This window comes from Amaranthus tricolor, chromosome 15 (genome assembly GCF_026212465.1).
Source record: "Amaranthus tricolor cultivar Red isolate AtriRed21 chromosome 15, ASM2621246v1, whole genome shotgun sequence".
Lineage (NCBI taxonomy): Eukaryota > Viridiplantae > Streptophyta > Magnoliopsida > Caryophyllales > Amaranthaceae > Amaranthus > Amaranthus tricolor.
Window position 1 is genome coordinate 27,067 of NC_080061.1, and position 72,089 is coordinate 99,155.

At 34.3% G+C, this 72,089-nt stretch overlaps 5 protein-coding genes and 1 long non-coding RNA gene across 9 annotated transcripts in view; 4 read left to right on the plus strand and 2 right to left on the minus strand.

Moving 5' to 3' along the window:
• Positions 1 to 4,213, plus strand: part of LOC130800916 (puromycin-sensitive aminopeptidase-like) — a 12,876-nt gene extending 8,663 nt beyond the window's left edge. For all 3 annotated transcript variants that reach the window (XM_057664650.1, XM_057664651.1, XM_057664652.1), the window contains 5 exons: positions 1,806 to 1,887; positions 1,968 to 2,143; positions 2,299 to 2,526; positions 2,786 to 2,857; positions 3,911 to 4,213. In XM_057664650.1, coding sequence (XP_057520633.1) covers positions 1,806 to 1,887; positions 1,968 to 2,143; positions 2,299 to 2,526; positions 2,786 to 2,857; positions 3,911 to 3,991 — 639 coding nt within the window. In that variant the 3' untranslated portion in view covers positions 3,992 to 4,213. The remainder of the gene's footprint in view (positions 1 to 1,805; positions 1,888 to 1,967; positions 2,144 to 2,298; positions 2,527 to 2,785; positions 2,858 to 3,910) is intronic.
• Positions 4,214 to 4,378: 165 nt separating this feature from the next.
• Positions 4,379 to 5,851, plus strand: LOC130800917 (serine/threonine-protein phosphatase 7 long form homolog). Its single transcript, XM_057664653.1, has 3 exons — positions 4,379 to 5,190; positions 5,269 to 5,356; positions 5,434 to 5,851. The coding sequence occupies exons 1-3, from the start codon at positions 4,946 to 4,948 to the stop codon at positions 5,617 to 5,619; spliced, it is 519 nt and encodes a 172-aa protein (XP_057520636.1). The 5' UTR covers positions 4,379 to 4,945; the 3' UTR covers positions 5,620 to 5,851.
• Positions 5,852 to 14,271: 8,420 nt separating this feature from the next.
• Positions 14,272 to 17,298, plus strand: LOC130801592 (uncharacterized). The gene is made up of 3 exons (XR_009039642.1): positions 14,272 to 14,572; positions 15,495 to 15,572; positions 16,832 to 17,298. It is a non-coding gene; the product is annotated as an uncharacterized LOC130801592 (long non-coding RNA).
• Positions 17,299 to 18,697: 1,399 nt separating this feature from the next.
• LOC130801524 (AT-rich interactive domain-containing protein 2) lies at positions 18,698 to 23,763 on the minus strand. Its single transcript, XM_057665391.1, has 3 exons — positions 23,362 to 23,763; positions 22,329 to 23,223; positions 18,698 to 20,030 (listed from the first exon to the last, which is right to left on the minus strand). Exons 2-3 carry the CDS (start codon positions 23,205 to 23,207, stop codon positions 19,155 to 19,157), a joined length of 1,755 nt encoding a protein of 584 aa, XP_057521374.1. The 5' UTR covers positions 23,208 to 23,223; positions 23,362 to 23,763; the 3' UTR covers positions 18,698 to 19,154.
• Positions 23,764 to 28,164: 4,401 nt separating this feature from the next.
• LOC130801193 (probable E3 ubiquitin-protein ligase RHB1A) lies at positions 28,165 to 36,742 on the minus strand. 2 transcript variants are annotated; one of them, XM_057664974.1, is made up of 5 exons: positions 36,586 to 36,742; positions 32,268 to 32,411; positions 29,400 to 29,805; positions 28,854 to 28,963; positions 28,165 to 28,754 (listed from the first exon to the last, which is right to left on the minus strand). In XM_057664974.1, the coding sequence occupies exons 2-5, from the start codon at positions 32,337 to 32,339 to the stop codon at positions 28,722 to 28,724; spliced, it is 621 nt and encodes a 206-aa protein (XP_057520957.1). In that variant the 5' UTR covers positions 32,340 to 32,411; positions 36,586 to 36,742; the 3' UTR covers positions 28,165 to 28,721. The 2 variants fall into 2 exon arrangements, with proteins under 2 accessions (XP_057520957.1, XP_057520958.1); XM_057664975.1 differs by having other exon boundaries at positions 29,400 to 29,802; positions 36,586 to 36,741.
• Positions 36,743 to 37,681: 939 nt separating this feature from the next.
• On the plus strand, positions 37,682 to 56,308 carry LOC130801905 (uncharacterized). The gene is made up of 8 exons (XM_057665841.1): positions 37,682 to 38,005; positions 38,128 to 38,149; positions 45,142 to 45,198; positions 45,289 to 45,370; positions 50,613 to 50,708; positions 50,798 to 50,922; positions 51,005 to 51,023; positions 55,743 to 56,308. The coding sequence occupies exons 1-8, from the start codon at positions 37,906 to 37,908 to the stop codon at positions 56,013 to 56,015; spliced, it is 774 nt and encodes a 257-aa protein (XP_057521824.1). The 5' UTR covers positions 37,682 to 37,905; the 3' UTR covers positions 56,016 to 56,308.
• The last annotated feature ends 15,781 nt before the right edge of the window (positions 56,309 to 72,089 follow it).

Here is a 72,089-nt window from a genome sequence, read left to right on the forward strand (position 1 = left end):
TCGCATAGTTGGTGTGACAATTCCCGCCGCAAAAGATTTCACCTTGTCCTCAAGGTGAGCTTCGGAGTATGCCTTCAACATCTTTGCATAGTTCTCTCATGTTGTTTCGGTTGCTGCTGTTCCCTCCCATTGAACCCAAATTGCCAAGTGATCTTTTGTCACAACTTTTACTTGTATATACTGCTTCTGGATTTTGAAACGGAGTCACTTGGGTTGCTAGGGGTGGGAATGTGCTGAAACAAAATTCGGCCGGATGTACCCAAATTGCTCACTTCTCGGGCTGTCCATTGTCACTGCGGGTTCCTCCACCACCAAGTTTCCTTGCCTCACCTGGAGCACCACCGGACCCCCGCAGTAGAGGAGGCTATCCACACTTACTTTTTCACCCTCCTTCCTCAACTTTCCAGAACTCTTGCATCACTCTATAATAACAAGTCCGGGTCATCTCCATTGAACACCAGCAAGTCCAATTTTCTAAACTTCCAATTCCCTCTACTGTATCCCCTTTCTTGATTGCTAAAATTGAAGGGTTCATCCTCTTCTCTCCTGTCCCTTGGCTCTCTTTGGTCATGGCTGAATTCTTGATGCCCGCCATGGCCATACGATCTTGATCCTTCCATCTCCAACAATCTCATTTGCACCTCAAGAAGTTGAGCAAGGATTCTATTGGTACCCTTCTGTTTCTTCGACAATCTGCCATGGCCATATGCTCTTGTTCCTTTCTTCTCCAACAATCTCATTTGCCCTTCAAGAAGTTGGGAAAAAATTCTATTAGTCGCCTCTTGTTTCTTTGATATTCTGCCCTCCAATGCCGCCATTTGTTCAGATAAGGAGTCCCTCATCTTCTCAAGATCCTGTTCATTTTGTTCCAACCTTTTCTGATCTGTGGTATTACCCATAGAAACGTTTAAACTGATACCAGGATGTAATAGACTGGAATTTAGACCAAGATTCTCACCAAGATGAGAATACAAATATACAGATCAGAATGTAAAAGAAGATCAAAATCCTACTGTCAGAAATGAGCAAATCGAGTCTGCTACTAACTCCCTTTGTTATTCCTTCTTATTCCATGCCCTTACAAGACAGCTTGCCCACCTTATTATAAGAAAGCTGGCACACAAAATAACAAACATAACTACCAAAACAGAACATAAACTAACTACTCAAAACAGACAGGTGTCCCTTATGTTTCTTTATTCTTATTTCTTCTCTTGTAAGTTGTAATAAATTGGGTCTCTCGCATAGCTGTTGTGACAAATAACTAACTATACATTATTGTTTTCTAAAATTAAGGATTACAATAATATATTTAGCTTAATTATTGGGATTGTAGTTTGACTAAGATATCTTTTGCGTAATTATAGGAAAATAGAGTTATATCGCCAGAGGATTTTTTTTTTTTTTGAAAAGTTAAGATGAGAAATTCAAATTTGTAGCTTCTCCATTTTAAACTATCCAGCATTTATTTATACTATCCATTTTATGCTTCTTGAAACTTGTTTCTCATGAATACGAGGGTGTTCGACTCATTTTTAGTTTTTCTATTTGAGAGACACTATTAAGCCCAATTTGGTATAGATCTTTTTGGATTTGGATAATGAAATGAGGTAAGACATTCCAAGTTATTGTTTGGTATAAAAAATTTAATTCGTTCAATTTCTTTAAGTTAATCATTGCCCTTGTTTTGATTTCCGTCCATTTTATAAGAGTAACAAGAAGAAAGGGAAATTTCTTGACGTTTGTTAGGGTGACTTCTGCATTGAGTTTATTTATTCTTGAGACTGAATTCGATTGTTTTATAGGTACAAGAAAACAAGACCTCTGAGCAATATGAGTTTAACCATCCTAATATGGCCAGGAGGGCACTAAAGAATGTATCACTTGGTGTGTTGCACTTTCTGTTTGTAATCTGCTTTGGGATATGACAATATATTTATCTATTATGGTGTTTGAATGTACTACAGCATATCTTGCCTTGCTTGATGAGCCAGAATGCACTGAGCTTGCTCTGCGTGAATATAAAATGGCCACAAACATGACAGATCAGTTTGCAGCTCTAGCAGCGATTACTCAGAACACTGGCACAATCACTGACAAGGTTCTGGCCGACTTCTATGACAAATGGCAGTACGACTTTTTGGTAAGCTTGTCATCCATATTTAGCTTTATCATCAAAAAGATGAATATGCTTCAAAGTATTTTGTGTATCTTAAATGATAGATTATTGGAATATTTTTGTTCTTTATAAACATAATTACTAACACCTCTTTTTTCCTACCCTATTCCTTGTTTAAGGTTGTCAACAAATGGTTTGCCCTTCAAGCCATGTCAGATGTTCCTGGCAACGTTGAGAATGTTAAAAAGCTACTCGACCACCCAGCATTTGACCTTCGCAATCCAAATAAGGTCTATGCTTTGATTGGTGGATTTTGTGGATCCCCTGTGAATTTCCATGCAAAAGATGGATCAGGTTACAAATTTTTGGGAGAGATGGTTGTTCAGCTAGACAAAATAAACCCTCAGGTGTTTTTTTTTTCTTTAGCAACTTGTTTTCCCCATTTTTTTTTGAGGAAATAAGCAACTTAGGATTGCCTTCTCTCACAATAGATCCTATTTGTCTAAAAGACAAATGATCCATGTTATGAGGTTGATTTCTAAAGTTGGATCCCCATATCTACTTATCTTTTACACTCCCATAAAATTGGGTTGGTTGTCCTATGTCAAATAAATTGAGATGAATGGACTTCTTTCTCCTCGTTCATGAGCCTAGCAATCTTTGCAGGTGGCTTCAAGGATGGTGTCGGCTTTTTCCCGATGGAGACGTTATGATGAGACCCGTCAAACTCTTGCTAAGGTAAAGATCGATTTTTTGAAACCCTTCAGTAACTTTATAATTACGAAAATCTCTTATAAATTAATATTCAATAGAAAAATTATTGTAAATTATATTTTAAAATTAAGTAGATCCATTGATTAATAAAACTGAATTTCAGAAATATTGGCGTACCTCTATTTTTTACTCATTCAATAGCATTCACATGATCTTGAATAATTCAAGGATCTTCAAAAATATTTTTCATCCAATATTTTTCATTATCACTTGTTGACAATGACTGAAAGTATTTAATTTCATGAAAGTATTTAAACCTTATATATGTGATTGGGTTCTCTAAATTTTAATGTTTTTTATTATTAGTTTCATGAAAGTATTTAATTAAATGGTTAAAAATTAAATTTCCATCCCTAGATTGAAAAGAACAAATTGGTAATGATTTGAGGTTATTTATAAAATGGTCATGAATTGACCTTGAAAACATCAATAATCTATTAGGTAAAATAAAACTAGTTAGGTATAAAGGAGTTTCATGAAAGCATTGGCGTTAAAATTTAGAAAGAACACAAATTCTTGTTTAGGACCGTCCCATTAATAGGACGAGTTCAAGCTGTATATGATTGGTTTTAATATATGTGATTGGTTTTAAGCCATTTGCGATTGGTTTTGTAGATGTAAGTGTACATTATATGTTTTATTTTATCATCTGTGCATTTTTAAGGAATATGTGATCATTATTTAAGTGTAAGTGATCATTATTACTATATAATTTTTCCACTTGAAGATAATTATTCTCATTTAATTAGCATGGAAGAGGTCAATAGTAAGCACTATGTGGTCAAATTGTAAGCTCCATGTGATTGATTTTAAGTTATATATGATTGTGTTTAAGAATGTGTTCAGTTTTAAGCTATATGTCATGGATTTTTAGCTACATTATGAGACACGCTGTAAAAAGAAAAGCATCATTCTTTTAAATCTAAAATGCATTTAATGAGAGTTGAACACCTGACCCATGCAACTTTAGTAAAATTGGCGCAAAGCTGACCCTGTTTGTTTCGTGCATTAATTCAGGCACAGTTAGAGATGATAATGTCAGCTAATGGACTATCCGAGAATGTTTTTGAGATTGCTTCAAAGAGTTTGGCAGCTTAAGGCTTTATTCTTAACGGAGTGTCGATGTTTATTTATCTCAAAAGCTGTACTGATTGGTTGCAATAGTTTTTTTTTTTTCTTTTTTTTTTTTTTGGAAAGTTCAAATACAGTGGGTTGATTAAGTTGCGTATTTAAAAATGCTACTAGTGTACACCTCGGTACCAATCTTTTTGGTAAAACGAAGATTGAGCTTGTTGATCAATAATAATAGTATTAACCTCATATAATAATCGGTCATTTAGCGGTAGCATTATACGTCTTTGTCTCTTACCCTATGTTTAGATTGAAGGAATTTTGTAGGGGGAGATTTAGAGGAATCTTTTCCTAAATTAATGCTAATTATAAAAATATTTTCAACCTTACGTTGGTTAGCAAAATAATTACCATATTGCTGTCAATATAAAATACTTATTGAAGGAATTGTTAATTTTGTTAATATAAAATACTTATTCATTATAAGTTTATAACATACAAGAGAGCTTAGTAGGCCAAAAATAAGGCAATAATAAAGGTTTTTGGGAATTGGGAGAAGTCTTTTGAGGAGCTTTCACGGTACTTATAAGCGTTAGTGCAATCTAATAGAGGTACAGTCGTTCATTGGGAAGTCCAAGCAACAATGGATCCTACCCGAATCATTTTTCAGAGTTTTTTGGATTTTAGGACCATCAATTAAGGGTTTTTCCCATTGTCGACCACTTATCTCCGTAGATGGTACACATTTGTATAGAAAGTACAAAGGCATACTTATGGTAGCTATGGTGATAGATGCAAACTCTCAGTTGTTCCCACTCGCCTTTGCCATTGTTGAGGGAGAAAGCAACAACATGTGGAGTTGGTTCTTGGATTGTATAAGGCAATACATAAGTAAAAGAGATGGCTTGTGTGTCATTTCTGATCGTCGCAAGGGAATTTTGCATGCAATGAACAGGGTTGGAAAAGGTTGGGAAGAGTCATATGCATTCCATCGGTTGGGGGAGCGCGACCCTCGCGTACTTGTATCGTGATCTTTGTAGGGCATCCCGCAAGGGTGCCAAGGATATAGCGGGGTGCCTTTTACTTTTACAGATATGGTCGTGGGAGCATATACATATAGGGAGACCAGTAATTCAGATGGTTCGACCCCAATTTGATGAGGCAGACGATTTAGAGTCGGTCTTAGGTTCACAGCATCAGTGTGGTACGGATTCTTTAGAAGGGAGGTAATAATATTCATGTCTTTGTTTAATTCAAATTGGATAATTTCAAACATCGTTCTCATAGAATCCATTTTTTCACAGTTGGCTTCGAGTACATCTTTCTTTGTCATACTCTCCACATACTCTAGTCTACTACCGGGACTCCCTCGATCGACAAAGGGACGATCAGGTGATGTAGTATTTAATAATTATGTTACTTTTGAATCAATTGTGTAAAATTACTAAGCTTATTGATTTCCTTGACAGATGACATGGCAGCCATACACGATGGCTAAGATGGAGGCTTTGCCTGACATATGTAGAGATAGCCAGGTAATATGGAGATCTCGATGTCCCCTCATTTGCTTTGACATCGTGGAGTTTCATCTGCCAGATCGTGTCATGAGCCAGTTTGGTTTGGAGCGGCCTATTCCGGATGCTTGTGACACCTAGGCTACACTACATGCCATTGATCGGAGGACTGCCGACAAGAACTTTCTGGTTCGACATCGATCGCACGTAGATGCATGGAATGATCGAGAAAGCATGCTGGTGCGAGGAGAGAACTACACCGGTCAGAGCTTGGGTAGGGCTGCACACGGTCCGGTCTGGTCTGGTTTGACAGAAGAATCAGACTAGACCAGAAATTCCAGTCTGGAAATTTCTCAGACCAGACCAAACCAATCAAGAGACCAGACCAGACCAGACCAGACCGTTCTAGAACGGTCTGGTCTGGTCTGGTCTACGGGTTTTTTTTTTTTTTTTTTGTATTTTTTCAATTGAGTGAGAATCTAAGATAAACGATAATGTGTAAACAAATATCAACCAATATCAACAACACCAAATAAAAGCACTGCAAGCAGACTCAAGTATCTTTGTAATCTTCTTGAGCAGAAGAAAAACCTGAGACCAGTAAGTATGCATTCCCATAATGACACTCCTAACAAGCTAAATCCTGCCAGCAATAGATAACTACTAGGTAGACCAATGTTGAAATCTGCCTAAAGTTTTATTGACAAGGGGCTTACAATCTGGTAGCATCCACCATATTCTGAGCAACATCATCAAGAATCCCCATCCAGCACTATACCACCATCCAGCACCATTAAATCCCCACCCACAATTAGGAGTAACAAAACAGACTAAAAGTTCAATCTCAAGAATCTCCAAACAAAGAAAACCTAATTAATTTTTCAATCAACCCAGAAAATGGAGATTCAACAGCACTTCATGAAATTCAAATTCCATATAATATTTGGGGTACTTTTATCAGCCTCATTTTTCACCATTTTAAGAATAGCTTCAAGATTTATCGATCTAATAGTCTTAGGATTAACAAAAACTGAAGGAGGACATTCAACATATTAACATTTTCTTAGGATTAACATAACAACCAGAAGCAATCCATTCGTCCATAACCACCAGAAGCAATCCATTCATCTTCGAATTTAAACAAAAACTGATAAAAAACCCTAAAAAATCAAAAAATCAACCAATATACATACATTACGAGATTCTACACTTGATTCCGTGGTGACTGGTGAGATTGGAGAATGAAGATTGGAGGAGGAGCGTCGAAGCCTCGAAGAAGCACAGAAGCACAGTCGTCTGGTGATGAGTTGAAGGAGGCCGTCTGTTGTTTGGCGTTTGGCGTCTGTCGACTGTCGATGGGTTGAAGGCTTGAAGCTCGAAGAGTTGAAGCCTCGAAGGAGGCGAGGAATTAGAGAGGAGGCGAAGAATCAGAAAGGAGGCGAGGAATCAGAGAGGAGGCGAGGAAGAGAGGAGAATGTCACGAGTTGGGAAAAGGAGGCAGCCAGGCAGGAGTAGACGAGTAGTAGCCCTAAGCCCCTAACATTTGATTTTATTACGGTTTTCCGGTCCGGTCTGGTCTGAAAATCTTAAAACCGGGACCGGACCGTAAACCGTTTAAAAAAAAAAAACGGGACCAGACCATTTAGACCGTAGACCAGACCAAATATTTAAATTACGGTTTGGTCCGATTTGGTTTACAGTTTAGACCAAACTCTGTTCAGCCATAAGCTTGGGTATGTACATGGCGTGGTATAGGCAGATCACAATATTGCGCATCACAAACCCAACATTTGCACAGCCAGCATCGCACTATCATCCCACTGCTACAATATTGGTACGTTTTCTTTGAACGTTCAAAAATATTAATTAGTACATGTAATTCTTATAAAACTCATTATTTAAATGCAAATTGAGCGCATAAGATCGGTTCTTGTACAGTGTAGTGACACAACACATGGGGCCTCTGCATTGCCTGTTGATATGGGGTATTGCCTATGTACGTAGACCTTGGGCTCCATCAACACGTCGTTGACGGAGGTCTTAAGTCAGATGGGGTATGATTACTTAATTCCCACCCGTCTCACTACCATTGATGATGACACGTTGCACACTCCTTATACTAGAGGTTCTGGTCACAGAGGTAGTTCTTCACGAGAATCCAATAGAGGTTCATCAAGAGGATCCAATCGTTTATCTAGTCGAGGTCCATCTTCGGAATCTCCGTCATCATCTACAGGTGCTATGTCGCCATTTGTTCCCCCAAGGCTTGTGTCCACTCCTCCACATCCATCGCCTCCTAACCGAATCTTGACATATCAGCGTGCTAGTTAGCGACGAGCACCTGCTCTTGATGTTATCGCAGAGGCTGATTAGTCCACACCAATCTCTATGATCGGTGCAGTTCGGAGCAAATGGGGTCTGGGAGTCTAGATTATTTGACTTGGGATGTCTATTGGACTTATTTATCATTTTGGATGGTTGTTTAGTTATGTATATATACATGCGTCCTTTTTGTAATTAATGTGGAATCTTCTTTAACAATGATGAATGTGGTGTTTTGAGTATTGGAGTTGGTTGTTAGTTGCTTTGTTATTGAATACGAAGGTTCAGTTATTTTAATATAGGTTATGAGGATTTGATGAACTAAAGCTTGATTAAATAAAAAAAATAATCCAGGCAAAACCGCCAAATGAACTGGCGGTTTTTATTAAAGCAAAAACGACATCTTAATTGGCGGTTCACTTTGAAAACCCAACAACCAAAACCACCATGTAAAGTGGTGGTTTGATTTCCACCCAAAGTTTTAAAAAAAGCTGCTGAGTAAACCGCTATCTTAAGTGGCGTTTTGTGCTTCTTATATAAACCGCTGTCTCACATTGTGGTTTTCATCAGTCTAGCTTTAAAAAAAGGGCCGTCCTACGTGGACGGTACCCTGGGAATTAATTTTTCCTGCTACGTAACATGGGAAATACTTATGTAAATTAGCTATATCTATGAAAAAGATTCAATTTAGAGGGATATATTTTCCTTCAATGGAATAACAATTTTGAGGGAAATGATTTGGAAATTTAATTCTCTTAAGAAAGTCAGAAGTAAAATGAGTTTTATTGTATCTTTCCTTTCCATCTAACCTAACAAGCTAAGAAAAGTTTTTTTTCATTATTCACTCTTTTTCCTTCCCTTTACCTCTCTTCCCATTACTTTCTTTCATTCTCTTATATTATCCAATTGTTGGCTATTTGAATAAAAACTCAATTATAAACATTGATCAAAGGGGCAAAGTTTGGACAACGTAGTAAAAGCTAAATGTGGATACCAACCCAAGCACAGTCGTACTAAGCATGAAAAAAAGAAATAAATGTTAGAAGGCAAAGTGATGAATGCCTTGAACTATATCTTGAGTTTTTGAGAGTATAAGTAATACATATGGTATTCACTCTTTCTACTTTTCTCCTTATATTTTTCGTAATTGTTAACACGTTATTAGGACATTTTTCACTACCAAAACATAAAGGTAATTATTCTTTTCCTTCAAACCTTACAACATAATTTTTAGCCACAATATGGACCAACAATCAAACAATGTCAATGTTATTAATCATGGTGTTACTGTAATACCCAGATTTAGCTTGAAAAAGGATTGATAGACTACTCATATCAACAAGGCGCACACACATACATGTAGAACTCTCTTGTCTTTCATTCTTCTCATGTATTAGTTTAGTATCCTGATCACCTTGCAACAACTCATGGGTTAAATTAAATTTATCATCACAATTACCATTCTAATTATCTCTTCACTTCTCCCAGTGTTTTCAAGAAAGGACTATAGGTGTAACACCCCAGAATTTCCGACCACTTAACGAAACCAAAACCGTAAAGGATGGGAGGAAATTTGGGTGTTACATAAAAGAAAAGAAAAGAATTTGGATAAATGTTAAATATTAACTTTAAAAAGGTGAGTGGAAATTTCGGCAGCATCTCTTCTAAAAATCGAACATGTGATAGAACAATTAGCACAATAAGACATTAAACTAATCTAAGACATCATTAACTTTAAAATCTCACACCACGGCGGGATGATTCGTCGCCGGCTTCTCAAATCAACATGCCAAGCATGGATCGTGGTTCCAGTGTCGACGTTTGCGTTTTAAAAAGACTTAACTCCTTAAAACCATTCGGAGTTATAAACTACGCAGCGGAAATACAAATATACGAGGGAGGACACAAGGCCTCATAACAAAACATATACAACCAAAGTTTACAAAAGATAACCAGAGCTACAAAATCGAAAGATAGCGGTATGACACAGGTTATGCTTCGCCCTCATCACTCTCCCCCAATGCAAGGCAATGCAAAAGAAGCTCCAGTACCTGCTATGCCTGTCTATGATTCTCCTGCTGCTCGACATTAGACCAAAGGCCAATGTGTCATAGCAGGACAATCATAGAAAGTCATCAACAATCAACCATAAACACAAACACGTACATGTCAGTAACTAGCATCAAATATAATAAGACCAACTACTAGATAACATTATATCATAAAACGACATAAGATGATTTCATAAAACGCAAGCACAAATAGTAACCGTTTATCGGCCACTTATACTTCTTAATTTCATTACGTGCTTTCCAACCCAAACCATGTGTTCTTGGGTAGAATGCAGGTCTTCACGCTCCTATTTTCAAACATAAACTCTTGTAAAACACGTATAGTATTAACTCAACCAAGGCATTAACAGAATACCTAACACATGACCTTATAGAGCTTTTCTATCTTAAGGTAACTGTGATCATAGTCTGTAATACCCTTGAGGTAACTTAACTTAGGCACACTTCTCACCAGCATAAACAATTCAATCAATAAGTAGATGTTCTATCAATGAGTAAACGTTCTATCAATGTGTAAGCTTTCTATCAAAGAATGAACCTTCCATCATTAAATAACTTTCGATCAATGAATAAACTTTCTATCACTGAATAACTTTATATCAGTGGATCTTATCTCCACTTTATGGTATAGTGATACGGCCAAGGGCGTTATCGACCACTCGGTGCCCATGGCAAAGTATGAGCTCATGCCCCTTCCAGCTGACCCTCTTGGGTCCTACCTTCGAAAAAAACTAACACACTGGGATACTAAACCAGTGAAGAGGCCACCATATTGGGGTTTTCAAGGCCCGCATGGTAACACCTCGGTCAAGGGGCGGTATCGGCCACCTGGCGCCCAATGACCCAAGCATGCTCGTACCCCCCTTACGGTGGTCTCGTCGAACCTCACCTAGGGGACTACTAAATCAACCAGACATAATCCAGTTGAGTCACGCCAGCTAATCATAATCTAATACTTTATTAGATGGGAATAACTTCCACTTTTAACTATTAATGAGCGCCCTGGGATAGCAGCACGCCAAAACCCACTGAGTCACTCAACAAAATATGAAATTCACCTATTAAGGAGTCATTCTAACTCCAAGTAAGGCATAATCCAATTCTTAAATAGATAAGGGGGTAGTTCTCACCTTCTATTAACACTCTCATTCTCTAAACTATTCTAAGCGCAAGGATTTCATGGTCGATAGCTCTTCATATAAAGTGTATTCACTAGTACCTCATAGTTTCGATACAATGCATACTATCACAATAAAAAATAATGTCTTAAAGCAAATTGCATATAAGGGTTAGTTACTGCATGTACGTACCTGTAAGCGTCAATGCACGATCAAAAGTCACAAAATCACCCAACTAAGGCTCTATTTTCCTCTTACGAAATGGCCACCTATATAAGTTATGAGTAGAACTAATAAGTTCCCTTAACTACTTTGCCATACCAAACTAAATACCAAAGTAACCGCTATCACCCATTCAACATGAGTTTCCGATTACTCTAGCACGCACACAACTCATTCAATACAAGTCAAAATCATTAACTCAACATAACATAAGTCTTTCATCAATTTAAAGTAGAAGTATGTGTGAATCGTTTCTTTACATTAACTAATTTTGAGCATATCGGCTTGCGTTACCCAAAAATAATTAATCACAACTAAATCTTACAATTTTAATATAACATTAATATAACGAAAACGCAAATCTTAGAGTTATCGTATCGAGAGATCATTTGTTACATTCTCCAAAGCTATTAAGAACTATAGTCAAAACAACATGACAAATAGCTTTAGCAACCATCGACGATAAGTTGACATTATGCTCTTGGCTTACTAATATCATGTTTCTATAACTTCAATAACAACCTAATAAGGATATTTGTAATTCACAACAATCAAACCACAACAATTAGAAACTATTATTCTCAATTTAATCAATCAAAATCATTTTCATAGTCAACTAACATCATCACCATTACTATTATTCACAATAATAACCAATCGACCAAATCTTAAAACAACTTTTAAAGTTATTTAATCAATCATCACCAAAATATAGTATAAAACACACATCATTAGTAATTTCATCTCTAAATCCAAGCCCTTATCGTTTCGTGTTCAAAGATAACATATTTAATTACTACCCATACTAAGATTCGAAGAAACTAATACAAAATTAACACACAACCCATGATTTTAAATCACACTTCAAACCCTAAGTCATAAACATGTTTAATTCATCAATCAAATTCTTACCCACAAAAAGATTCAATGAAATTAACACAAAACCAACATCAAACTCAATTCACTTAATAAAACTCCAATTAAAACTAGAAAATTAAATAGAGAATAAAAGAGATGGCTTGCAATGGAGGAACTAGAAAAGGGTAAGATTGTAGGTGGTTATTGTGGTGGTGGAGGACCAAGGTGCGGAGTTGGTGGCACTAGGGGCTGCGGGCTGCTGTGAGAGCAACACGCAGCTATGCTCGCAGCTGGGAATAGGCGACACAGCCCACTGCTGCTCGTGATTGTTCGTAGGGAGGAAGAGGGCCTGCCTTGCTTGGTGGCTGCTCACGGTGGAGGGAAAAAGGCAGGCGGCCTAATGGTGGTGAACTGAGGCTGGTCGTGAGCGGCTGATTGAGGCCAGCTACTGGCGGCACAGCAAAGGTAAAGGGAGAAGAGAAAGAGAGAGGAGAAGAGAGGGGGAGTGGCGGCGTGTGAATTGAGTGAGGAAGGGAGTAATACCCCCTTAAAACCCTAACTCATCCTATTTATTTAATTTATGCACTTATTTATTTATTTATTTATGTAGATTCATTTTCTTGCGAGGCCCAACTAAGAGACTCACCTTCGTGTGCTCACTCATTTTAATAAAATAATTATTTAGATTCGAACGTTTTTATTTAGAAATCGTAATTGTATTTTTAATATAAATATATGTTAATATATAAATTCGTATATTAAAGTTCTAAATAAATTTAACATAATTATAAAATCCCCAAAAGTTATTAAAATATTAATTAATGACGTCAGAAAATCTCAGGGTGTTACAATAGGGCATCAACTTTAAGCTTATAACTGGACTTAGTAGGAATGTCTACTTGGAAAATAGACTAAACAGGTATGCGAGATTCAGGGGCATTTTTAATGGCAAACTTCAGTTTATTTTTCATGATCTCCATCATAATCCTACCTCTAGCAAGATCTATCACAGTCCCTGCAATTGTCGAATAAGGTCACCCTAATATGATTGGAGTCTTAAGATCTTTAGGAAAATTTATAACCACAAAGCCACAGGGGATAACTGACTTCCCCATCCGCATTGCCACATCCAACAACATACTCTTAGGATAGACAAGATTGTGATCTATCCACAGTGCTCTATGCACAATGCTCTATCTACAGAAGTGTCCCCAATAGTAATGGGGTTACTAAAACTATCAGGATCTCCTAAATTGGGAAGTTCTGCACTTCCCCATGCTTGTCAGATATTAGGTCCTCAAACATTTTTGGGACATTGGGTACTTTGGATGAAATATTCTGGAAAGACGGTTCTAAAGAATAGTCTTTCAGAAGTTTGAAGAATTTCCCATACTTCTTCTTAAGCTTGTCTTGTGCTAGCTATTGAGGGAAAAGGACATGCTCAATGCAAATACTAGTTATTTTGTTATCTTTTTATTAACATCTTTGGCGGTGTCAATCTTAACAAATTTAAAACTATCACAATTCACAACCTCATTCAAGAAAATAAATAGCTTTTCAGAAGACAACTTATTTAAAGGAGGATCGGTCAGTTGCTTAATAGTCACCTCAATCACAAGATTTATTTGGTTAGATTCTTTACCTTTAGGCTCAGGTTTACTTGGAAACTGATTTAGGGCACGCGTATTCACTTGTTGTGTAAGTTAAGCAATTTGCGTTTCCAACATCTTCGTGTGGGTACACTTGCATGTATATGTCACCACATCATTTTATCAATTTAGAGATATGAGACTCAAAATTAGGCTGAGTCTGATGTTGGTGTTGTGGGGTGGTTGGTTGTACTGTTTTGGTTCCGTGTAAAACCCATGTGGGTTCATGTAGCCTGCATTATATGTAACACCCCGGACCCAACGAATTGCTGGTGACTATCCATAAAGACTGTAGACTTGTATCACTCCGAAATTTTTTATGACGTAATTATTTAATATTTTAATAACTTTTAGAGATTTTATAATTATATTAAATTATTTTTGAATTAGTTTTAATAAATTTCTTCCGTATACGAATTTTAATGTTAACAAATATTTATATTAAAATATACTTAGAATTTCTAAAATAAAGAAATTCAAATCAAAATTATTAATTTAAATGTAGATGAATAAATAAATAAATAAATAAAACAAAAAGAATGAGTTAGGGTTTAAGTGAGAACACTCCTTGCCCTCACTTTGAAAATCACGGCACTTGCTCCTTCCTCCTTTCCTCTTTCTCTCCTCCCCTTCCCTTGTGTGCCGCCAGCTGCTGGCCAGCAACCGGCCGTCCACCGCCACCCAAAAACTTCCCCTCTCCTCCCTGTGACGCCAGATAACTCCCACCAGCAGCCATCCACTGTGCCTCCAGCAGGAGCAAGCACAGGCGGCTCTCCCTCCACCATACACACGTGGGCCACCACCACCACACAAGAACCACCATCTCTTGGTCCATTTCTTAATTTAACCCTTTGTAAGCCATCTTCTTTCTCCCTAATTTAATCTTTTAGTTTTCTTTTTAATTGAAATTTTTATTAAGTTTATGAGTTGGTGTTGATTTTGTTTTATTTCTAGTAAATCTTCTATGGGTAAGAGTTTGATTGATAAATTAATATAATTATGAGTTAGGATTTAAAGTATGGATGAAAATGATGGTAGTTGTACCACTCTTGTGTTGAGGGGGGGTTTTATAACTTATAGTGAATATTAATATACTTATGAGTTAGGATTTAAAGTAGGTGATACTAGTTGTTATAGTTGAGAGTATTACTTACAAAAGGTGGTGTTAATTGTCACTTGTATTATAAAGATGATGGTGAATATTGTTATATTATTGAGTATTATTGTTAGTCGATTGTGGCATGGTCGTGGTTATTAAAGTTAAATACTATTATTGTTGAAGTAGGAAGAAACCATTGTTGCCATTATTGTTTCAAATTATTTGGGGAATTGCTTCTTTTCATGCTCTTTTGTCATCATGAGTATTCTTGTACATTGTAGTAAACTATATCACAACTTGAGGCTATCACTAACATTAATATCATTATAAGTTGCTAGTATTGATGTTGTTATACAAGTGTTAGTAGCCTAGGGCATTTCATAGTGATGAGGCCTTAACTTTGAGTCTCATTGGTTTAAAGAAATCGTCATAAAATGTACTTTATTGTTGTGAAAGCTTACTTGATTTTTGGTTTAGTGGATGCGAAAGCTTATGTGATTGTTGAGTTAATGTCATAACATATGAACAAGTATAAACTGAGTAATGTGAATTGGTTTAGTATGCATTAGAATTAGTGGAAGTTACTTTGAATGGGTGAATGATAGTTTGTTCTAGCAGTTAGATGCTCTTAAGTGGAGACAAATAGGCTTATTAGTTCTACGCCAAACTTGTATAGGTTCCCAGTTCTTAAGAGGAAGGTAGAACTTTAGTTGGTGATTTTTTTGGTGGTTTGGTCGTGCAGTGACGCTTACAGGTACGTATACATAGTATCTAACTCTTATATGCAATTTGCTTTAAGACATTATCGTTTATTGTGATAATATGCATTGCATCGAAACTATGAGTATGAGATACTAGTGAGTACACTTTATATGAAGAGCTATCGATTATGAAATCCTTGCGCCTAGACTAGTTTACAGAATGAGAATGTTAGTAGAAGGCGAGGGCCACCCCCTAATTTATTTAAGAATTGGATTATGCCTTAATTGGAGTTAGAATGACTCCTTTATAGGTAAATATCATATTTTGTTTGAGTTGCTCAGTGGGTTTCGGCGTTCTGCTATCCTAGGGCACTCATTAATGGTCGAAAGCGGGAGTTATTTCCATTTGATAAAGTATTAGATTATGTAGCTGGCGTGGCTCAACTGGATTATGTTCGGTTGATTTAATAGTCCAATAGGTGAGATTCGGTGGGATCGCTATATGGGGGGTATTGCTATACTTTTGTCATTGGGCGCCGGGTGGCCGATATCGCCCCTTGACCGAGGTGTTACCATGCGGGCCTTGCAAACCCCAATATAGTGGCCTCTTCACTGGATTAGTAGCCCAGTGTGTTAATTTTTCTCGAAGGTAGGACCCGAGAGGGTCAGCTGGAGGGGGTATGAGCTCATACTTTGCCATAGGCGCCGAGTGGCCGATAACGCCCTTGGCCGTATCACTATGCCATGAAATGGAGATAAGATCCACTGATAGAATGTTACTCATTGATAGAAAGTTTATTCATTCATAGAAAACTTACACATTGATCGAACGTTTACTCATTGATAGAAAATTTATTGAGAAGTGCTCTTAAGTTAAGTTACCTCAAAAGAGTTACCAGTTCCAAAAATTGACTATGATCACACCTACTCTAAGATAGACCAGCTCTATAGGGTCATGTGTTAGGTAGTCTGTTAATGCCTTGGTTGAGTTGATACTACGCGTGTATTACAAGAGTTTATGTTTTGAGAAGTGGAGTGTGAAGACCTGCATTCTACCCAAGAACACATGGATCGGGGTTGGAAAGGACGTAATGAGATTAAGTATAGGTGGACGATAAACGGTTACTATTTGTGCTTGTAACTTATGAAACCATCTTATATTGTTGTATAACAAATTTTATCTAGTAGTTGGCCTTATTATATTTGATGCTAGTTACTGACGTGTACGTGTTTGTGTTTATGTTTAATTGTTTGATGACTTTCTATGATTGTCCTGCTATGACACATTGGCCTTTGGTCTGATGTCGAGCAGCGAGAGAATCATAGACAGACGTAGCAGGTATTGGAGCTGCTTTTGCATTGCTTTGCATTTGCGGAGAGTGACGAGGGCGAAGCATAACCTGTGTCTTCCCGTTATCTTTTGATTTTGTAGTTCTTATTTATCTTTAGTAAACTTTGGTTGTATACTTTTTGTTATGAGGTCTTGTGGCCTCCTTTGTATATTTGTGTTTCCGTTGCATAGTTTATAACTTCGTATGGTTTCAAAGAGTCAAGTCATTTTAAAACACAAGCGTTGACATTGAAATCACGATTCATGCTTGGCATATTGATTTGAGAAACCGACCATAAATCATACCACCGTGGTGTGAGATTTAAAAGGCAATGATGCCTTAGATTAATTTAATGTTTTATTGTGCTAATTGCTCTATTACATGTTCGAGTTTTAGTAGAGATGTTGCCGAAATTTCCCTCACCTTTTTAAAGTTAATCATTAACGGTTATCTAAATTCTTTTCCTTTTCGTTTTATGTAACACCGAATTTTCTCCCGTCCTTTACGATTTTAATTTCGTTTAAGGGGTTGGAAATTCAGGGGTGCTACAAGATTGGCCCCACAAACCAACACAAGTCTTGTCAGCGCACTTTGGCTTCACTCGTGCGTACCGGTAAACTTCCCAGAAGGTCATCCATCTTAAGATCGCTTCCCACCAAATACGCTTAATTATGGAGTTCTTAGCAAATGAGTTCTTATGAACAAAAGATGCACCTTGTTGATATAAACAGTTTATCAATCTTTTTTTAAAGCTCAAATCGAATATCACATTATAATTATTAGAAAATGGGTATCTAGACTGTTGATTGTACAAAGTATATGTCTCCTTGTAAACTTGGGGGGAATTGCTTGAATAGCGTACAACGACACCACATGTGTCACAAGCAGAAACATTATTAGCATTATTATTGGTGTAGAACTTACCAGTTACCACACTTACCTTAGTCATATATTCGGTGAGATTGGGTAACTGCTTAGTTAGAGCTTTAATGGTTTAACTGTCTGCGTTACTCCCTTGCTATACCTAACCTCTCTCATTACTCCATGACAAATCATTTTTAGCCATGATCTCAAAGAGTTTCAAGAGGCCTCCACGAAATTTTATAAAACGTAAGTATTATGGGCAAGTAGCCGGATTTCGGTGGAGATTGATGGAGTACGTATTTATATTTGACTTTTTAAATTTATCTTTAACTTTAGCTCAATCTAGTAACTCTATTTCATCTTATCATCACCTTTTATCTTCGTTTTTTCAACCAAAGCACTCAACAATAACAACTTCTCCCTCCTCTCAATCCAAGCCTCAACCTACTCTCACCCTTGAACCAACCCCAAACCTGACTTTTGAGTGGTTTTTGGTTTTATTTCATTTTCAATTGGGGGTTTGTCTGAGGAGATTATGATTAGTAATAATAATAGTAAAATATTCGTCTCAGCAGGTACAAAACTACAAATATTTTCACCACTTAATTCCTTAAGGACCTAGATACCTTGGTGTCATTGACCTTTGGCTTTTTACCCACTTAGTTTTCCAATAAACAACCGACAATTAATTTTTACCAACACTTAAAATATCAATTACTCATACAGTCAATTTAAATATCTAACTTATCACCCATTATTTCTAGTTGGTCAAAATGATCAACAATTCCAGTCAGCTTCCATTTGTCAAACAAATCATAATCCAAGCATACATTCATACCTCACCTTGACTATGTGTTGATCATATTTCATTGTCGTCTTTCAAAACCAATAATCAATTGAGAAAACATCTAAAAATACTCCCTATGTCCTCCAAAGGTTGCAACAGAACACATTTACACACATATTAAGAAAATGATAGAGACAATTAAATTATACAGATAATTAAATTGTATTGATACGATTAAAGAAAGTAGTTGAGATATTACTCAAAAATAAAAATATTGTTAAGTAAAACAAACATACCAAAATAAAAATATTGGCAAACTCATAAGAACAAAATCAGTAATAAATGAGCACCTTGTGGAAGTACATTGACCTAGGAGTTCAAAGAAACAGCATATGTACCAATGGAGTCCTAAATGACATCTCTAGTAGGTTTCACTTAATCATCCACTTCAACTAAGGTTTGCTAAAAATAACAAGGAAAGAAATTAGTCAAAATTGTGGAGCTTTACAAACTGACCACGCTAGCTAGAGAAGAAATTAACTGTAGCTCGGTCTTACACCAACACAAAAGATGAAATATGGAGAAAGCAAATGGCTGCAACTCAAATGGAAAGCCACACTATGCTCTCGATCCCGGTATTTACTTTGCAAGACCTAGTCCAGATCAATAACCTGCTCATTTTGGAAACATTTCAGGGGCTCCGATCCTGGGATCTTCACTGCATTGTACCCAAATGCTTCACTAACGGAGCCAAACTCTGTTTCATCATCATCACTGTCGATATCTTTTGGAGTCACACGATTCTGATAACTTCTACGGTTAATGAGATGGACATTATAATAGTAGCTAACCAAGTCCTTTCTTGTCTTCCTAGGAAAAAACGATTTTCCCAAGGAGTGTTTGTCCAATCGGATGATTTGCTTAAATTTTTTTTCTTCTTCTGGAGACCAAGAAAGAGAAACCTCCTCACCCATGCGATCGAATTTCCACTGAAAGAAAGCCAAACCCAGCTCATGCCGCAATTTCATCCTGCTTTCTGCTACGTGAAATCTGTAGCATTCTACAGATCCCGAACGGAGACAATTGCAAGACTCTACTCTCTTCTTCCTCTGAAGATTGACTTCCCAACAGGAATCCTCTTCTTTTAAGTTAGGAGCCCAAATTTGAGTCCCTAGCCATTTAGAATCACTCTCAGAAATTGCATCAGTCCAGATAGGTACCTCAGCTTGAAATTGTGGCCCTACTAAAACGAGCTTCTCAACAGGAATATCATCAACAGTTGAGACGGCGATTTCTTTTGTCTCTGAAAAGTCAGCACTTGCATCCTTTGGCTTGTGTAAGCCATTCCTCAGCGGACAGTTGGGAGGATCACATAACTTACAATTGTCGTTTGAGGATGAGTTGCAACATTCACAACGAAGAGCATTCCCTACAGACAAAAGCCTTTTGCTGCATCTAAGTCCTTCAGCAGAATGACGACTAGTAAGATCATTGTCTTCATACATGGAGGGATGCATCTTATGTTTCTTCTGCAAATTCAGAGCTAGTTAGTATCTTTGACAACAATTTAATGACATCAGCCAAAGACCACGGTATTTACCACCTTGCATAAATATAACTAAAATAAGTAAGTACAGAAATAAGCTGCACATGGCCATTTTAATCTTCCAAAGCAACATCCTATGTTGAGAAATGGAGAAAATATCACAGTTGATCATTTCCAAATACAAAACTAACCAGAGTTTATGACAATTTTAATCTTCCAACACAACGAATATCTCAAACCAACAATAATAGAATGTAATGGATCCAAGTACCACGATAAGCCCAAAACCAGCCCTTCAATTTACATACAGAAGAAGGAAGAAAAATTAGCCAGTAACTTCTAGATACAAAGGGAATATTATTCTGTTATGTAACAAGAAGTTGTTATGCCAGCTGGAGGGTGTATTTCTTCTGTTTTGCAAAGGAGGAATTACTCCTTCTAGTAGATTCTCTGATGTATAAAAAGGGAGGGGGTGAATGATCTCATGGATGCTTGTATTTTCTAGATATTGTGTACTTGTACACTAAGGAGTCACTGAACCGCACGAAGAGTTCAGCTGAGTACACTGCTTAGATTACATAATAATAAAAGCTCTCCTTCTGTTCTATTCTCTTCTTCTTCTCTTATTTCTTGATTGCATTATAATACTCTGTTCTGAATCCATTGCATTACATAGAACTGATGATGAAAAAGAATGGCCATAGCTTTCTTAAATATGAACTCGAGTTCATAAAATTTGAACAAAAACCTATCACAATAAGCAAATAGAGAAAATATTATCCAAGATTATAGAAGTGCCACAGTCCTAAGATACTTGAAGGGGGAAGCAAAAGAAAGATCCCATGATAATGAATTACCACATTGTTTTGGATCGACAGGACTAAAGATAAAACTGAATCCCTTTGATATGTTAAAAAAGTGAGGGGATCATAGAAGAGTAAAAAAAGCTTTCATAAAGCTCTTTTAGCGCTTAAAGCAGTAAGACTAGAATGAGACCAGACCTTTCAGGACAAGAAAATAAAGTATCTCATGTATGCATACATGTGGAAATGTTATTTATGACTTCTACTGAGGGGGTGAATTAGGGCATAGATCAATAGCAAATCATTAAGGGCATGGTCCCCAAAACTCAAACATTTGATGTGATGAGATTTAAGTTGTTTGATACTTAATCCAAAATGTAAATAAAACAGAAAACGAAGGCATACTTATAGCATATACATGTAAATGCAGTACACTTCCGGAAATGACCTAAAAACACCTTATATCTCACTCAACTTCAAATAATGCATGCATTGATGCATATATGAAGGAACTGCAAGAAATAGAGACAGATGAAGGGATTGCTGAGATAATAAGAAGCTAAACTTCAGATATAATGCAGCATCTGGATCTGAGCACCCTTTACATATTTTCCCTTAATATTTTCGATTAAATTCCACATACATTTTTTGTAATCTGTATGCAGTCGCTCCTTACTGCTAATGCCTTTACCCATCTTACATATATATCTAATTTCAATGCCCGAGTCTAAAATTATTTATATGTGAGCTTTTTTACAGACGTTCAATATATTTATCTCGCAATTCACAAAAAAATATAAATATTACTTAGACCAGATGGAGTTCTCCAGTTTTTAATGATTGTATGCCATCCTCCACTTTCCATCTTCGATTCAATCAATTTACTCATACAAATAGATGATAATCACCTTTCATAAAATTTTAAACAAAATATTTCAAACTATTATCTTTTCGTAAAAAGATGCCCCAAAAAGGGCAGTTTTTATCAGTCACATCTCACATGATCACATCATTACCCAAAAAGGTACTCCAACTGTCCCCTTTCAATTTGCACAACTTTCCATTTTAACTACAAGTAATCATGGCACTCACACGCAAACTCTAAGATCTCACTTCGATTCCATTATGTTTGGATGGAAGGAAATGGAGGGAAAGAAAGAAAAAGGATTTAGAGGGATGATAGATCCCTTGTTTGAATAAGAAAAGGGGAGAGAAGGGATTTGGAGGGATTGGATACATGATTTTTGTGAAGTATTAATCCTTCCAAAGTTAGAAAGATTTGAATGGAAAATTTTCATCTCCCTTTCTTTCCCCTCCCTTCCTTCCTAAACAAACAAAAGTTATTTCCTTTCATTTCTCTTCACTTCCTTTCCCTTCCCTCCCTTCCCCTTCCTTTCTCTCCAAAGTTATTATCCAAACATAGTATTAATGATCAAACAACTAAAAACTAAAACGGCAGAGCAGAGATTTAGTTTTACCTGAGGAAAATGAGATTGCTGATCATTTGAATCAGTATGTCTTTTTTGCAATCTTGCTTCCCGGACTGAAAGTGCGATTGGCATAAAATCTTTATAACAATTTCCCTTCCACCTTGGTATAAATCCTATGGATGGATGACAAGGGTTCTTTGCAACTTTCGTCAACCAGCTTAGTGTTTCACTAAACATGTCTCGTTTCCTCTTGCGAGTACTGTCTTTGTCATTGGCACTAGCCTTAGCTTTTTCACATGGCCCATCTGGTTCATCAACAGCAAGTTTAACCACAACATCGTGCACTTCAGTTCCCTTTTCATTGCTGGATACACTATTAATGTGCTTGTAAATTTTGTCATATCCAATCTTGTCACCGTTTGCAAAATCTGTCTCATCTATTGAGAAACCCCTTAACCTTTTCTCTAATTCTAATGACAGCAAACCCAAACTCCCTCCACATTCATTAATCCCATTTTCTAAATTCCTATCTCTAGTAATTCTATTCAACCATTGATCCAATTCATCCAAATACTTGTAATAGATCAACTTGAGAGATGCACACAAATTACAATTTAACCCAATCTTTTCAGCAATCAAGCCCCACAATTTATCCTCTGAAACAGAAAGAAAACCACCTCTATCTCTCACTAAACAAAACAGCTTAAACAAATCCACAGTTGTACCATCCCCCAACAATGCAGGAATTGGACGGCTCCCATTCTTGGCATAAACACCCCTCAATAAAACCATTAGCACTTGATCAAACAAGCATCGTAATTTATCATCACAATCATCATCAATCTCAGACGAACATCCATCAATCAGTGCACCATTTTCAATACAATTAACAACAGACCCCTGATCAATAATTGACCATCCTTCCATGAATTCCTCCCCTTTTCTAATAATCAGTTAATTCTAAGGTTAATACTAAAGATGAAAGTTTTTTCTATATATTGATAACAGAGCAAAACAACATTTTTCAATTAAAAATCTGATACTGGAACAAAAGATTATAACTTTGAAGTCAATAGAATACCTTGATAAGTTCTTGAGACATCCAAATTGCCTCTTCTACTCTTCCTCTATTGTTGTAGAGTTCACCTGAACTTGAAATGTCCGAAAACAACAAAACAAAATATAGGAAAAGAACAGAAGAAAGAAAAAAAGGATATGAGGAAAAGAATAGCAAGTATCTGAATTTTGGACAGCTAAGATTTAAGCAAATTGGGTTATCAAAAGAAATTATAAGGAAATTAGCTGGAAATTCAATTTTATAATGAATGAAAAGACTACTTAAGGTAAAACTGCACAAAGATTTTCAAATAGTTTGGGTCAAAAAAATGGTGTGAAGAAGGGTTCAAAAGGAATTCCAAGGGGCAAAGAGAGCTTGCCAAGGTGGGCTTCGAAAAAACCCTAAAAAATTTGTTTAGATGCATGGGTGGAGAATGAAGTCTGAAATAAAAAATAATTGTGGATATTATTTTAATTAAATAGTAGTGTGAAGTAATGATTGTATTGGGAGTATGAAGTTATATTATTTTAATTAAATAGTAGTGTGAAGTAATGATTGTATTGAAAGTATGAGAGAGAGAAAATAATTATAAATAAAAGAAAAGGGGTACATTAAAAGAAAAGAGAGGGTTTAAGAGGTAAAAGTGGGATAAAAATTTTCTAAAAATAGAAAGTATTCTAAAGTGGAAGAACTTTTAAAACTACTCGTTATAGTAATGTGGAAGATAAGAAAAAAACGGAGAGAGTAATTCATTTAAGATTCAAACCGAATTTTATAATAGGGATGAATGTTCGATCCTCAATGATTAAACGAAATCTAATCAATTTAAATTTAGATTTTTTTAGTGCAATTTAAACTAAATTTCCAACAGGAAACAAATCTAAACTGAAACAAATTAAATTTACCAATAATTGAATGAAATTTTATTTTATTCGTTTTAATGAAAATATAATTAATCCATCAATCACTAAGAGTACTAACTAATAAGGAGGATCGAATTAAACACACAACATACCGTATGTTTAGATCAAAGACTAGACTGCCCCATGTAGCTTGGCCATGTTTGGAGGGAGTATTGGATGTTTGTTTGAACATTTCTTTTGTTTTATTGAAACGACATACAAACATTAAATAAATTTGGTATTAAAAAAATAATTAATATCAATAATGTTCTATTAGAATCATATTTTTGAATGGTTTTCATTAACTAGCTCTAAATCTGTATGATGCACATACTCAATATGGATGACATCAAATATTAATCTAACTTTGTTTGTATTATGTGTTGTGACTCCTGATAATTGATAGCCTCTTTTTTATTAATTTTTTATCACACCACATAACCAGTAGTAATGACATTTGAATATTAACCTGGTTTTGTTTGTGCTAGGAAATAGTCAAGTCTTGAAAATCATGATTTTATTTCAAAATTTAAAATTAAATTACATTAAATTTAGAGTATAGCAAATAAAAAATTTAAAATTAAATCAAATTAATTTCACTTTTATTTTAAAAGTAATTATAGTCGAGATTCTAAAAATGACTAACTAAATCTTGCCATTTTGGCTCAAATCCAAATTTAAATTTTTTTTATTTGTTGAGTTGTGAAATTCCAAATAAAATGCTAGGTTTCCAATCACAAATGCACAACATAAATGTTATTTAAAAGAAATAGTAAATTTTCAACAATAACAAAAAAAATTATATTATAAATAAAACATCTCACATAGAATTACTATAATACGCTAGTCATTGATTTGCATGTCTTATTTTTTTATCTAAGTTTTTTCGTGTGTAAAAGTATAGCGTCTTATCTCAATTGGAGTAAGTAGTATATTTCCTACATAAGATCCTAAATTCGATTTTCAACTACATAGCCATTCTCTTCTTCCAAGCCACCCTATTATCAAAAATATACCGAATTTGGATTTGAAAAAAAGAAATTTTAACTAAAAAAATGTTGAATTTTTAAGATTATAACCCACAAATTTGTAATTTAAAAAAACTAGAAAAAGCAAAAAGAAAAAAGTGTTAAAAATAAGGAATAACATTTGTAGAATAAGAGCTTGTTTAGTTGACACTAATTGTCATAGAAATTTGAATTTCATATGAAATATCAAAATAGATTGTGTTTGATTAATAATTAACTTAGGAATTTAAAATTTCAAGGAAAGTTAATTCCTACAACTAATAGGAATTTAATCACAATAGTACTCTTAAGTATTTACAAATTTCTTTGTTAATTTAAAATTAATTTAAAATTAGGAAAATTCTATATGGTATCAACTAGTTTTCGGAAAATTACGAGTGGTGATACTTTTTTTAGTTTTTTTCACATGGAAGTAACAAGATTTCAACTTAACAAAATCCATAGTAAATTTCGTTTTAAAAAATCAAATTCAGTTAGCTACAGGGGAATCTTGGGTTCACCGCCATTCTTCAATTAATCCATTTCGGCAACTATGAGACCCATTCATGTGGTTTTTCAGCTTGTTCAACTTGTTTTTTCTACTACGAGACCATTTTCCTTTTTTCACTCACAGTGTACACTATGAAACCCATTTATGTGCTTTTTCAGAAACTGAAGACAAAAGCTACACATTAATTCCTTCTCTGTAAACCATAATATCTTTTTTACTAAAGTTTGTAGGACTTTCATCAAGAAGCTTCCTAACAAGAAACTCATAATTGAAAGCCGGAAGATAACTCTGTGTTCCACATAAAATTAGACAGTGAAGCTCTATGATAAATCTTGTTCGCTTCTGCACACTTGCATATCTCTGGTGGGCTCAATTGGGCCAATATTAGCTGTACAATTTTCCAGCAAGTCTCCAAGCCCAATCTTCCGACGAAGTACACCTTAACCCAGATTGCTCAATGAAAAGTGCAATGATTATTTTTATACTCCTTTGATGTAGTTTAGTGGTATTTAGAATTGTTTTTTAGTTTATGTACTCTAATTTGCAATAGTTTGATCATTTGAGAGTAATTGGGTTAATTATAATGATATTTAGGTATGTTTGTGCAATGATTGTGGCTTCTACAATTACTCATGAGTTAAAGAATGAAGAAAGAAGCTGCAAAGCGATCCTAAGTATGAAGTTTCATGGTCTAAAAGAAAGCCTACTCGGCTTTAAGAGGGAACCAAATGAAAGTCAAGTCGTTGTAACTTTCTAGAAATAGGCGTAATTGACAACATTCAAAGCCGACTCAGCTTTTTAAGAGGTTTCAGAAACGTCGAGTCGGCGTTTTATTCTGGAAAAGTGATGTTTTTGGCAGTCATCAAAGCCGACTAGGCTTTGATGGAGGATAGGCAACTGCTGAGTCGATAGAAAGTTTTGGAAAAATTCATGGTTTTGCATCGTTAAAAGTCGACTCAGCTTTGTGGTGGGCATTATGGACGTTGAGTCTGCGTTTTCCGCTGATAGGCTGCTGACAGTTATTATTTGGAACCACTATAAATAGTGGTAGTTATTTTTTATTATTTAGTCAGTTTTTTCTTAAGTTTATTTTCAGTTTTCTCTCTTTTGTTATTTCTTCTTGAGAGTTTTAATTGTTATTTCAATTAGGATTCATTCATCATTAATTGCATATTCATCATCATGTCTAGTGAACAGTTTTCCTCTCTAGGGTTAAGGGATAAACCCTAATTCAAAGCATGGAATAGTATTTTATCGATTAATTGCATGAAATTTGGGTTTATAATTAAACCTATGCTTAATGAATCTAAGTTTAAATATCTTTATTAACCTTTTCAATAAAATGGAAGTTTGAGATTAGGATTAATTAGGATTGAAATATATTCAAGTTAAATTTCTATTAGTTTAGCCAATAAAACGAAAGTTTGAGGATTAACACTAGTAAGGTTTTAATCCGATATTGATTAATAAAGCGGAAGCTTGAGGTGGTGAGATAGTTAAGTGATTGGTGTAGGAAAATTTATATAGAAAAGTAGTGAATTAATTTATTTGAAGAGAAAGGATACGTAAAAAGACTATCTTTTTTATTGCCAAAAATTAATTACATCAATAAGTATTTATAGAGATCAATTTAGTTACATGCTTACTTTTTTTCTAGGAACTTCTATTATAATATCTTAGATATTTTTATTTTTTAATTTATTCTCCCTAATATATTAGATATTATTATTTTTTAATTTTTTAGTTTAGATATTTTTAAAATTCTAGATTTTTCTAGATTATTTATCATTAAATTTCGGCAACACTGTAATCCCCCACCTCTCCCTTGAAATCAATCACAACAGAAGAAGTCGAAGCCTCATTCTCACCAATAACATGATTACGCTTCAAATCATCTTGAGAGAAAAGAGTACTCCCACGAACATCACACGACTTTCTTTCAGGCTCAAACACCCCAGAAAATCCAACAAAACTCCCTTGTTGCTACTTGACTTTTTTTACTAAAAAAAATAAAAAAAGAAAAAATTTAATAATATTAAAGTTAAATGGAATTTGATTTTTTTTTTAAATTTGCTATAATTTTGCATAGTTGAAACCTTGTGTAAAAAAAATTATAATTACAACCACTAACGTATTTACATATTTTTAGAATTATTTGCTACCATATAGAATTTCCCTTAAAATCTACCATTCACGTTTCTTTAGAATTGATTGCTACCGTATAGAATTTCCATAAAAATTAATATGGCCAACCAAACAACATTGTTAACTCCTAGAAAATTAACAAGAGAGTTGAAATTTAATTCCAATGGTAACCAAATGAGTCCTAGTTAATAATCAAAGGTAGAAATACAAGCAAAACAAGAAATAAAACCCCAAAGAAAAAGTTAGCTATGCACACCGAAAAAACGCTTTAAAAGCCAACATGAACTCTGTATTAAGACAAACAAAGATGTACATGCGTATTTACATGAATATGAAAGAGTGAAAGACCACACGGTAGAAAAAGCCAACAATTTCTTTGCTGTTCAATGGACCTATACATAATACATGTGTGTATTAAATGACACGAAACAGGAATACATGACCTGTTCTTTCTCGCCAAATATTGCCAGCATCAAACCAGAAGTAGATTTGTTTTACCTTATCCCCTGCTACCAAGGCTTTTGATCGAGATGATCTTAAGCTCCAATGATCCACATGTCCAATTGCAAGAAACTGCATCACAATTACTTGACACACAGCAAACAATTTCTTCTCTTTTTCCTTTTGAGTTTTGTCTTCTCACTTTTGAAATTTACAGCAAGGTATGCATCAATTTCATGACATTTATGCTTCGAAATACAATACCTATATCAGGCAGCGCCATTGTGGAACTGCAACTTAAACAGATGATTCTAACCTAACCATGATGGTTGATTACCAAAAAGGGTAAAACGCTTCAACTTTCATGGAGCCCAGAAGCTAAACATTAAGAGCTTCATCAATCAATATTTCCTGCATCACAAATCAGAGTGGTAAGATGAATCAGGTTGTAATTGTTTACTTTAGTAGTATACTCTGATTTTGGGCAAACAATGAGAGACGTCTTAATACCTTATCACACACAGGACAAGTCTCACTTCTTTCCATCCACTCGAGAATGCAGCAAAGATGAAAATTGTGCTCGCATTTAGTAAGCATCTTTGGATTCTCCTCTGTGTACTCTGTATACAATCAGAAACAGACATGTTTGCGAGTTTTATAAACAGTGAAACATTGTTTTATAGGTACATTATATAGATCACTTTGCAGAAAACATTTTTTGCTCAGGAAGGGGAAATGACATAGAATTACTCAATACAGTACACACCACCCTAAGAGCAGCAGACACTAAAGGAGCTATATGTAAAATGAAGACAAAAATCAACAAAAAAGTCGCAACATTTTTTCCTTCAACTCCTTTTCAAGCAACTTTATCACAAGAATTCAATCTCTCTCCATCCCCACAGTTTCTTTACTTCAGAAATCAGAATGTTTCAATTCATTACCATTTTTTCACTATTTGTTTTCCTTCAACATTTCTTGAGATCGAACACAATTTAACAGCATTTCTTGAGGTCGGAGACAATAAGAAATGAAATAGCTTAATTAAATTGTCACCTTCTAGGCATATAGGACAATCCTCCTCTTGTATTGTAAGATTTGATTCCACCAGTTTCTTGAGATCATCTTCCGGATTCTCAGAGGGGGTAAGTTCCAATTCAGAATGTGTTTCACTGTCTACCTTTTTCAAATCTGTCTTGCAACTTTCTTGAGAATCCACATTGTTCAGTCCCTTCTCAAAACCAGTATTTGTTATCTCAACAACAGTATCACTCTTGGTAAGATCAGAAGTCCGAGGACGTCGTAAATCAACATCGTAGGGTGTAGGAGCAGGAGGTGGAGTATATGTGTCCGGGTTTGATGTGTCCAAATTGGTATCAACCAGCAGTCCTCCTGACCGTCCAGAAGCTACACCACGGTTAGCCGACAAGGGCTCACGCTCCTCTGACGTCCTAGGGCACTGCTGAAAATTCACATTATGAGGAATCTTAAAACTTGATTAATATTGAAATAGGCAAAGCATAAACTACTCTCCACAGGTTCCTCACATTAGTTAATGTATAGCAAATAGCACAAGAATTCTTGTGAAGACAAAGTTTGGCATATTAAGGTTTTTTTAAGTTGAACAACACATGAAAACAACTAACAATATATAGCACTTAAAGCTATACAAGAATTGTTGTTATTGTTATGTTGAAAGATACATATCCAACAAACACTTTCACAGAACTTTTGAATAATCAAGGATACTAACATAAAAGCACAGTCATGAAAAAAAAATTTGTAATAGAGAACAAGCGAGATTATAGAATACTTTATCCATCTCACAGATTTGGCTACATATACTATTTTATTCCGTCCCACATGGTTTGATACATCACCTTTTCCGGACATAATCGCACCTAAAAAACCCCACTAAACCTCATAATTTATTCTCTCTTCTGTATTAAAATCCATGATTACTCCACCAAGAAACGTGACCCCACTTACAATACCCAATAAAACACTCACTTTCTCTCTGTTCCTGGGTTTGTGTGCAAACAAAATCAGTAGAAAACTTGGAGGAACATAGGAGTACATTCTTACTCTCTTTTCTACTTAGTCAAAAGCTCATTTCAAATTCCAGCAGCGCATGTCACTACAAAAGGTCACAGTGGTTCAAAAATTCAATATGCTCTAATCAAGTCATAATTTTTTCCAGTGATTTGCTACAAATCAACATTATAGCTTGGCACATAGAATAAAAATAAGGCCGCATCTTATCGCATCGGCCGCGTTGTAAAGGTTTTCAAAACAAATGAACCGATATTTCCTGCGTTGTAAAGGTGTAAAAAACCGCGTTTTGGGCCGCATTAAGGGATATCTTATGGTTTCAACCGATATTTAGACGATATGATAACCGCATCAACGATCCGTTACCGTGATCGCAACCGTTACCGCATTTTTACACTATGGCTTGGCATATCCTTCAAATATAAATATGGAACGATCACCCTCATCATCGACGTCTTTTGTTTTAGAGGCGGCTAATTCTTACAAGCAGCCCTAGTCAAAAAGAGTATCCTGACGTCCTAATTTCTACAAGAGTTTTGACACATTCTTGGAAACATTCTTCAGATATCTTTTTTGATACGTCCAAAATACAAAATGATCGATGCATCCAGGCCCAGACCACCAATTTGCACATGAATATAAAGCTTGTAACAGTATTTTACACAAGAAACAATTAAAAATATACATCGATCCTTCATAGTAATGTTGATATCGAACAATGACGTAATTTACACATGAAAATTGGGATTTTGTGTACCTGAAATATACAACAAACCTCTACAGTGTTTGGTTATTTAACCACAGGAAGGAAAAGGGAAAAAGTGAAAATTGCATAAGATTGTTGTAGTATGATGGATTAGAATGATAGTACAAAGATACAAGTAGCAAATATATGTATGTCGAGAAGGATGTATGAGAACACTAAAAGGGAGAGGACGAGGAATAGAGTATTCAAAGAAACCTTGAACTGCACATATTGGGAAAAAAAAATCGTATGACGGAACCGTCCACGTTTGTTTGGCATGTGCGAAGTTGAGCACAAATGCAATGATACATAAAGTAAAGAATTTGGAACATGTGGACTTTGGAAGTAATGGAGAAGAAAAAGATGACTTTGATTGAGTTAAAATGCTGCGAAGTTAGAGCACAAAAGAGGATCTCTGTGAACAATCACACGAGTTAGACTCAAAGATCAAAGAGGATTTACATTACAGGTTGGTTGCAGTAGTGTCACATGATTCGGCTTTCACTACTGGAAAACGTCTTTGATTTCACCTACCAGCACCAAGTTGTCTCCATTTATTGCCATGTTCGAGTCACATATAACAAAAAGTGATTTCACCGATTTTAATTGTGAATCATGGGATTCGACCTGCAAAGGAACCCTAGTCGCGGATGATTGAATCCAATTGGGAGTCGTGGGTGAGGTGGGCGAATGTGACACTAGGTGAAACAATTACCAAGGCTACAAATCAAAGAGTAAATTGTTAAAGAAGTCAAAGTGATTAAACCATTTATGGAGTTGTCTGTGTTCAGGTGTTTTCCTCATCAAAGAAGCCTTGCGGACAGGTATGCTATAGACTACAAGATGTTTGGAGGTTGTTGAACAGTCAACTATGTGTCACTGGAGCCAGCTATAACAGGTGCGTTCAGGTTAAAAGTTTACATAGCATCTGTCTAACTTCACCATACAGCAACATAGCTCTGACATGCATCAATCTCTTCAAAAATTTCAACTATCACTTCTGAAATGGTCACTAATCGGTTTTATTGTCCGCCAAATATCAAAATGGGGTTCTAAAACAAAACATTACACATAAGTTTTTTTGTTAGACAGAGGAGGAGGAGAGCTTTGAAAAATCAATTTCTTACATAATAATAAGCAGGCGCCCTAACTGGTTCAGATCTTCTAGAAGAAAAGCAGCAACAGCAGCAACCTCCCATTCTCCTAGCTTATATTAAGTTATTTAATTGAAAATGTTTGTATATGAAGTATCTTTTCATGTTTCTTCGTTCCTGCACAAAATAATGCTTCTTTAAGCAAAATTGTAAACTATTGAACCATATTGGGATGGTTCAAGGATGACTAGTACAATAAGTAAAGATGCAAATCAAGGCAATGAGTCATATTCAAGCAAAGAGGCAGATTCAACAACAAAAGAGGAAGAACAGAAACTCAAAACAACAAAGCATCAGCTTCTGGTTAAAACTTGCAAACAGCTGACCTTGCTGATCTTGTACAGATCAACCAAGAGTGATTCAAAAGCCATGGAAGATGAAATTGGAATCTTGGTACATGGAACTTCGTACCTTGGCCCAAGGACATTACTATGCATCATTAAAAACCCATGGAAAACAATGGTGAAGGTCAGCCAGCCAACAGCTAGCCCAGAACAGAACAGAGCACAACTGATGACTTCCACTGACCAGCTGACCTTGAGGACTTGTGCTAGAACGAGTCTAGACTCCTTGGGAGACTCTAAGGGTAGATTTGGAATCTTTGCACTTGGATCTACCTACCATGATTCAAGGTTACTATTAACAACCATTGGAAGATCCCTAGACAAGTGGATGAAGGTCACCCACTCAACAGCTGATGCAGAACAGTACAGAACTGATCTTATGACCAGGACACCTTGTGAGGCTTGGTTTGAGCGCATCGTCTGACCTATGGGACCACCAAGGGTAGAAATGGAATCTCTACACTAGGAACTTGCTTTCAGGACTCTTAGTGGCCATCATCTACCTTTGGAAGAGCACAATAAGTTGAGTAAAAGGTCGCCTGTACGATAGTTGTCTGTCAGAATATCAGTTTTAACTTAGCTTGTTTTTTCTTGTCTTTTTAATGTGCACATGTTTTGCACGTGGCCTTAAATGACCGTTATAGTTAGTTGTACGTGTCCTTAGCATTGTCAATGTATTTCCCCGTTCCCCAAGTCTATATATAGACGTCCCTAGCCTTGTAAAAAGTTTAAGTTATGATTAATAAAAATTCAGAATTCACTAAGTGTTTTCCTTGCAATTGCCTAGCAATTGGGTTACTAAGGGCCAGTTTTGCCCTTCAAGGTTGTGCGTGTTCTTGTGTGTTCATCAAGACACCACTCCTCCCCATCCATAGATGCTGTTAACTCCCTTGCAGATCAAAGGAGGAAGCGTAGAGTTGAGTGATTAAGGAGTCCGGCAGTCCGGATCTTACACCTATTCTTCGTGTCAGTTTCTTGGAATATCCCCTTGTGTTTGTGTATTAAATCCCATTCGTGCGTAATTTCTTCAACCACCACGCGTACTCGCATCAACTATGCATTAAAAAGAAGAGCATTCCCTGCTGCATTCCCAACACAGATCACATGCAGGGAGGTTTGGATGCACCAAACATTAATCATAAATTATGCAGCAATATTAGACGTTAATATCAATTGACCCTGATAAGAAAGATCATATGCTTTCACATAAATAAGAAGTTCAATCAAACAATGCTTAATGAAGCCATAGAAGGGATGAACTTAACTTAAATCAAAATCTTCTATATAGTCATTTTTAAATCATAGAAAAGAAAATTTGAAATAATAAGTTTTCCATAAAGGATCAGTAAATTTCCAAGAAAGAATAATCCAAATTTTCGATCATTAAGGCATTAAAAGATAAACCTTACAATACACGATTGTTTCTAGAAAAGATTTAACACCTCAAACACTACTTTATGTTGGGCCCTGGAATCAAAAATAGATGGCTAAGATTACAAGATAAGGAAAGGTTAAACATTGAGCAAAATATAGCCGTATAAACTATAATCAAAGTGCACACTCATAACTTACATGCTCTGGTGAGCATTACATGTAGTCAAGAGAGCAAGTAAATTAGTGGAAAATTAAACAGTTACATCAAGTGTTGTCTGAAAAAAGAGTGAGAATGTCACAAGTAAAGGATACATTTTGCTAAGAGAAAATGATTCTACAGGAAAGAAATCACTCTAGATGTTGGTGACTCTATTGGTCCTCATCCATATTAGTTCATTTCCAAGCACCCTATGTAGGAGCTAATGAACACCACTTCATCACCTCAAGATTAACATAATGACAAACTGGTGTGACCCATATGCCCTATTCAGTCCTATACAAAATATCAACAAGCTCATTTGCCAATAAAAAAAGTCTACAATCTAAATGAAGTTCAACTTTTAGTCAAGATTCAAGAAATTACGCTAGCAGCGGAGTGTCAAGCAGCTAGGTGTCGGTGCACGAAAACTAGTACCGTGGTTATATGGGCTGTCATTACTCTTTGAGTACAAATATATTGAAACAGCCCAAACCAACACAAACAGTGTAATAATACTGTTTACAAAGCACAACGGAAGACTCATAGAAGTCTGGGCTGAATCCGACCTGTGGCTCAATAGCCACAGGCCCACAGCAAACCAATATCAGAGTATTTTAAAACTTAACAAAATTTTATTATAATAACAATTACAAACCATTTATAAGCTAAGTTTATACATTTCAAAATATCTAAATCTTTTAATTTTACAACCACATAATTCTTTAAAATGTCATTACAAGTTAACTTTCGTGAAATGACGCCCTCGCTATCGCAGCACATAACACATAAGAGCAGCAAAAGCCCATCCATATTAGAGTTGACTTGTAAGTGGATCTATCCCCCATAAGGGATAGGCCCCATCAAAGACTGTCAACAATTGAATTGTTGAGTAATCCAACAAACTATTACATTTATATACAAGTCATTAACAAAAATCTCCAATTTAATCTTTTTGCTCATTTGGTAACTCCTTACAAAACATTAATTTATTAAAATTTAAACTCTTTTAAAAGATCGTTTGGTATCGACATAAACACGGCTAAGAACTTTTAGTTCATAGCGAATCAAAATACGGCTATAACTTAACAAGTTAATAGCAAAACAATACGGCAAATGAAACATACGATTTCATTGTGAAACAAATAAAACTTTATATACCAAACGTATTTATTCAAAACTCGTACTAAAACAATGATATAACGACACTTTTAATACGTGGGAATATAATGGATCGTCAGGAAGTAGGCAAAGCCTGAGAACACAGGTGATCGTCATCACCGAAAATACGACTCTTGTAAGAACGAAACGAGATCGGAGGCTCAAGACCGATCCGAATAACCATTACTTATTATCAAGCTATAGGATTTCACAACAATCCAGATATAAATATCCGTTGCCAATTCCCAAAAACGAACATTTTTCAATGTCGAACATTTTAATATAAAACAAATCAATAAATCACTTGATTTTCTTTAAAATCAATAACCATAACTCATTTTCCTAGTACAATATTTAAAAGCTCATATTCATATTTATAAACCTGTGTACATTTAAAACATTTTGATCAAGAACTAGAATAGGGGCTAAAATAGGGGCTGCCTCATATATCCCCCAGTTTATTCTATCACAAATAATAGCACACAGCAACACTTGTTACCACCTCAATATCATTCTTGTTCTTGTATAACAGCTCCCTTCATTTGAAAAAGCATTTGCCTTTACACATCACTTTTTCTCGTTATATAATGATGGATAGTCATATTAAAAAAGATATTTTTAGAACTCGTTAAACATTTTCTGTTAACAAAATAAGGACCACAAATACCTTCAGATTCACTAGTTTTAACAATTTCAAGAAATAATTTTATCAAAAGAAAAAAAGACAATTACAAGTAATAACAAATAAATATTGTCCTCAACCTGAAGCGAAGTGATGTAGTTGAAACTTGAAAAAGTAATACAAATAAATGGAACAAGCGCCAGTTAAATTTAAGAATTCCTTTGAAAAGAAGCCAAATCATCAAAAATTGAACTACTAAACAAATAACAGCAAGAAGATATATCAGCAAAAGGAGAACTTCAAATCCTCAAACAACAACAAAAATGATACTAACAGTTTTAAAGTACACGCAAATAGATTTTGTGGTAATAACAATCAACTCTCAAATCAAACCAAAGATCAACAAAATGAAATGACAAAAGCAGCAACTAAATCCCAAATTCAACGAAAGCTGAAACAGGAACAAATAATAATATAAAACAAGAATTGAAAAGATGTAATATACTAAATCCTAAATTCACTGATAGCCGAAACAGGATCAAATAATAATATCAAACCAGAATTGACAAGATGTAGAGAGATTAGAGAAAATACCAATTAGGCAGGTTCAGATGAATGAAGAGAGAAAAAAGAAGTGATAATATGGCACAGTTGTTTGAGCTGACCCTAGGCCTTGGCGGCTTATAGCTTGCTTCTATAGTAGTGTATAACTTGGCGCAGCTTACTTCTATAGTGGTGTATAACAGTATAAGAACTCAACTTTTTGGCAGATTCTTGACTTTTGGGTTTTGGTCGGTGAAATAGTTAATTAGTATGTTTAGTAAATGGTTTTTAAGCCAGCTAAAAAATTGATTTTTTATCAAAAAAAAACTTATTGCAGTTAGATTTGTTTTTTTTTTTTAACTTATTGATCTACTTTTTTAATAAACACCAATAATTAATATGCATTGTACTTATTTTTATTTTACTCATAATTAAATTTTAAATTACAATAAAAAAAATCAATTGAAGCTTTATGGTTTTTACTTATAATCTAAAATGTTCATAACATTAGAACTAATAATTTGATGACATAATTTATATACAAATCATAATTAAATAGAAAACTATGCAACATTAATCTATTAATCTACTATTTACTACATACATTATAATATTGTTTAAAAATCATACAATACCTATAAAAAGTTTTTTTAAAATCAAAAAGAATTAAATATTACCTATGGAGTACATGCTATTATTAATTAATTGAAATCAATAATCAATAATTTACACTTCATTTTCTTTATTCTTAAAACAATGAAATACAATAAATTTTAAAAAAAAATCGTAAATCACATGAAAATTATCTAGTTACTTAATAAGATAATATATCTAGCTGCTATAAAATTTAAATTATTTTAAATCTTAAACGAGACGACCTCATAATGAGACTGTCAATTTGGGCCAGCAAAATTCACGCGCGTCACAGCCTGGACATTTTTTTTTTATTTTTTGGGTATTTTTTAATTTTGATTTTAAAGGTATCAATTTTTAAAATTGATAATTTAAGGTCAAAATTGATAAATACTCAAAAAATTAAAATATTATTACACGCACGAATTAGCCTGGCCCAAATTAGCGGTGTCGTCTAAGTTTTTGTGAAGTATAAAACTCGATTTTGCAAGTCAACACGGTGCACTCTTTTTGTAGGTTGCAGGTCATCCCCAATTCACATAAAGCTTATTGAAGGCAGCAGTCTTTCTTCACCCAATTCAAAGTTCAAAGTTCAAAGTTTTAAAGTTCAAACATTCATAATTCTGCATCACTTATTAGTACTTAAAATTACTAAACGTCTAAACCTAGGGCTCCTTCTGTTAACTGTTTATCTCTCTGATTTGTTTTTCCTTATCGAAGAAGTATCGGGAACCAAAAATGGTGTCACAGGATTACTTGCAGAAAATGGAGATCCGGCAAAATTTCCGTAACCTATGGCACACTGATCTCCTTCGCACCATTCAGGCCGACACTCCTTGTATGATGATTTTTCCTCTTTTTAAATTCTTTATCTTCTAATTAATGCTTTCACTGTTGAAATAACTGTTTCTCATATTTATTAATTTTCGTTTTTGTTTTTTCTTTGATTTTTTTCTTCAGATTGCTGCTTATCTTTGTTCTGGTAAGTCCTTTAAACCGCTAATTTGTAATTACTGATTGACTGATATTGAATCACTTGTTAATTTGTGTTTTGATTGCCTGATAAGTTGTGAAATTTACGTGTTTTTGAATGGTTAATTTGGTTGGTTGACTTTCTGACTTGTTGGAAATCTTCAAATTGCGTTTCATCTGCGCGGTTATTTGGAAATATAGATGATTTTTACTGATTATGGTCGTAGTTATTAAGTTTCAGTTGATTAGAAAACCTTGTCTGATTTTTTCTAATTAAATCTTAATTTTTTCATCTGTCATGTAAGTAATTTGACAGGTTCTATTGTAAGGTTGAGGTTTTGGATAATAGATAGCATGAAATCGCCATAGTAGTTTATAATTTGCACTCTATGGACGATGTTAGTCCTATTGCAAAACTTGTACTAAAGAAACAAATGCGGTGGAACGTCAAGTAGACATCAGGCTGGTGAAAAGAGATGCTGGCTTTGTATTTTGTGCTTAAGTGACAATGTGGAGTTGTATGGTGCTAAGTTGGAGAAGAGGTGACTGTGGAGCAAATTAATTTAAGTATTCCGTTCTTGGTCTGTTGATATTCTGTATTCTTGTATTTTAATTTAATTTTATTCCTTTGTTATTCTTTTCTTTGCTAGCGTTATGATGCGTATCTCTTCTATTAATGAAGAGTACAATGTACAACTGTATCAAATTTTCATTCAATGCAAATTACAAGAGAAACTTTCTCTCACTAAAACCTCTCTTTTCCAAAAACTTGCTTGCACGTTAATGGAGCCTCTTTGTGTCTGCATATTGTAACGTGCTATCAGACTAAACTAACATCCTAATTATTGCCTAAATCTTGCTTTCGCATTTTTCCTCGTCTTAATCCTACAATTTTCACTTAAATCCTTCGTCAACCGTTTTTTTTTGCAAACCCTAGTTTCTCTTCCAAACCTCAAAAAATGGCTATTGAATCTTCTTAATCATTTTTTCAAACCAGCACCATCCTCGATCTTGCTCAAAATACGTCCGGCAGTTATTACCTTAATCCTTTTGACCATGCAATTTTCAAACTTGTTTCAACTCCCTTTGATGGTACTAGATATAGTGGCTTGAAACATTATGCGATTATCGGAACAACAAAATGGTGTTTGTCGATAACACTCTTCCTTAACCTTCTTCTGATTCCTCTAATCTTAAACCATGGATTCGCTGCAATAATATGGTTATTGTATCCATGGATCATTAAATACAAAAGCATCTGTACTGTAGCATTTCTCATGAAATATGGTGCGATCTTGAAGAATGTTTGGGACATGGTTCAATGGCACAATTGTTTTCTCTCCAAGAAGAACTTACTAACATGTCTCAACAACCAAATCAACGCATTTTCTATTATTTCACCAAGATGAAGACTATTTGCGATGAACTTGATCATCTGAGCCCTCTTCCAATATGCAAGTGTAATGATTGTACTTGTTCTTTAACCAAACAATTCCTCAAAATACAAGATCAACGAACGATTCATTTTCTCATGAACTTCAATGATGATTTACGTTTGGTGCGTACTATTATTCTCATGATGGAGCAATTTCCGACGTCTTCTTCAAGAACAACGCCATAAGGAGATAGTTAAAGTCGTTTCTCCTCTTCCTGATTGTATGGCCTTCATTTTTGATCATAAATATTTTTACAATAAGCCTTACAAAACTTTTGACAACTAATATCAAGAACATCCTTCCAATTCTGGTACCATACGAATATCACGTTATATTGCAACCATTGAAATGTTAGCGGTTGTTCCATCGAAAGATGTTTCGAGATCCATAGGTATCCAACCTCAAACAAGCCTAACTCTGGAAAACATATTGATGTTCTTTTCCAAACTGACACTTTTGATGATAATTTCATCACTGGTCTCACTACTATTCAATTCAACTATCTTACTTCTCTTCTTTGCAAACACGACGTCTATTCTTGATGATTCTCAACATGACTCAACAACTATTGCTAGTACCTCTAATCTAGCTAGTAATTTCCGTCTCTTCTCTAAACATGATTCTTGTAGATGGATCATAAATAGTGGCGCCACTGACCACATGTGCCACTTTCTAGAATCCATAATCAATATTAAACAACTCATGCTATAATCACGATATTAGCATACTTATGTCGCAAAGTCTATGTGTGTATGGTTGGAGATATTCAGTTACTTGATGATTTATGCTAAAAAATGTTCTCGATGTGCCCCAATTTCATTTCAATTTTGTATTTGTCCAAAGTTTATGTGGTGATAACAGCAATACCTTGCGTTTCACTCATGATCAATGTTTGATTTATGCCCTTTGATAAAAAGCCTACTTTGTCATGGCTTATATTGCACACCAACCAACATTATACCGAAGAAAACAAACTTAGTCATTTTTTGCCCTAAAGCTACTCTAGCTACTTATGATAACACTACTAGAAATTTCTCTATGGATGATTTAGCCAAGCTATAGAACCTAAAACTAGGTCACACCTATGTGTCTGTTGATGTAAAGACACTTAATTACTCTATTTAACTATTTTTCCAAAAGCTAGACAAACTAGACTTTTTGATCTAGTTCTATTAAGTCTATTGTTGCTCTTCAATTGATACATCTAGATGTTTGTGGACCCTATACTATGATAACCTACAATGCTTGTACCTACTTTCTTACTAAAGCAGATGACTTTACTTGTTGCACTTGGATTTTTTTGACGAAATGCAAATCTGAGTCAGAAACTCTTGTTCCTTTACAATTTTGAGGTGATTGTGTTCTATGTGCTTGTCATCTTGTTAATTGTATGCCTTGATCTGTTCTAAACTTCATATCCCCATTTGAGAAGTTATATGGATATGCTCCTAATAATAATATAATCATTTTTACACTTTTGGATGTTTATGTTATGTCTCCACCTTAAAGCAAAGTCGAAAAAAATTTCAACAAAGGTGACCCTCGTGTTTTCTTGGTTTATCCATTTGCTCAAAAAGCATATAAGGTTTATAACCTTATCACTCATAAAACACTCATTTCAAGAGACATTATTTTTCATGAAAGACATTTTCCCTTTCACAATCTCCTTGAACTCTCATGCTTCCTTTCATAAACTACTCTATTGATCTTTTTTATTATTCACATACTACTACACCACCTAATTCATCTTCTTAAGAAAAAACCTTTCCATCCCAAGACAACAACTCACTTCTCCAAGAAAAAAATAAAACACCCCACGCCATCACACATCACTAAGTGATAATACCACTTTTTCTTCCACACCTTCTCTCACATCTCCATCATTTGACCGTTCTCATAACCGTTCTTTACATACTCCTGCCCTACTTCCTTACCAACCTTATTCCAATTTCATGATATCCTTGATTCCACTTTTTCATTCTCCCAAAACCATAACCCCTCTTCATTAATTGTTGACTTATATTCCCTTTTACCTCCCTAACCCATTCGAAAATCCCAACAGCCACACAAACAACCTTCTCACCTCAAAGATTATGTTTGCAACACAACCTCCTCTCGTTGGTACAACGTTGTTTCTCCCTTCCCCTGACTTGCTTCTCATTGCTTATACAAAGAACCCAAAACCTATAAATGCTACAATAAATGATCCTTTGTGGATACAAGTAATGCAATCTTACAAGCTCTTGAGACAAACAATACTTGGGATATCGTTCCATTACCTCTTAGGCAAAAAATCCATTGGTTGCAAATGGGTGTACAAAATTAAGTTGAAATCTGATGGATGTCTTGAACGATACGAAACACAATTGGCTGCTAGAGGTTATACTCAAGAGTATGGCATTGATTATCAAGAAAATTTTTTTGCAGCCATTAAAATGATCACCATGCGTTGTCTTTGTGCAATTGCTGCTTCTAGACATTGCTCATTATTCCAATTGGACGTCAATAACGCCTTTCTTCATGGTGATCTTTATGAAGAGGTATACATGGCTCTTCCTCCTGGTCTTGCTCTCCCAACATGGTTTGTAAACTTAAGAAATCACTTTACGGTCTTAAACAAGCTTCTCGTAAATGGTTCGCTCAGCTTACTTTCGAGTTTAAACAAGGTTTTACTTTATCTCAATATGGTCATTCTCAGCTCATTAGGCGTAATAATTCCTTCATTACTCTAGCTTCTGTTTACGTTGATGATTTCATCTCTATGTGTGATAATCCAACAATTATAATACTCCAAAGCAACATTTACATAAAGTATAGCATAAAGACTTGGGACAACTGAATTTGCATATCAAAAAGCATAACCATGACTTAGCACAAGTTCACACAAGAATTTCTTCGTGATAGCGACCTCACTACCTTCAAAATATTGCTACTCCCTTACCCATATAACTCAAATTACAAAAAGCCAACCCTCGGAAAACTCAAATTACGCCAGAGTATCATCTAATCAGTGGCAGATCCAGGCTCAGACTCCCAATGGGCACCAACAAATGAACGAAATTTAAGAAAATTTTTCGGTAATTTTGATAGTTTTGTTTGTAATATTAACAACTAAATCTTTTTTTATTCCGTGAGAAAGTTTGAACAATCATAATTAAACATGGGAAAGGAGTTGTAAAGGCATAAAGGAGAGGTAAAGACATAGCATGCTTGTAATTGATGCACTCCTATCAAGTTGCTCATACAATGATTCCACAAAATCTTTGTAAAATATAATGCCTTATATTCCACCCATCTAAAGTCAATTACTTCAGTATTACCCACCCAATATAGAATCAAAAACTCACAATGAGCAAGAGTTAAAGGAATAAACTTGGATTTCCATGGATGACCAAGACATGTAATGTAGGACTTGGAGCTTGAATTTCAATAATCTGTCATAAAACTAAACCAACAAAATTAAACTTGTTATTATCAATTTACATGAACTCCCACACATACCAGAAAATTAAAAGTTCTTATCTTTTTTCAATTTCCTTCAATAAAAAGCCAACTAAAAAATACCCATGAATGATTGCAATGAGATAACAATCACTAGAAATAATAAAAAAGTTCTTATATTTTTACATTTCGCTCAACTAAAAATCAAATCAAAAAATCCCTTGATGGAAAATCAGATAATAATCATCGGTAAAAAAAGTAATTATCTCTTTTGCATTTCCCTTAATTTAAAATCAAATTAAAAAAAATACTCCCCATGAATGATTTCAATCAGATAACAATAACATTAAGTAAAAGAAAGAAATTGACAATTTACCCAGATACATTGGACAAACGAAACTTTCTTTCTTTTCATCTTGAGAAGAAGGAATAGATGATGGATAAACAACAAACCAACAAGGTTGGGCACAACAGAGAAAAGATATCTCCAAATTAACTCATTGAAAAAGAATTGATAAAATCAATCTTCTCCGAGGTCCTAGCATGTAACCTACTTTTAACTACGGTCTAATAATGTTAAGATTTTGGTTGACATTTAGGTACGTTCCTCTTGTTATTTTGGGTTTGTTTGGCACATAAGGGAATACAATTTATCTGATATAAAACAATGTTTTGTTGGAATCTCTTTTTTTAATTGTGTTATTTTTTCCTCTCTAAAAAGGTTAGATACGGAAGAAATGAAAATGAAGAGAAATAGGAATTATGGCATTCATTCCTTAAAATAAAAAAATCATTTCCACCTTTGGAGTTTTAGACAACTGTTTCAACCAAATAATTTGTTTAAGAACACTTTAAGAAAAATGGGATGGGTTTCTTGAAAAATGATTTTAATTATTACTAAGTGATCTAAAATTGCTAGTAAAAGAAAATCTTAAAATTAAAAAGCTTAAATTGATAAACATAGCTTCCTTGTATTCAAGAATGCGGAACCCTTAATCCAAAAATATGGAGTCGAATACATCAACCCAAAAAATCAACATGAGAAATCGTTTCGAAGATTATATTTTGCTCTGCTGTATGTTGAATATTAATTTACGACTAAGAAAACTATTTTCATTGATCATCCACAAATATTTTTCTCTTCCGTTCATTCTTGCAAATTTTAATTCTTCATATAAGTATTAAAATATGTTATCCAAGTCATCTTTTCATTACTTGTTTCTTTACTAAGCTCTTGAAAGCTCCAACCTTCTGTTTTTCTAACTAGTGAATTTAATGGTCTTTACGCGTGACCAAACTAATGTAAACAGTGTTGTCTCATTTTCTTTTTCAATATCTACAGACTACACGTCCTTTATTTCGATAGGACCTAAAATTTATAATTTTTTTGGTTTTAGTTTATAATGGGCTATAGCAACATAACTTACTAAATCATGTGCACTTCTTATTTATGTGAAGTTGCATATGATGTTTACTACAAGGATCAATTAAAAACAACCTATTTTATTTCACTAATAAGTGTATGACAAGGGTGAGGTTGCGTATCATTGACTCGCAAATCCCAATTGTAGTTGAGAGCCACTTAATGACATTAGGGCAATGAAATGTTGTTGTGTTGTTTTCAATTCCTACGACTCCAAGACCATTTCTTATGCCTTCATTTCAAATTCCATCAATTAGTGTGTCCATTTAGTCGTCTTCACTCTTGACATACAGATCCCATCTATTCTAATCTTCCAAAATAAACATCATTGTGAAAACTAAAAAATTGGTCTCACAAAAATTCTTTTTAAAGAAGTGTTTCTGCACTCTGTTTCAGCATTGTTAAATGTTTTAAGCTTTTCTAGTGGTTCTTTTATGGAATATTAACGAATATTTTGTCACTACAAGGATGATATTTTTTAAGGAGACTTTGGTAGAGGTTACCATTTGGGTTTTCGAGTGGGTTTCAAGTATAATATCTTGAGTACAGTTAATTTTGGATCTTGAGTGTATGTAAATATCTTGACAATCTGATTTGATTTTTAAAATAGGGTTATTTTGGATTGTTTACCGTTAATTAGGTCAATTTTGGACACCTCTAGCCTTTAGGCCATTGCTAATTCCTTTTTTGTTCTCTTTTCAGTGGGCCATGTGTATCATATATGTTACGAAAACGTGCTCTTTACAATGATATGTCAAGGTCAGTTTATATGGTTGAATTCATACTTAAGCACATAAAAAGTATGGTAATGCAATGAATATTTTTGACATAGTTGCCTATTTGCTGTAGATATGTATGTTGTGCTGGTTATATGCCTTGTAGTGGTCGATGTGGTGAGGGTCGCTGTCCTGAAGTTTGTCTTGCCACTGAGGTACCGTGACTTTACTTTTTTCACATTTTATTATTTCAATGGCATTAGGTGGATATTGGAATTTGTATAGGACCATGTAATAGAAATGAAACTCTTGCGGCGTTACATTTTGATTGCTTTAAAATGGATTTTGAGCTCACCATTCCGTGAAAACCTTGATACATAACCTGTGATTTAAAATTTAATGAAATAACATCCATTATAAGTTGTTAAAATAATACATTAGCTATTATAATTTTTGAATAGTTTGTTGTTTCCGATTTGTTTGGAACTTGAGGGTTTTCACACAATGCAATACAACACTTAATCTTTAATATCACTGATTACATTTACCAAAAAATAAAAAAATTGATATTTGAAAACTACATTGAGACGAATCTAATATAGTTTTTTACAAATTAGTGAGAAGTCTTAGGACAAGTTAACTAATGAAAAGTGTAAAACGTACAAGTGTTGCATTGAATTAGGACCGGAGTCATTAATTAAGCTCAAAGAGGTCAATGTGAACTTTAAATCTAAATGTATGTTCTTTTAATCATGAATTACTAATAATAAAGATTTTCAATTTAACGATTCACATTGTGATATCCGCGTAACACCGCAAAATGTGTTGTCAACAACTTTGCAACCGCTAAGCTATGGCTATGAAATCTACATTTTTTTTACCTTGTTAGAAATTCTCCACTTTTCCATCCATCATCCCTACACTCTTTACCCAAATCCTAAATGTATTCAGTGATTTTTTGGTAATATGAATTTTTTTACCTTGTTTCAACTTTTACAAGTCAAAGGTCTTCCAACTTTTTTTAAACATCACATATTTGAGGGTTTCAGATATTTAATCTCTATGAAAAAAGTTTTAATTAACAAAAATTTTCAATAAATTCCCCCAACTTTTTTCAATTTTATTTCTCAATTTCTAGATTGAGTTTTTCGTTCTATGTATGAAGTTTTTTTTATAAAAAAAATTTTGTGAAGATAATCTGCATGGGTGAGTAAATTGTCACCCAAACCTATTGTTTATGTCACCTTGTTCATATGTCACCCAATTTATGCTCGTGTAATCCAAGGTTTTCACCCTTTTTGTCATGGTGGACAGAGTTAAAAACTGGCAATTGGGTATTGCAATCTCTAAACATAAACCTTAACTCTTACTTTCTATTCCTTTCTTATTGTCTTTGTTATTTCTTCCCTCTCTATTACTATGCACAATTAGACCTACTTGGCTGGCAATGATGCCCTTCTAATTTTGTGTCTGGAGTTTATGAAAATTTATAGTTTGGATGATTTCAAACCTTCTTGCTCAATTTTCTTCTTTTGAATGTAACAAAGATGACAATTTGACAATAATGAGGGGAGCACCTACCAGTTTAATCTTGAGACAATTTATTAGAGAGGCAACCTTAAATAGTGAATACCATAGTGTTTGAGGTGGAATCCCCTTTCTGGATTTATTCACCTACATTATTAAGGATAAAAAAAAAATACTCACAACTTCCAATTTATAAATTAGGGATATTCTACGTGTAGCACCCAAGTATGTTGAAATGCAAGTGTTAGCACTTTTTTTATTTCTCCTCCAATTTAGTTTCAAATGGAAAATTTTGGGCATAGCAAAAGAACCCTACAGATCAAGTGTATGATTTGTATCCTTGAGTCTTTTTTGTTCTATTTGCAAACCATTCAACTATTGTGTTGGCAATCGGAAACCATTGTTTCTCCGCTTAATTATATCCCGATCTTTTCAATAATCATCACCCTTAACACTATTATTATTCTTAGAATCAACTTAACATTGTCAAAGTTTTTTTTTCATGCTCATCAAATCCTAAAATTTTGACGATGTTGTAATCTCTGACATTGGTCTTTGATAATTAGGGATCAAACTACTTCTTGGAGGATCCAAATTAATGTTTATAGCCCTTGAATCATCAATACTTTGTTGATCTTTCAATCTTGAATTTGAATAATAATTCTTAAATTACTCAACTTTATGCTCAATAATCATCTTCCTCTTGATTTCTTCTCTTAAGTTCACAATCCAGTAATGTTAATCACGATCTTCACTATCTTCATGAAAATTGTCATTGGTATAGATTCTGTCACCGACCTTAACTCCAAATATTTCAGGATTTAAGAACATTAAATCTGAATCCAAGTCTCCAACGATGCTTAAACACAACATCAAACACAATAATTTGATGATTAAGCCACTAAGGTGAGAGAGCAAAAGGACTCAAGTACGTTGCGGAGGAGCTGGGGTGGCCTTCACAAGCGGCAATCGCACAAAAGGGTGATGCAGAGATGCTTCCAACTAAGGTAGGGGGCTAGTGGAGTTTTGGTTGCCTTAAAAATTGGGTGGAGAAGCTTCTTTAATACTCTTAGGATGAGGAAAATAAATGAGATAGTAAAAAATAGGGCTCTTGGTTATATTACTAAGGGTGGGGTGAAATCTGATTTTTAAACCTCAATCAAATTATTGGAAGAAGAATGATGAAGATGAAGGTTGAATATGAAGATCAGATGCAATTTTATTCTTGATTATTTTCATATTAAAAAACAAAAAGTAGGGTGTCTTATTATTTTTCTAATAGGTGATGAAACTTTGAACAAAATCCTTTGAATAGTGCTACAGGCTCAATTGTTGTACAAAACTGATGCAAAAAAGTTTGCTACCACTCCTGTTTTAACCAAATTTGGTGCTATCATATGGAGTATCCTTTCAAACTATGGCTTTTATCAAATGATCAAACTAATATGATATAAGTGAACTTTGAGAAAATAGTTTGCCATTTGGATAGGAAGGTGAACGAAAATGATGAGGTTTGTGCCTTTTGACTATGGTCTATGGTGGTGTAGGTAGAGATGGTCATGTGTTGAATTCTAGGTGTCAAATTTCATATGTCGATCGCACCTCAATTTTTTATTTGACCAAGAATTGGATGTGTAGGGTATACAAAAGTTGACTCTTACCCATACCCTTAGAGTCAGTAGGGTTTTAGTGTCCAAAAATGAGTATGACTTTTTAATGTACTATGTCCTTCCTTTGAGTTTTCCCCTTTGACCATTTTCTTGTAAAGCATTCTGGGTCAAATGGAAAAAATTCAAAGAGACTGAGGAGTATACCATAGTGCAAAAATAAGGTCGCATCGCATGCGTCTTTAAGGTTTTAAAAAACAAATTGATATTTTCCGCATTGTAAAGGTGTAAAAAAACCCATCGTTTGGGCCATTTCAAGGGATATCTTATGCTTTTGGTTGATATTTGACATAAGGAATTAAGGATAATCGCATCAGCGTATTGTATATTATAATCTTATATTTTTTGCATAGCGTAATGGATAGAAATTATAATAAATTAGTCAGTGAAATGGCTGCAAGGAAGATGAAGAGTAAATAGAAGAAGAGTAGCTAAGACCCACAAAGATTTTTAATAAACAATGAAGAAGAAAACAAAAATCCAAAACTTTTCAACATTGATATCTTTGTTTTTCTTGATGAACAATGGAAATGGGATGCTATAGAAGAACTACTTTAGGACAGTAGTCTTAATTCGAGCCTATGGAAGAACAAGTGTTTGGTCAGTAATGGAGTGAAAATTATAGAGTATTGAAGAAAGAGCTTTCAATATTATGAATCACAATACATAGACCATTTGTAAATTGACACGTGGCTACATTATACTATTCTTTGCCATGTTTTAAAGTACTTTATTTGAATAAGTAACCTAAAGATAGGAATTTTAAGATATTAAATGGAAAGTGGGATTTTGGTGAATCTTATTCGAGACCCCAAGACCAATGCTCTTCTCTATTTTCACGTATTGCTTTTATAAAGCTAATGAACCTGAATGGGAGATATGGAATGGCCTTAGGTGGATAATGTGCTTCCTTTTGGTCTGTTTTTCGAGACGTGTTGTCTGGGATGTTTCATCCTGAATTTTAAACTTCTACTTTGAATTTTATTAAGTCTTTTTTACCCTACTCATAGTTGTTTGTCTACAACTTTTTTTCTAAGCAAGGATTGACCTTAAACTGATTATGAATCCAAAATTGTTTTGGGGCTTTTCGGGGTTGTTCTTTTAATCTTAGTTTTTGCTAGTGCGTTGATGGTTGCTCAATATTTTTGTTCATCATTCATTTGGCCGCCTACAAATTCTTGGATGGAAGCTAGTGCTAAATGCATAATGAGCAAATTTTTTGACCTTATGCTCTGTCCATGAAACTGAACAGTAAATAATTTATTATTAGTTTAACTGAATGGCTCCAGTTGTACCTCTTTGGTTCCATGTTATTGTGCTTGGTACTTTTGCATTTAGCAATACACCTAATATAGTGTACATATGCCGAATTAGACATGGTATTGGAAATCTGTATGGGGAAGCGTATTGTTGATCATCCAGGTCGGGATTACCTTTTTAAGGAAAATTGATCAAGCACTCTCATACCGCTTGGAGGCCTTCGGTGTTTCCTTATGGCATTCTTAACTTTTTTTCACTAGAACTTAAAGCCTGGTCTCAGTTATTAAAATGGTTACTATCAATGCTGCTAGTGAACATGTTGATTGTTGAGAGCATTTCCATATGTGTTCCAAAAGTTGTTTGTAAGACTTTAAACAGTCTCTTCTGAGGTCTCTAAGAGTTAATTTCGTGTCTTATTGGACTGCCTCACTTGCTTTATATCATGGAAGTCATATTGGGAGGTGGTGTTGATGTTTAATGCTATATCTAGATTTTGTGTCTAGGGGTTTGGTTGCTCATACATGGATTATAGTTGTGATTCCTTGGTAATCTTCGAGTTAATTGTCACCATCTTCAGCTTGGTGATAGATCCAGTAAACATAATTAAACAGAAGGGTTATAATTGGTACTTAGGGAATACAAACTGGAGTATTCTTTGCACGACACATTCAGTGCAATAGCCCATTCTTTTAAAAATTCATTTCACAATTCGGAAATCCCCTAGATAGTTAAGAAATTAGCTCAGTGTGTGACTCTTTGTTTGTACTCTCTCCTCACATTCTTTCACCTCTTCTATCACTTCTATTTTTTTCATTTAAAATATCCTTAAACCTGTTTGTGGAAAGGAGTTTGTTTTTTTTCAGTAAAAAGGTTTCGATTGAAGGATATATTTCTGTGATCCTGAAAACTTTTTTGAGAACTTTTTGTTGTTTTCTGTAGTTTAGCTGCAAGGTAAATCAGTTGCAAAAAAATCCTAAATATCTCTGCTATCTTTATTTCACAGGTCATATGCTGCTTTGCAAATTCAGTGGCCTCTACACGTTTTATGTTACAGGATGAGTTCAACATACAGACAACACAATGTGATAACTGCATAATTGTATATACTTTTTCCCAGCTCTTCTTCAAAATTAATTCCTTTGAAATCCTTTTGCTGGTTGGATTTCCCTTAATTGTTTTCTATGGTAGGGTTTTATGTTCTGCCTGAGCCAACTTGCATGCATATTTTCCATCATAGCAATGATTGTGGGAAGTCAAGAAATCCAAGAAGCGTCGCAGTTGTTGACTTGCCTTTCTGATATCGTTTACTGCTCGTAAGTCTCTTCTTTCAGATTCTCCATAATTTTGACTTGTGATTGTCCAAGTTCCAACTGACATCTTTCTTTGGTTTTGCAGTGTTTGTGCTTGTATGCAGGTAAGCTACCATTTAATTTACATGCTTTCTAAAATTTTGAAGTAGCTACAGTAAGTTGGAGTGTTTTCTTAAATTCATCAGGTTTTCTGTTTGAGATAACTTTGTCTATGTGGATGTAGTGAAGATCAATGCTTCCTGAAACAGGCATTTGTGATTGAGAAGATCACATTTATGTATATTTTTTAGGGATAATTATTAGTAATAAACCATCCTTTGCTTGATCCGTTGAAAATAAACTCATCTATCGTTTATCTTTAAATAAACCCACCTATTAGGTATATATGGCAAAAATAAACCCACATATTGTTTATAACCATTTTCAAAGCTTCTTTGTAAGTCGAACAATTAGGAATAAACAGTGATTGAATTTATTTTTAGCAATTATACTGTTAGGTGGGTTTATTTAAAATAAACAATAGCCGTGTTTATTTTTAGCGGTTCAAGCAAATGTCGGTTTATTTTTGACAATTTTCCCTATTGTTTAATCAATAGGTTATTTTTTAGTTGGCATGTCATTTTATTGGCCATCTGAACTTCAGATTTCTGACATATGTGGCACTTAGACGTTCCTTATTTTGATAGGGTTAAAAATTTATAGTTTTTTTTTGGATTACAATGGACTATAGTAAAGTGACTCGTTAAATCATGTGCACTTGTTTATGTGAAAGTGATGATGTTTACTGCTGAGGTCAATCAGAAAAACAACCTCTTTATTATTACTAATAAGTATAATTAAGGTAAGGTTTTGTACATTCGACCTTCCAAATCCCGCCCTAGGTGGGTGTAATGAATCAAGACTCATAAGACCCAAAGCTGAAATTTACATATGTTGGGCTTGGCAAGAGATAAGGACAAAGCAACAATGGGCATTTTGGTCACTCAAATCAGTTGACAAAGAGACATGAAGAAGGGCAAGGCAAGGGTCACATAAGTGTAATGAAGGCTGCCGGTGAGCACCCTGGCAGGCGGCAGTAGGGTGGTTGGGGGGCTGATCTGCAGAAACTTTACTACAACATCAGCACTAGATTGAAGGAAGGACAGTAGCAAAACAGAAAGTAAAGAGAGAATTGAGGGAAAGATTACTAATGTGATTGATTAAGCTCTTCGAGTGACTTTCACTCCAAAATAGCCAAAGGCATTACACATTCAAAAGATGAGATTACACATTACAATCCCCGAGTATATATAATACTACTACTCATCCAAGTTTCTCTAAAATCAGCGAACATGCTACTAAAGTACCAACCACAAGTACTACTATATAAGGTAATACAACTTTCCACTCAATACATGTTATCCTTGGTTGTCCTTCTTGTTTCCTCCTAGAGTAAGTAAATCTCAGCTGTGGTCCCCCATTTTGATTCATTACCTTATCCTTTTGCCAAACGACTCACCTTATACTCAAGGTGGAAATCCGGAAATTGCATATCAATTGTTTGGTAGACTTCTCAAGTGACTTTCGAATCTAGTAAATCTTTCTATTGAATGAGCACTTCTCTTCCCTTTTCTCGCTCATTCTGCTTGTCTCTGATCCCTAGCACTTGCATAGGTTGCACAACCATCTCCAGATCATAGTTAATGTGAGTCAGTATGCTTGAGGAGGTTAGAGTAGATCCCACAGCTTGCTTGAGTTGGGAGACATGGAAAACGGGGTGAATTTCACTGTTTGGGGGCAAATCTAACTTATACTCAACTGAGCCAACTCTTGCAATTACCTCAAACGGCCCATAAAAAGAGCTGCTAGTTTCTCACAGTGGCGTGTGGCTATACTCTTCTGTCGATACGGCTGCAATTTCAAGTGGATCCTGTCACAAATCTCAAAATTCATCGCTCTTTTCAAATCTGTTGCCTGCTTCATCTTCTGTTGTGCCCTCATCACATTGGCTCGCAACTCCTCAATTATAGTGTCCCTCTCTTGTAGTAGCTGCTCCAAGCTGTCCACCCCTGTCGATCTCCTTCCAAAGCGAATGATGGCGATGGTGTCCTACCATAGAGAGCATTGTAACAGAATTCCACAACCATTTGTCCCATCGACGCGGTTGCATGTTTATGAGGCATCTCAGGTATGTCTCCATTGCTTGGTTTACCATCTCAGACTGGCCACCCGTTTGAGGATGGTATGCGGTATTGCGTAACAACATCGTTCCTTGAAGACAAAACAATTCCTTCCAAAAGATGCTCATGCAGACCGTATCTCGATCAGATACAATCGATGAAGGGAACCCATGTAGACGAACAACCTCCTTCACAAATCAAGCAGCTACGGAGAAAGCTGTAAAGAGGTGTTTGAGGCCAATGAAATGCGCATACTTAGTTAGCCGATTGACCGTTACTAGAACTGTATCATATCCCTCGGACCTTGGCAAGGCTTCCACGATATCCATGGTGATCTCATCTCATACTTTAGTCGGAATGGGTATGTTTTGGAGAAGGCCTGATGGGTGTTCGTGAGAAGTCTTCTGATAGCAAGTAGCTCATGAGCGAACATACTGGGTGACTTGGCTTCGCATCTTAACCCAAAACCAGTTTGTGGCCAACCAGAGGTAAGTCTTGAGCTCGCCATTGTGGCCTCCCAGAGCGGTGTCACGATACTCCTTCAGGAGCTGGTTTATGAAAGGAGAATCCTTGGAGAGCACCATGCGCCCCTTGTATAACAACTGTCCTCTCTCTATGGAATAATTCGCATACTGATGCCCTCCTCCCAGAATGTCTTGCTTAATTTTGGAGAGGAAAGGATCTCGGTCAACCTCTTGCTCTATGTTCCTCCAATTCACACTGCTCGGACAATAAAGTCCCAAACTCCATGGAAGATAAGGATTTCCGGGACAAATTATCCGCCGCCTTCTTGGTAGGTCCCGGCCTGTACTTGATCTCAAAGTCAAACCCCAAGAGCTTGCTTACCCATTACTGATAATCTGCATCAATCTCTCTCTGTTCCATGATGAATTTCAAACTACTCTGATCTGTCCACACAACGAACCTCCTGCCCAACAAATAGTGTCGCCATTTCCGTATAGCAAGGACGATGGCCATTAGCTCCTTTTCATAGATCAATTTTGCTAGCCCTCGGATACGCAATGTTTTACTGGTGAGCGCAATCGGATGGTTATTCAGTATAAAAACAGCTCCTAACCCCTTGCCAGATGCATCGACTTGTATCACGAACGGTACACAAATTTTGGCATGTGAAGCACTGGAGCTCTTGTCATTGTCTCCTTAAGTGTAAGGAAAGCCTCTGTCGCCTCAGTAGTCAAACCATAGCAATCCTTCTTGAGCTGATTTGTGAGAGGGGAGGCTATCTGAGCATAACCCTATATGAATCCTGTAATAGCCTGTCAGCCCTAGAAAACCCCCGAGTTCCTTTAAGTTCTTCGGGAGAGGCCAGTCACTCATAGCTTTGATCTTTTCCTGGTCAACCATCACCCCCTCGATGGATATGATGCCCCCCAAGTACGCCACCTTGCTCTCCCTATCTCACACTTCTTGCCATTGGCATATAGGTGGTTTTCTGCTAACAATCCTAGCACAAGGCCCAATTGCTGACGGTGCAACTCCCCGTTCTCACTGTAGATCTGTATATCATCAAAGAACATCAACACAAACTTCCTCAAATATGGTTTGAACACCTCATTCATCAGTGATTGGAAGGTTGTTGGGGCATTGGTGAGCCCAAACGGCATCACTAAGAACTCATAGTGTCCCTCATGTGTCCTAAAGGCTGGTTTGGCTGTGTCCTCCTCCCTTACTCTGATCTGGTGGTAGCCTAACTTGAGGTTAAGCTTAGAAAATATTTTTGCCCCATGTAACTCATCAAGTAGCTCATTAATCACAGGAATGAGGTATTTGTCAGGTATTGTCTTGCAGTTTAGGGCTTGATAATCAACACAGAAACGCCAAGACCCATCTTTCTTTTTAACTAGCAAAACAAGAATAGAAAAAGGACTAATAGAAGGTTTGATGACATCGCCCACTAGCCGTTTGATCTCATCGTTCTGAAACTGAGGATAGTGATAGGGTCGAACGCTAATTGGATTGGTTCCCTCTTTCAAGATGATCTGATGGGACTTCTCCCGGATTGGTGGTAACCCGTCGGGCATGTGAAACACCTTTTGTACTCTTCTAGGACTTGGGAAAAAATAGCAGGGGCCATGGGTCGACCTCCTTCAGAGTGCACACTTTCCACTAAGCTAAAGGTTCTGATTATAGCAATAGATTGTTTATCTTCAATTCAGGTCCATCCCCGCCTTCTATTTTTTGTAGGCTTGTAGTGGTGTTGGTAGCTTGGACTTTAGACTTGAAAGCGCTTGCATGTTTATACAAAATTACAGTTGTGGTTCTGTCTAAGATTGAGATACATTTGTAAATGTTTGCCCGAGTAAAGTCTCCTGGAAATTCAAGGTGCTTGTAGTCTTGTTGGCCAGGGTTTTCCGGTTATGTATTAAATAACTAGTGAGTTACTGAAGTAATGAATTTGGAGAGGATTGGTGCCCCTCTCCCTCCTTTAGAATGGATCAAAATACACCCAACATTAAGGGTGAACGTTGAGGTTTTAGAAGAATTGTAGCATGAAATTAGGAACTGGAACTTCTATTATTTATCTTGATTATTATTAAACGAGAAATAATTGTCATCTTTAGTCATCTGAATGTTTTTATGGATTTTTTACTTGAATGTACTTCGAAACAAATCTAAAACAGTGCAAAATGACGAATATTGCAGACACAACACAAGATTGAGATGGACAAGCGCGATGGGAAGTTTGGGCCGCAGCCAATGGCAGTGCCTCCAGTTCAGCAGATGTCTCGTATTGAACAGCCATATCCTTCAACTGTTGGATATCCACCTCCTCAACCACAATATGGTTATCAACCTCAAGCTAATCCTCAGCAAGGTTACCCACTGGCTGGTGCTACTTATCCCCAGCCAGGCTACCCACCAGCTGGCTCTGCTTATCCTCCCCCTGGCTACCCACCAGCTGGTTATCCCAAGTGATGTCTTGTTGCTAGTTCAAGTGTTTTCCAAAACTTGATTTATTATATCTTGTAATGTGTTATTCACTGTTTTTTGTAAAAAAAATTATTTTAATACTTCAAATATTTGTGAGTTAATGAGTTGGGCTTCCATTGACAACCTCTGAAACTAGGTTATCTTGCTGCAGTGCTGCTATTTTAGATTCTCTCTATTAAACTTGGGGAAGATGTGTGATGTGTATTTTTTCTTTCTGTATGTCTGTGGATTGCTTAAATTTCGCATTACTTATACTGAGAATCTGAGCATTTAGATGATTCTTTTTTCATAACCGATTTTTCTTATCTTTTGTTTCGATGGATAATTTGCTAAAATTACTAGCAGTGTGTTTATGTAAAAGTATGGATGCATCTTCTCTGGCTTAATGGTGGACTTACCAGATTGAAAAATAGTATTGGAGCTCGACCGTTTCTTTTCTCCTTCCTTGTTTAGGTCACTACTTGAGTATACGCGTAAAATGATGGATCATCTTTGCTGGAAAGCAAAATGCTTATTGACACATCAAGACAAAATTCAATGGGACCAAAAAGTTGAACTTAAAGCTTTTGATCAAAGTGAATATTTCATTGTCAGCAACTGAATCTCTTACAACCCATATGTTTTGTCTCATTATCAGCCAAACATTAGATTTGTGAATTTCTAACAAGTAACAACTTGCAACTTAACCCATATGTTTTGAGGACTGAGGTTAATGATACTAATTTAAAAGTACAAGTATTTTATACTTTCAGCATTCTAAATTATTTGCGACATTAACTTGTAATATTAGAAATATTATATAATTTATTTATTATTCTTAATTTATAATTAGTTTTTAATTTATAAGTTAAAATATAGTCAAGTAGGATCTTGTATGATTCGTTTTATGCAAAAATTATTATTAAATTTTTATAATTTTTTATTATGCGTAATTAGATGTATCAAAGACTAAATTAGAGTATTAGACTAGCAAAAAGTCAAATGTTTCCCAATTAAGTATGGAATGAAAAGGAATTACGTGAGTATTGCACTACAGTCTGTAGTCTCTAGGTTGCAGCAGTTCAATATCGCGGAATTAACAGAAATGACGGTGGAGAATGATTGATTCAAGTGCAAGTTAATTAATTAATGATTATTCTTTTTTGTGATTTACGCGTTTCAATTATTAGTATGTATTCCTACATTTCATCGTAATCCTTGCATTTTTAGTTTTTTTCTAATTACTAAAAAGTGATTCTCAATTATCAGTATGAATTCCTACATTTCATCGTAATCCTTGCATTTTTAGTTTTTTTTTTCTAATTACTAAAAAGTGATTCTCTTAGTCAATGGTTGATCTATTATATCTACTAGGACTACTCAACATCCTTCGTTGATGCTGCATTGCTGCTGGTTATGTTAGTGGACTATTAATGCCCGACTTTCTTGTTAAAGAAAGCTTTCGGCTCTGGTTTATTTTTATAATAATACTGTCTAGTGTCTACTATATCAAGTTTAGAATTGTACTATACCACATCTTTTGAGTTGGAGAAGACTCTCAGAATAGAAGAAAAGTATACTCAATTTTACAGTTAATTGGATTAGGATAGGTATCCCAAATGATCACCACTTAGCATGTTTTGTTTGAATTTTACACTGTACAACAACCATTATTGATATGATTTCAATTCATTTTTAAAAATACTCAATTACTCCCTTCTATTTATTATTATTGTCATCTTTTAAATTCTAAATATATTATTTTATTGAATAATAATTATTAAAAGAAAATTAGATGAAAAAAATATAAGGACTATAAGTTACAATTAATAAAAAATTGTTTTTACAAAGTTAGTGAAAACATGTGTGGACCATAAAAAATATAAAATGTTTAAATGAAGTTAGTGGAAAATATATACATATATAGGAACCATAAACATTATTAAAATATTAAAATAAGAAGAAAAAATATGAAAATATTTTGTTTGATTCGTTTTAATGTAAGGATTATTAATAGAGTTATTCTTGTAAAAGACCGTCTCTCGATGAGACAACTCCAAAACAAGTTCATATGCTACTAGTTTGCATATTATTAGATTATTTAACCCATGTATGAAGTGCGAGTCAAGGGAATTTGTGTTATTAATATCTACTTTTTATAATTTTTCGGTATTAAGTATAATAAGAGATAATAAGTATTGAATAAGTGTATTGATAGCATGCAAAAAGTAAATAACACATTCTTATTGTAGGAGGAGGAATATTTCTCTGTCCTTCTCAATTTGTTCTATTGTATAAATTAAAAAACTTAAAAAATGGAAAATAAGGAGTATAACAAAATGAAAGGGCAAAGTTACGAAAGAGTTATGCGAACATATATAATTAATTCATAAATAAAAGATTTTTCTAAATAAATACAAACTAATTATTTATAAACATTATTCAATTATTCACTAATATTATTATTTTACTTATTAGGAGTATTTTATGTCGTCTCTTTGATTTATCAACATTTTAGTTTTTGACTTTGCTTATTGTCCTTTTTTATCTCATTCAAAAACTCATTGTTCTCTTTATTTTCATTTACGTTTGCCTCTCAACCACATTTTTGGTCATTTTATTATACTCTTGTTTTTTTTTTACTTTTTATTTACTTTTTACATTGTTTTCAAAGTAATTTTGAGCCTTAATAGGTCTAAATAAGCATCATAAAAAATTATAAAAAATTTATAATAAAAAGCTATACATTAAAACGAATCAAACAATATCTCATATAAATATATTTTATTTTCTATATTTCTCTCAAAACCCAAATTAATTTTCTCTCTCTTTAAAGCAAAAATTCCAATCATGAGATGATTATTAAAAAGCGATGGGAATACTACAAATTAATAGTGTTATTATTATTATTATATTATTGTACAAAATCAAATAATTTTGAGAAAAAGTAATTGCTTTGAACCTATTTTAGAACCAATGTGTTAATGAACTTCATGAATAAATAAATAATTGACATACTTAAATATACACCTTGTCCTATGAGATTAGTTATATTCCAAAAAGAACAAATACACCCAAGTTTACATTCAAATCTATAAGCTATAAATATTGTTATTACAAAACACTATTAACATTATCACCTTTTAAAATTGCTTACGTGTCGTTTTCTCATTAAAAATTTTCCCTCTAAAATTTAATGATGATGTCATTGTTATTATGATTATCTTTGATTTACTATTTTCTTATTTTGAGCATATTATTATTCTTATTAATTATTTTTTTACTTTTTAGGTCAAATCGCATTTAATGTACAAGAAATTTATATATTATATTTCATTTATTTCAAATATTTATAAAATATTTTCAATTTATTTATTAAATGAATAGTAATAATTAGTGTATTGGATATTTTGAGATGGTAAAAACATAATATACTTTTATTAGGATTAATTTGTTTTTGTTATTTATACTCTTGGTTACTTGAATGCAATGATTAATTCTAATATGATTTAGCTTGTGACTATCTTTATATAAGTCACTTATATTTTTTATGAGAAAAAATTATCTTTGTCGTTTAAACTAATAAAATAATTTTACATACTTCTATATATTTATATTTGATTTTAAAGTGTGTTATTAATAGTAATAATGTTTAATACTTCTATAAATTAATGTAATAGTTATTTTTGTTAGCAAATATTGGTATGTTATTTTTTATTAAAAAAAACTCATAATTTCGTATTGTAGTCAGAGTAGGAACCATTTGCTCTTTTATTCAAAATAAAAAAAATAGAAGTATAAATATAATTATATTGCACACAATGCAAAATAAGATATAATGTACGTAATGTATACAACTGTTCAGAGTGAAATGAAATATAACTGTAATATACAAATATGTCAGAAAATTTAAGGGTGTGTTTGGTTGGTTATTGGAATGGGTATGGAATGGTATGAGAACCCATTCCAATGTTTGGTTGTCTAATTTTACATTGGGTTCTCATACCAAAAGGGTTCCCATACCCTTATTTTCCCTAATATCCCATACCCTCCTAACCCCTAAAGTTTCAATATCCATTCCTCCCATATACAAACCCTAATTCCTAATCTTTGCTGCTCTTCAATCTTCATCTCCACGAGTTCTTCTCTAATTCTCCTTCAATCTTTTGGATCTTCCTGCTCCTGCTCCTGCTCTTCAATCTTCCTCCGTACTCTCTTCTTCCTCCGTTCGCTGAAACTCAATCTTCCAAAGTATGTACCTTTTTTTTTTTCTTTCTGCTTTTGATTCCCTTTTTAATTGTTAAACAATCTTTGTTTAGTGAGACTCAAGTGTATTGGAGATTGCTTTTTTATTTCACTTCGTCTTCCTTCTGCAATTTTTTTCAGATCTGCAACTTTGAGAACTTCGATTTCATGGATTAATTCACTTCGTCTTTCTGTTTTGCTTTGTACTGGATTTCATGGATGTTTGATTGCTTGGTTTATTTGTGGTTTTTGGATTGATTTCATGGAAATTGGAAATTGGGTCTTTGGAAATTGATGTATTGTATTGGAGGTTTATTTGAGGTTTTTGGCTTTAGTATTGGAAATTGATGTACTGTATTGGAAATTTGGCTTTGGAAACTGGAAATTGGCTTTAGTTTGTATTGTTGATGATGCAAATGCTCAGTTTGTATTGTTCAGTTTGTATTGTTTACTTTATATTGGATATACTGGAAATTGTTCAGTTGGGTTTACACAGTTTGTATTGGATTAATGCTCAGTTTGTATTGGATTAATGCAAATGCTCATTTTATTAACAATGTGAATTAGCCATAGTAATGATTGCTAGATTAATTTGATGATGCATATATACATTCACAGAAATGATTCCATCTCAATTAGCCATAGTAAGAAGAAGGAAGAAGAGACAAATTGAATTACTTGTACTTCTCATGGTTGTTAACAATGTCGTCACACTCATGTACTTGGTGATGTATATGATGGGTGTAATTGTTTATTAAATTGAACGACCACGTTATAGCAAAAGTGAGATGAAACACCTTAGACAAAAGCACTTGGATGCACTAATCAAGGATAGTGATATAGTCTGCAAAAGTGAACTTCGTGTGAATAGAAAAACCTTTTATGTCCTTTGTGAGATGGTCCGAGATGTCGGTGGTTTAGATGGCACTCGAAATATGTCTTTGGAGGAAATTGTAGCTATGTTCTTGTACATGTTGGCACATCATTTGAAAAATAGGACAATTGGAAGTCATTTCTTTCGAAGTGGAGAAAGTGTTAGTAGAAACTTCCACCGATGTCTTCTTGCCGTGTTAAAACTACATACACACTTGCTAAAAGAGCCGACACCTATAACAGAAGATTGTGAAGTGGATAGATGGAAATATTTTAAGGTAATAACATAATTTCATCTATATTATTTAAAAATCTACCCACTTTGTGTATTGTAAAACTTATCCCTCTTAACTTTTTTTTGTAGAATTGTTTAGGAGCCTTAGATGGCACTCATATTAGTGTTCATGTGCCAAGTGAGGATAGAGCAAGATATCGAACAAGGAAAGGTTCTATTGCTATGAATGTGTTAGGTGTATGTAACCCTAATTTGGAGTTTATATATGTTCAACCTGGTTGGGAAGGATCCGCTCATGATGGTCGTGTCCTTCGAGATGCTATTACTAGGCCTAATGGTTTAAAAGTGCCGCAAGGTAATCATACTTTTTGGTAGATTTTATATTGCGGAGTCCAATAAGCAATGTCATGACCTATTTTTTTTTTCCATATGTCAAGGTTCCTACTATTTGGTAGATGCAGGATACACGAATTGTGAAGGATTTTTAGCACCATATAGAGGTCATCGATATCACCTTAAAGAGTGGGGGGACCGACAACTAATTAGTGCGGAAGAGTACTTCAACATGAAACATTCTAAGGCAAGGAATGTTATTGAGAGATGTTTTGGACTATTAAAAGGAAGGTGGGGTATTCTTAGGACCCCATCCTTCTTTCCAATACGTACTCATGGGCGTATAGTTCAAGCATGTGTACTATTACACAATCTTATTCGAAAACATATGCCAACAAATTACACAATGTATTGGGATTCCGATAATGAAGAAGGCGAAAGTGATGATGATGGCCTAGATGATGAAGTTGATTTGATTACTCAAATAGCTACTACGGATGCTTGGACTGCTTATCGGAATAACTTAGCACAAACTATGTTTAATAATTGGAGACTTAGGCATAGTAGCCAAACATAAATGTTTCTTTAGTTTATTTGGATTTATGTTTGAGTTTTCCTTTTTATGATGTAATCGAATTTTATGGTGTTGACATACTTTTTTATGGTGTAATCGGATTACTTAATTTATCTTGCAAATAAGAAAATAGCCTTATTTCGTAATCTTTTTTTTAATACATCATTGTTGTATAGGATGAATGTTGGTCAATCTGTTCAAAGTGGAAGAGGGAAAAACAAGCGATCATGGAATAAATCTGAGGAAGAGTGTTTGATTAATGGTTTGTTGGAGATGAGTGCCGATCCTTCATGGAAAGCTGATGGGAGTTTCAAAGGTGGTTTCAAGAATAAGTTAGAGGAGAAATTGAATGAGAAGTTTCCCGGGTGTGGGTTGAAAGCTATTCCCCATATTGAATCAAAAATCAAATGGTTTAAGGATAAATATAATGTGCTAACTGAAATGTTTCGCACTTCTGGTTTTTCTTGGGATAATGAAAAGAATATGATTGTTTGTGAAAGGCAATCTTATGAAGAATTTTGTAAGGTGACTTGTTTACTATTTGTTAGAAATTATAACATATTGTAAATGACGTATCTTTTTTTAATTTCAGCAACACAAAAATGCTCAAGGATTATGGAATGTTCCTTTTCCTTTTTATGATCAACTGTCAATTATCTTTGGTGCCGATCGAGCTACTGGAGTGCAATCTGAGACTTTTGTCGAAGCTGTTGAGAATCAAGAGAAAGAGACCATTGAACTAGATAAGGGTGGTAGTGATGAAGACGATGAATTTGATGATAATGAGTCCGTCAACCAGTCAAAACAATCAACTCCAAGTGAACCTTCTTCAAAGAAAGGCAAAAAGGAAAAGGCTCCAAATGAACTAGCAAGGAAAAGGAAGAAGCCAGAGGTTGTGGACTTAACTTCTTCTTTTAACAATATGTCTTCTAGCTTTTCAAATCATATGAATGAGATGAACAAGCACATCTCTACCATTGCAAGTGCCTTCTCTACTACACAACTACATGAGCAAGCTATCATGGCTCGTGAAGAAGTTGAGGAAAATAAAAAAAAAATTTGGTTAGTGAATTGCTTCGCATAGAAGGATTGACAAGATTTGAAATGATGGAAGCTTCCAAGAGGTTGGCCTCCAATCCAAGTGAACTCTCACTCTTTTACCAATGCTCGGATGATGAGTGGAAGAAAGAGTTTATAAACAACCTCATTCATCCTAACTTGGATAAGTGATGTAATGAAAATGCTTAACTTATAAAATTATGTAGACTTTGTGTTTGGTTGTCAAAAACATATATTGGAATCTTTTTGTGTGGAGATGTATTGACACCATTTTGAGTGAAAATGTATTGAACTAGTATTTTTTAATTAGTGGTAATTATCTATTTGCAACATAATATGTATGTATGTATCTATATACAAACTGGACAGAGAATCCATTCCATAATTGAACCAAACAGTGTCAATGGATTCAATATCTATTACAGGATTGAACCAAACAGTTTTAGTCTGGTATGGGGCTCTGAATCCATACCATCCTGGTATGGGGTTCCATACCATTCCATTCCTGCTCACTGAACCAAACGGACCCTAATAAAGTCGTGCATCACACAGCACTATCTAGTTCATTTATCAAAGCAAATTCTAAAATGTTCTCAAAATAAAATTTTAGTATATTACATACTCTCTCTATTTTTATTTGTTCTTCTAATTTATTTTTTTTTCAGATCTCAATGCAAACTTAAAAGTCAAATGATTTTAATGATGAGTTTTTAAAAATTCTAAAACGTTGAAATTTAGAAAGTATATATTAAGACGAATCTATCAAGATCTTACATGAATATATTTTTTAAATCATAGTTAATGTTGAATACTAAAATTCGTAAATCGAAACGGCAAATATTATAAGTAAATAAAAGAAAATTTAGTGAAATCATGCTCAAATTGTTCACCAAAAGACTTGACTAATGCGTATTACAGGCCAATGGCCAATAAAAATATGCTATGTAAAGAGAGTTTAAGTGGGGATAATCATAAGTTTACTAGTTATTTGAAGGTTTTACCTTCTTCCATATGTAATAAGGGATCCATTTTCATGAAGATTAAAAATATGGATAATATTAAAATATAAGTTAAATATATGCGGATAAATTAGAAAGATTATAAGTCATGATAAAAAATAAAATTGAATAAATTCAATTGGACAATCTAAAAAATATATGTAGATGAATAAGAAAGAATATTAAATAGGTGTTTATGAGCGGACTATCTGTGAGGCTTGATTCATCCGGCTCGAAAAATAAGTAGGCTTGGACAATATTTTTAGAAAAAAATAAAAATTTGAACGGGTACAACCCGTCCGCCAAGATAAATGGGCGGGTAGCAACACCAATAAAATACCTGCAGGTATATCCGCCCATCCGCCTGATTTAATATATTAATTATTACATAATGAATCTTTATTTTTTATATTAGCTCTATATAACCCAACTTATTTTAATATTACCCAACTTATATGAGCTCAATTGCAATTCTCATATACTGTCGACAATTCCCAATTCCCTCCAACCCAATTCTCATTTTCCAATCCCCTACTTTTATATTTATATAATTTGAGTATTTTGAAAGTTTTTATTTATTTTGAGTATTTTGGACAATATATTGTATTATTTTAATTGTTATTAAGACTTAAATTTATTATTTGCATTGTATATTTAATTTTTATAGATGAAATATCTGCTTATCCGCGGGTCACACGCGCTAAGAAAAAGGGTGGGGTAGCGAAAAAAATATGCCCGCAAATGCAGACGGACTTTTGAATATTTGAGCTCACGGATAGATTTTGTAACATTTGGGAAATTAATATTTTAAGACGAGTAAGTTTAAGAGAATTATCAGTGCGAGAATGATCTTAAATACACATGACATGAAACATTCTCAATTTAATTTTTTTCCCTCTTTTCCTTTTGTTTTATTTTGATTAAAAACTCAAACCCTTTCTCCCTCTCTCACCTCCACAAACCCAGAAAACAGCCAACCCACAAACCAAAAAACACCTTCCTCCTTCACGACATTCCCTCTGAAAATGGTCGAAATCCTTGCTTAAGTTCTTCAAAAGTTGAACAACCCTTTTTCTCATTCAATTCGCTGATTTTCGAGTGCAACCATGTAATCTTGATCTGAAATTTTCAAAGAATTCAGCCCTAACGTAGCCTTCTTTGAAGCTTTACTTCGAAAAATAACAACAGCAGGACTCACACCTTTTCCTTCCCTTTGAGTTCTGAAGGATCTATGTTGCGAAATCAGTTGATTCTTTCTCTTTGCGATATTTTTTTTAAGGTAAATGAAAAATGCTCTACATTCTTGATTGTTTTGTGTAAATTGTGACTAATTGATCTTTCTTGCTCACTCTCCTCTGAATTTGAACCACAATGAGTGTAAAAGCATCCGAAAACTTCCTTCCTTAACCTGAATTCTGCCGATTTGAGGAAAGATTGAGTGAGTTTTTGGTCCTGTTGATTAAACATCAAATCCAAGCCGAAAATAAAGCTTTGAACTTGAATTTTTCGGTTTCTTGCTGCTGCAAACAAAAGGTAGTCCTTCTTGATTTCTTTCCTTGTTTTTCCTTAATAATTATGCTCTTATTCATATACTTTCCCTTGTATAATCTTTCATTCATGTGTTAAATCCTAAATGTTGTTGAATCTTGGAATGTATATAAGTTAGTTAGATGAGTTATTAATTGGAAATTCATGAAAAATGTGTTATTAGTGAATGTTGTGTTAAGTTTGTCGAGTCTTGGAGGCTAATAAGAAAATATGAATTAAGGAAATTATGGTTTTGTTGCATAGATGCTAGATATTGGTGAAAGAATTGAATAATTGGTGATCGTAATTAAAGTATGAGATTCTTTGGAAATCATTGATTTTGGGAGGAATATCGGTTGTTTTAGTGAATGAACAAGGGGATATTCGTGAAGGATCATTAGATTCTTAGTGGTACACTGATCATGGATATCAATTAACAAATTGTGTTTAAATAATAAAAGAGGACGATGATTATTGAGAAACCTCTAGTAGAGTGTAAACAGTCCTAGATTCTTGGATCATAAAGTCTTGTGGTATATGATTGGACTAAGGGATGAACTTTGTTGGTTTGCCTAGATTCTTAAATATGTGTAAAAACGAACATATGACATGAGATGTTGCAACGCCAGATCAGAGTCATAGTTAAACCTTGGTTGTAGAAGGAGATGTAATAACTTATATATTAGTACAGTAGCATCGGACGCCTTTTGTGATATTGTGATTGTTATGCTTTAGGAGGTGACAACATCGAAGAACCCTTCTAGTTGATAGCTGTGATCAGGATTCGACTCTTTGAAGAGACATCGTAGGTGAGTAGTAGCAATCCCTTAAAGAGTCTGATCAGACTACATTCTTAAAAATAAACTTTTTATTAAAGCTTTTTTGAGATTGGAAATTGTTGAGACAAATGTTGTTGCGAATGCTTATGCTGATATTATGATATGGTCAATGGATCGGGCTTGCGAGCTGGTCATTGACGGAGTTGAGGAACATTGTTCCCTGCTCCCTGTTTGAAGCGAATTGTCATTGAGATATTGACTAGGTTCACCCGAGAGTGACATAGCCTTAGAGCTATGGATTTTCCTCTCAACTAAACTCCTTGTGCGCACATAGATCTAGGGAACTGATGTTGCTTTTAAACCTATGATTTGAATTACTGTGTTTTGTTGTTTTGAATTGTTACTTCTCATTCAGTTTAATCTGACCTTCTATTGTTTCCAATTTTCCTTTTAGTTTGATTACAGATCGGAACCGGTCGGGAACGATGGGTTAGCGGTGTCGAATAGCGTTCCAAGGATGTATAATGAGCTGAGCACGTAGGAATTTGTGGTTTTGTATTAGGTTTTTGGATGAATGTATATTAGTCTTATTTGTGTTGGTTATATGGGAATCGAAGTGAATTGTATGATTACTTGTGTTTTAGTTAGATGTTTGGTTTGAGAATTAGCTGAGTTAGTTACGTTGAAGAGCTGGTGTCCCTTTGCTCAAGTTTTGAAAGTGTGAATGGGATATGATATTTGATGAAGAGCAATAAACAAACTAATGCAAAGTAAACATCCAAAAACAGAGCAAGCAACAACAATGGCAAAACACAAGAATATATGAGATATCTAATGATACCTTCCCCTCAAACAAAGTATCTTATCATTAATATAAACAAGAATACATTAATGACTCACCTTACAAGCTTTAAGAACACATTCTCAAAGCAAAAGATTGAACCTTGATGTCAATCTCCCTCAAATACCCTAATACAAGTGGAGAAAACTCTCTTGGCTAAAACCCTAGTAATCTCTTAGTATTAGGCTCTCTCATTAACCCTAATACACTCCTAAGACCCGTTATATAGTCCCATGACATATTTGGGAGCCTTAGGACAAACCCACAAAAGCCCACAAAGAATCGGACATAAAACATAAACGTGTACTGAGAGGAGCTGGTCGTTGCTCGACCCAAGCAGCAGCCGCTCGACCACCCGAGCGAGAGTTTAGTAGCTTCTGTCTTGCTGCCCCTGCTTGGCTCGACCGAGCCCATCAAGCTCGACCATTCGAGCAGGCTTCACAACCTTCCATGAGCACTCCCTTGCCTTCATCATCAAGGCACACAAAGTCTCCCACTTTGATTCAAAATATAAGCCCTCATACTTCCTTGCACGCACAACCTCGTTCTCAAACGTGCACGTCAAGGAGTATGACTACGAGGTAATCGAACTCACCTCCATCATGTTGAAATTTGAGACTTGACTCAACAAGCTCTTAACTAAACTACTATTAAAATCTGTTATTGATAAATATATGAAATATATTTGCACGTTATTAATAAGTTGAATTCTTCATTTATTGATGTTTATTATTAATAAGTTGTTTTTACCCACTAAGTTGATGAAGAATCTCCATTTATTTGAATAGAAGTAAGAGAAAATCGTGTATATATATAAGCACCAATCTTAAAGATATAAAAATAATACTTCTATTTTTTTCCACTTAAGTATTTTTTTTCCACTTCACCAGTATTCAAGTTTAATTATTACTATTTTTAAGTTGGTAGTTACAAAAATAGCGGGAAATAAGTACGGTGTCTAGTTTTCCTGTTTAAAATGTGAACCTAATATATTTGATAATCCAATTGCATAGAAATGCCAATATAATGAATTGATTAAAGTTTGATTATTCATTTGCGATAAATATGGATTGAAAACAGTTGATTATACTTATAATAATTATAGAAGTAATTGTTAATGAAAACGATGATGCATTAGAGTTAGAACAATGTGTTTCAAACTCCAATATTGCCAAGATCGAATGTATGAAGTTTAGTGACAAACAAATTACGCTATCAATGATATCGATGTTTGTCGGAGAAAGTAAAGCAATAAAACGACACAAAAAATTTAACGAGGTTCACCCAACTAAGGCTACGTCCTCCGGTGTGTCGTATCTCTTATATTATCAAAAGGAGTTCAAAGAACTCTCAAATATGGAGAATTACAATAGAGAAGAGATATAGGCTAGTGTTTGGCTTGGGGTGTATTTTGTGGATGTGAATGAGAGCTCTCTATTTATAGGAGAGATCACACTAAGTTACATTAAGTACATTAAAGCTATGAATAAATGATAATAAAACATCTCCAAGAACTTGAAGAGTCAAAAACAACATCTTAGGAGTATCAGAAACATCGCTCGACCAAAGCAAAGGCTTGCTCGGTCGAGCGGGATACAGGAAGTGTCTTGTTGCATTCTGTCTGCTCGCTCGACTCATTCTGAAGCTCGCTCGGTCGAGCGAGCTGGTCGAGCGGCACTTCAGAGGGCTTCTGACAGAGTTGCTCGACTTTACATTGTAGAGCATCTTGAACTAAACCTTTGCACTTCTTCATTAAGTCCCATAACTCCCATGAATAACTCATTAATTCATACTTTAATCATCACCATAAACCACAATCATCAAGACTCATCTTAATACACCCATTCATGACATACTTATGGGATTATATTCCATCCCAAGAGTCACCACATGAATGCACACACCAAATGTGCACTCAAGTCACACCAATCATAACAGTTAAAATATATATATATAATATTTTTAGAGCTTAATCATAAGCTTTCAGAATATGTTACAATACACACTTAGTTTATAAAAAAAATTTTAAAATGACAAATGTTATTTTTAGGGAGTCTTGACAAATGGAATTATTTTAGTGAATAATACTCTCTCTGTTTCTTAAAGAAATTCTCATTTGCCATTTTGAGTATTTTATTTTTTGTTCCTATAAAAAATCTTTCTATTTATGTCACAAATTTTGAACAAAAATAATCTTATTCATTCTCATTTTAATATTTTAGTAATGCTTATGATCCCACATATCTTCTACTGAATTTTATTTAATATTTTTATATTATTTATGATTCCTACATGATTTCCACTAACTTTATAAAAATATTTTTTTATTAGTTGTGGTCTCAATATTTTTCTACTAACTATTTATGAATGAATTATAGCCTTATTAAACTAATGTATTTAACAAGACTCTAAAACGTTGTTATTTATTATTTTCTAGCTCTTTTATTAGAGTTTATGCTTATAATGATAATTTAAATCAATCTACTTTTTAAAAATAATTCTTTACTTATGTATAAAATATTTTTCGAAACAATTAATCTCTTCAAAATTCTTATTTATGTTTAATAAAGAAATAATGTAATAAAAACTTTTAAATTTTTAGCTAATTTAGCTTTAAATTGTTTTAGGAGAATAGACTGTCACATAATGCAATTATAATTATATTAATTTAATACATTTGACAAGACTTAAAAAAGTCGTCCTTATTAAAACTAAATTTTATAATCTATGTTTTGTATATAATTAGGTCCCATGTTATATTTTTCGCTCCGGACCTCTAAAATCTTAGGGTCGGCTCTGAGTATTATTATGCGAAATTAGCTGGAAGTTTTGCCCAATCAACAAAAAAGATAATCGTAGGAGCTAATGCTGTTCATCGGGACGGAGCTGATCAAAATTTTAAATGGGTCAGCGTAGGTTAAAGCTCTTTTGGAAGTGATCCATGTCAACTCGTGTAGAAAAGGTTCATCTAATGATTTTTTATCTGACTTTGTAGCTTGTTGGATAGACCAACCTCTATATATAATAATGTCAAAAGAAAAAATATTTATAAAAATGAAAATATTTGTATGACAAGCCCAATGATAAACCCAGCTCGATCTTTTACATCAAAGCTGGATAACCCTACTTGTTCACTCAACTCGTTAATGACTCAGTTCATATAAGAGGGAAACTTTTCTCATACTTGGATTTTCTTTTTTTATTTAACAAATTATTACGAGAAACGGTCTCTCTGTAAGATAATTTTTATATATAGGCTAAATAGTCCAACTAATATAATTATTAACATATAAACTCTTTATTTTGAAATCGTCTCATCGAAAGACGATCTCTCATAAAACTAGCTTTATATTCTTTCTATTTTGGGGTGCATAAGAAGCCTATAACCATAAGCATTCATCGTTACAATTTAACCACGTCATCCATCAGTGTAGCTGTAGGTGAATGTGATCAATAAAGGGAAGACTTTTACTGGACCATCATGTTTTTTAATCAAAGTTGCATTCATGACCGAACAATTACGATTCATCATTTATGCCGAACAACCTATATATCAATTTTTTTTAAAAGAAGTAAGAAATTAAATTGTGTATATAATATAAAAAAACTTAAATGTATAAATGCAATTAATTAAAAGAAATTGTTGAGACTTGATTCTTAATAAGGAAATGATAATGTAAAAATGAATTAAAATTAAAATTAATTCAAATTAAAAGAAATACAACGAGTAAACATGTACCAACAATTACATGAGCAATCCTTCACTGAAATTGATGGACCTGTGAAGTCCATAAATGTGTGTACCATTTTAATAAATAAGTGGCATAGTTATATTAGAAAATTCTAAACAATAACGGTTATTTGTAAATAATATTAAAAGGACAAAATTATTAATATTAAAATAAATAAAATAAGAAAAAGATAAAATAAAAGGCACAAAAGACATCCTAATAAATATAGACATATAAGCGTAATTTACTACTTTCTTAAGTAACTGTTATTACCTATACATCCTCGTTAGGAATAACATGCGGATAAAAATATATTGGTTATGCATCACATTCATCGTGGTTGGAGCGGATATGGGTATGATTTTGGTGGGTTATAAGGTCTTACCCGCCTCATACCTGCCCGCTTTGCCCAATACCTACTTATCCATCCTATATCTATTATGTACTACTTTATATTAATTTTATATATTTTTATTAAAAACTATTGACAAAAAATTCAGGATGTTAATTTTATTTTGTTACATTGTATGCATGTTTTGAACAAAATTAGATGTACGATTAAAATTTTAAAGATTTATGAAAAAGCGGATTTGGAATGAATGTGAGGCGAGTGTTGAGTATAAGGTGCCTATATCCTTGATGAGTATACCTAGTTGACTATCATGGGTGAGGACAAGTTTAATTGCATACCCAGTTGGCAAATGTGGGTATGAAAATTTCATTCGCCATGGATGGCAGGTAGGTGATGGGTGTGAAAAATTTACTCTATTTATTTTGTCTTTTTTCACTATTTGAAAATAAATCTTATCACTTTCTTATAATTTCATCTCCATATTTTCATTTGATATCATTCACAATATTTAATTTATCACTTCATTCAATATT

Coding starts and splice junctions, on each gene's coding strand:
- LOC130801905 (XM_057665841.1), top strand. CDS start 37,906: ATGGTGTCACAGGATTACTTGCAGAAAATGGAGATCCGGCAAAATTTC. Junction 45,199..45,288: donor CTTTACAATGATATGTCAAG/GTCAGTTTATAT, acceptor TATTTGCTGTAG/ATATGTATGTTGTGCTGGTT. Junction 45,371..50,612: donor AAGTTTGTCTTGCCACTGAG/GTACCGTGACTT, acceptor TTTATTTCACAG/GTCATATGCTGCTTTGCAAA.
- LOC130801524 (XM_057665391.1), bottom strand. CDS start 23,207: ATGGAAGGATGGTCAATTATTGATCAGGGGTCTGTTGTTAATTGTATT. Junction 20,031..22,328: donor AGCAATCTCATTTTCCTCAG/GTAAAACTAAAT, acceptor CTGAATTTGCAG/AAGAAACATAAGATGCATCC.
- LOC130800917 (XM_057664653.1), top strand. CDS start 4,946: ATGCATTCCATCGGTTGGGGGAGCGCGACCCTCGCGTACTTGTATCGT. Junction 5,191..5,268: donor ACGGATTCTTTAGAAGGGAG/GTAATAATATTC, acceptor ATTTTTTCACAG/TTGGCTTCGAGTACATCTTT. Junction 5,357..5,433: donor ATCGACAAAGGGACGATCAG/GTGATGTAGTAT, acceptor TTTCCTTGACAG/ATGACATGGCAGCCATACAC.
- LOC130801193 (XM_057664974.1), bottom strand. CDS start 32,339: ATGGGAGGTTGCTGCTGTTGCTGCTTTTCTTCTAGAAGATCTGAACCA. Junction 29,806..32,267: donor GGGCGCCTGCTTATTATTAT/GTAAGAAATTGA, acceptor GTGAATTTTCAG/CAGTGCCCTAGGACGTCAGA. Junction 28,755..28,853: donor CTTGTCCTGTGTGTGATAAG/GTATTAAGACGT, acceptor TTTGTGATGCAG/GAAATATTGATTGATGAAGC.